The 72,089-nt window shown below is 39.6% G+C and overlaps 4 protein-coding genes across 4 annotated transcripts; 1 reads left to right on the forward strand and 3 right to left on the reverse strand.

Moving 5' to 3' along the window:
- The first annotated feature begins 8,883 nt into the window (after positions 1-8,883).
- On the forward strand, positions 8,884-11,978 carry LOC127421183 (c-Myc-binding protein-like). Its single transcript, XM_051664007.1, has 5 exons — positions 8,884-8,968; positions 9,850-9,922; positions 10,007-10,055; positions 11,326-11,455; positions 11,680-11,978. Exons 1-5 carry the CDS (start codon positions 8,954-8,956, stop codon positions 11,719-11,721), a joined length of 309 nt encoding a protein of 102 aa, XP_051519967.1. The 5' UTR covers positions 8,884-8,953; the 3' UTR covers positions 11,722-11,978.
- An 844-nt stretch (positions 11,979-12,822) lies between these two features.
- On the reverse strand, positions 12,823-16,311 carry gja9b (gap junction protein alpha 9b). The gene is made up of 2 exons (XM_051664124.1): positions 16,225-16,311; positions 12,823-15,994 (listed from the first exon to the last, which is right to left on the reverse strand). The coding sequence occupies exon 2, from the start codon at positions 15,970-15,972 to the stop codon at positions 14,494-14,496; it is 1,479 nt and encodes a 492-aa protein (XP_051520084.1). The 5' UTR covers positions 15,973-15,994; positions 16,225-16,311; the 3' UTR covers positions 12,823-14,493.
- Positions 16,312-18,717: 2,406 nt separating this feature from the next.
- On the reverse strand, positions 18,718-31,127 carry LOC127421462 (serine/arginine-rich splicing factor 10-like). The gene is made up of 6 exons (XM_051664523.1): positions 30,911-31,127; positions 26,531-26,635; positions 25,728-25,831; positions 24,592-24,745; positions 24,440-24,490; positions 18,718-19,465 (listed from the first exon to the last, which is right to left on the reverse strand). Exons 1-6 carry the CDS (start codon positions 30,973-30,975, stop codon positions 19,180-19,182), a joined length of 765 nt encoding a protein of 254 aa, XP_051520483.1. The 5' UTR covers positions 30,976-31,127; the 3' UTR covers positions 18,718-19,179.
- Positions 31,128-32,197: 1,070 nt separating this feature from the next.
- On the reverse strand, positions 32,198-33,025 carry fabp10b (fatty acid binding protein 10b, liver basic). The gene is made up of 4 exons (XM_051664384.1): positions 32,953-33,025; positions 32,538-32,710; positions 32,327-32,416; positions 32,198-32,248 (listed from the first exon to the last, which is right to left on the reverse strand). The coding sequence occupies exons 1-4, from the start codon at positions 33,023-33,025 to the stop codon at positions 32,198-32,200; spliced, it is 387 nt and encodes a 128-aa protein (XP_051520344.1).
- Between the last annotated feature and the right edge of the window lie 39,064 nt (positions 33,026-72,089).

Consider the following 72,089-nt stretch of genomic DNA (forward strand, 5'->3'; position numbering starts at 1 on the left):
TTGATCATTTGGTACAAGATATCACTTGCCATTATATCAAACACAGTTGAAAGCTATTTGGTTGTTAAATGAAGCTTAACATTGTCTTTGTGTTTGTTTTTGAGTTGCCACAGTATGCAATAGACTGGCATGTCTTAAGGTCAATATTAGGTCAAAAATGGCAACAAAAAAAAAGAAACAGCTTTCTCTAGAAACTCATCAGTCAATCATTGTTTTGAGGAATGAAGGCTATACAATGCTTGAAATTGCCAAAAAACTGAAGATTTCATACAAAGGTGTAACCTACAGTCTTCAAAGACAAAGGACAACTGGCTCTAACAAGGACAGAAAGAGATGTGGAAGACCAGATGTACAACTAAACAAGAGGATAAGTACATCAGAGTCTCTAGTTTGAGAAATAGACGCCTCACATGTCCTCAGCTGACAGCTTCATTGAATTCTACCCGCTCAACACCAGTTTCATGTACAACAGTAAAGAGAAGACTCAGGGGTGCAGGCCTTATGGGAAGAATTGCAAAGAAAAAGACACTTTTGAAACAGAAAAACAAAAAGAAAAAGTTAGAGTGGGCAAAGAAACACAGACATTGGATATCAGATAATTGGAAAAGAGTGTTATGGATCTTAACCCCATTGTGCTTTTGTGGGATCAGCTAGACTGTAAGGTGCGTGAGAAGTGCCCGACAAGACAGTCACATCTATGGCAAGTGCTACAGGAAGTGTGGGGTGAAATGTCACCTGAGTATCTGGACAAACTGACAGCTAGAATAACAAGGATCTGCAAAGCTGTCATTGCTGCACATGGAGGATTTTTTGATGAGAACTCTTTGAAGTAGTTTAAGAAGTTCTGAAAAAAAAATTTTTTTAGCAGTTTTTCACGTTATTAATGTCCTGACTATACATTGTGATCAGTTGAATGCCACTTTGGTGAATAAAAGTAAAAACAATTTTTCCCTAAGAGCAAAATCTGTACATTATTCTAAACTTTTGGCCACCAGTGTATATACAGTATATACTGTGTGTGTGTGTGTGTGTATGTATATATATATATATATATATATATATATATATATATATATATATATATATATATATATATCTTTCCTTAAAAAGAAAAAAGCAGGCATTTTCTTTGAGAATGGAAATGTATTAATGTACCATTTTGCAAAAAATAATAAGTTAATTGTAAAATTATCACAAAGAGGGTCTAATTTCATAGATTCACCCAAAAAAGACCTATTTTTGGCTAATACAGAGGTTTGGGGATATATTCCTTTTTACAACATTTGTCAATTTCAATTTTGTCAACGTCAATTCAAAACACTTTGCAGTAAAATCTGTTCCAAAGTTTAATTGAATCTTTATTGTCCATTCTCATGAAAATTTGTCTTTGGCCCCCCACAAGGTAGAATAACATACAAGACCAAACAAAAATATGCAAACATTCATGCTCAGTACTCTGCCTTACGCCACCACATTAAAAATAAAATAAACAATAGGGATGGGTGGATCGATCCTAAAGTATCAATACTTCCAATACTAATGTTATAAAAATATTGATCCTCACACAAAAATATCGATTCTAACTTTTTCTTTTCTTTTTTTTTTTTTTTTAAACTAGAGATATTATTATTTGGTTACCATGAACAATAATCATAAGCTTCAAATTTAAATAAAAAGGATTAGGCTATATTAGCAAATACTTGTGCAGGATGGGAACTATTTCTTCTTCCACTCATCTTAACATTCATGCTGAAAGACACGAGCAGATAAGCGCTTGTGCCGTCACAAGACCCGTAATGATAGAAAATCAGAGAAACAGCTTCTGGAGTAAACTGAAAGAACTCCGGCGTGAATGGATGAATGTGTAGGCAATGCTGATGAAGGTTGTTGCGTACTTGGAGGATCTTGCTGTAATACGTCGATCAATCACTTCTATGGACACGAAATTCTCTGAGATGGTTACAAGAGTTGCAGATGTTGAGAAATTGATTGATTATCTGGAGTTATCGAAGAGAGAATTAGCTGCTAATCCGCTCGTGACCAAGATAGATTTGGAACATGTCTGGGAAAAACTGGAGGATTTGGAGATTCGAAACTGACGAAACAACATCCGAATTGTTGGAATTCCTGAGCATGAAGAAGGCCAAGATATGGTGAAATTCCTAGACAAGCTCTTCCCGAGTCTGCTCGACATAATAAGCCATAAACTGGAAATCGAGCGAGCTCACAGAGTTCCGGCTCGTAGATCCGCTGAGTGAGACAGGCCCGATCAATTCTGGCCAAATTTCTGAGATCATCCGATAAAGATCTCGTGTTACGCAAGGCGAGGAGTAAAGGAAGGCTTTCTTGGAAGAACCACAGCGTTTTCTTGTTCCCAGACTTTGCAAATTCAACAAGAGAGAAACGTGATCGATTCAAGGAATGCAAGAAACTCTTACATCAACAGAAGGTCGCTTATGTTCTGATGTTTCCGGCCAGACTGAGAATAGATACTAAGGATGGCCTACACATTTTTTGTATTTTTTCCGCTTATTGGCTGGAGTTTGTTTTATAGATTATTTTCTGTTGTGTAATTCTGTCTCACAACATTTTTATAGAAGCACCGGACTTGAGCAATCCAATGGCAAAGCTGTCACGGGGGCTCGCGTAGGTGTACATGGACTGTTTGAGTTTACATTTACATTTAGGCATTTGGCAGATGCTTTTATCCAAAGCGACTTACAGTGTACTTATTACAGGGACAATACCCCTGGAGCAACATGGAGTTAAGTGCCTTGCTCAAGGACCAGTTATGTGCTTTAGCCCACTATGCCACCACCACTCCAGTTTAGAGAGATGGACGGCAGTTGGCTCTGTCATGCGCGAGGTTAATGTGCACGTTTTTCTTTTTTCTGTTTGTTTGGTTCTAAGGGAAGTTTGGGGTTTGACTGTTGCACTAATGTTGGAATGTGGTCGTTATAATTTTATTTTTGTTATACAATATATTTTTTCTAATATGTCAAAATCTCAAATGTTAATATGAGTGGACTGTCTCTCTCCACATGGAATGTGAGTGGGTTGGGGCACCCCATAAAAAGAAGGAAGGTTATTTCTTTTCTTAAATGTAAGAAATATGATATAGTGTTTCTTCAAGAAATGCATCTTTCCTCGCAGGAAGCTGAAAAATTTGGGAAGATATAGGGTGGACATGTTTTCTTTAGTGCTGGCTCGAGTAAGAGCAGGGTAGTCATTACATTGATAAGTAAGCATCTACAATTCAAATGTCTCAAACTGATTAAAGATAAATTAGGAAGAGTCATTATTGTTTTAGCAGAAATTCAGGGGCAAAGGTTGATTTTGGCTAATATCTACGCACCTAACGTTGACGATCAGGGCTTAGTGCAATTCCCAATGCGCTGTAAGTCCTCGTGGTCACATAGTGATTCGCCTCAGTCCGGGTGGCGGAGGATGAATCCCAGTTGCCTCCGCGTCTGAGACAGTCAACCTGCGCATCTTATCACGTGGCTTGTTGAGCGTGTTGCCACGTGATAAGATGCGCGGGTTGACAGTCTCAGACGCGGAGACTGCGGCAACCACGCTCAATTCACCATGCGCCCCACCAAGAACAAACCACATTCTAATGACCACGAGGAGGCTACCTCACGTGACTCTACCCTCCCTAGCAACCGGGCCAATTTAGTTGCTCTGGAGACCTGGCTGGAGTCACTCAGCACGCCCTGGGATTCAAACTAGCGAACTAGCGAACTCCAGGGGTGGTAGCCAGCATATTTTACCACTGAGCTACTCTTGCAGAGGCCCTGACAGTTGAGGAAGTTTAACCTGCCACAGGTGCTGCTGATACAGTTCTACTCAGCAGTCATTGAGTCTGTCCTCTGCACTTCAATAACTGTCTGGTTTGTTTCAGCTATGAAATCGGTTATCAGAAGTCTACAAAGGACAGCTCGGACTGCTGAGAGGATTATTGGTTGCTCCCTGCCCTCCCTTCAAAAACTGTACACTTCCAGAATGAGGAAAAGGGCTAGTAAAATCACTCTGGACCCCACTCAAATCAAATCAAATCCCTTTATTGTCACTCAACCATATACACAAGCGCAACAGTGGGTGAAAGTCTTGGGTGCAGTTCCGAGCAACATAGCAGTCATGACAGTGATGAGACCTATACCAATTTACAATAAGCATCAGATTTACACAACACAATATACAAATAATAATATATAATGTACAGTATACAATACACATAATATAGAATACAAATACACACAATATAGAATGCACAGTATACAATAAAAATACTATACAGTATATAAAATATACAGTAGGTTGTATTGTGCTGTATTGACATTCAGGCTTTTGGTTGATAATCAGTTGCCAGTGTGTTGTTAAGAGAGATTATAATTTATGACAGTCCAGTGTGAGATAATAAGATTAATAAAGTGCAGTGCTGATGTACAGTTGTGGTCAAAAATTTGCATACCCAGGCAGAAATTGTGAAATTTTGGCATTGATTTTGAAAATATGACTGTTTCAAGGAGCACAATACGACGATACCTGAACAAAAATGAGCTGCATGGTCGAGTTGCCAGAAAGAAGCCAATGCCACAAAAAAGCTTGGTTACAATATGCCCGACAACGCCTTGACACACCTCACAGCTTCTGGCACACTGTAATTTGGAGTGACGAGACCAAAACAGAGCTTTATGGTCACCACCATAAGCGCTATGTTTGGAGAGGGGTCAACAAGTATTGTGCTCCTTGAAACAACCACACTATCTTTTTCCAGAGCAGCCTGTATTTCTCCTGAGGTTACCTGTGGGTTTTCTTTGTATCCCGAACAATTATTCTGGCAGTTGTGGCTGAAATCTTTCTTGGTCTACCTGACCTTGGCTTGGTATCAAGAGATCCCCCAATTTTCCACTTCTTAATAAGTGATTGAACAGTACTGATTGGCATTTTCAAGGATTTGGATATCTTTTTATATCCTTTTCCATCTTTATAAAGTTCCATTATCTTGTTATGCAGGTCTTTTGACAGTTCTTTTCTGCTCCCCATGGCTCAGTATCTAGCCTGCTCAGTGCATCCACGTGAGAGCTAACAAACTCATTGACTATTTATACACAGACACTAATTGCAATTTAAAAAGCCACAGGTGTGGGAAATTAACCTTTAATTGCAATTTAAACCTGTGTGTGTCACCTTGTGTGTCTGTAACAAGGCCAAACATTCAAGAGTATGTAAACTTTTGATCAGGGCCATTTGGGTGATTTCTGTTAACATTATGATTTAAAAAGGAGCCAAACAACTATGTGATAATAAATGGCTTCATATGATCACTATCCTTAAATAAAAGACATGTTTTTTGCATGATCAGTCATATTTTCAAAATCAATGCCAAAATTTCACAATTTCTGCCAGGGTATGCAAACTTTTGAGCACAACTATATATTGATCTTGAGAGATCAAGAGTTCAAAAGTCTGACTGCTTGGGGGAAGAAGCTGTCATGAGGTCGGCTGGTGCAGGTCCTGATGCTGCGATACCGCCTGCCTGATGGTAGCAGTGAGAGCAGCCCATGGCTGGGGTGGCTGAAGTCTCTGATGATCCTCCGGGCTTTTTTCACACACCGCCTGGTATATATGTCCTGGAGGGAGGTAAGCTCACCTCCAATGATGTGTCTGGCAGTTCGCACCACCCTTTGCAGGGCTTTGCGGTTGAGGGCGGTGCTGTTGCCGTACCAGGCAGTGATGCAGCCAGTCAGGATGCTCTCTACAGTGCTGGTGTAGAACCGTGTGAGGATGTGGTGGTTCATTCCAAACATCCTCAGCAAGAAGAGGCGCTGATGAGCCTTCTTCACAACGGCCTCAGTGTGGACGGACCATGTGAGTTCCTCTGTGATGTGGAAACCGAGGAACTTGAAGCATTTATTCATTTGGCAGACGCTTTTACCTCTCCCACATTGAGGGAGAGGTTGTGCTCCTGACACCAGCGTGTCACTTACCCTGCACACTACCTATTTGAACTGTTGCCTTCTGGCCAACGCTTCAGAGCTCTGAGCACCAGAACTGTTAGGCACAGGAACAGTTATTTCCCTCAGGCTATCCATCTCATGTACAGTTAAAACTTCCCCACTGAGCAATAATTATGTGCAATACACAGTTTAATCTTTTAATATTTATCCAACCTCTTCTGCCATTACATTCCCTTGCACTGTATATAACAGATTTGTATTTAGATTTGCACTACGTATGTGTATGAGTATGTATGTATGTAAGTAGATTACATTACAAGTAGATTCCATTAGATTACTCAAGGTCAGTAACGTATTCTAAATACTTTGGATTACTTCTTCAGCACTGGTAGATTTTTTCACTTGTTTTGACTATAAAAACTCTGCCAGTACAGTAAGACAAAATACACATGTTAAAAATACATTCTCTGAAAAACCTAAATATCTTATGCAGTGTTGTTTCTAAAACAAGATCAATCAAATTGACCTTGTTTTAAGGATTTTTAGATATTTTTACAGGAAAACAATACAAAAATTGTTATCAAGAATACAATTTTTGCCCTAATATCAAAGGTCTTACTAGAAAAAAAGAAATTATGATCCAACGTGAATTTTCTTGGTAAAAAAAAAAAATATGATGGTGCCTGGTAACGTGCATGAAAAATGGCTAGAAATAGCATTTTAGCTTAGCGTAAAGCTGACAATTTACACAAGGTTTATTTCTATTTTTTCTGCTCCAAACTTACTTCAAACTTACTTCTCTGTCTGCTCGTATGAATGTAACACATCATTTGTGTGCTACATTCAGTGTTTCACCGCTGTTCAAATGCACTTTGGATCATTTTGTATAAATGTTTTCCATCTGAAAGGACTAAATATTAAATGTAACAAATGACAATAAAATGCAAAGCAATCTCTTCAGTAATCAAAATACTTTTTGAATGTAACTGTATTCTAATTACCAATTATTTAAATTGTAACTGTAGTGGAATACAGTTACTTATATTTTGTATTTTAAATACGTATTCCCGTTACATGTATATTCATCCCAACCCTGTGTATGTATGTGTGTATATACTGTATATATATATATATATATATATATATATATATTTAAGAAATATCACACGAGCAAGAGTGCGATATGGCCCTACATCAGCACTGCTGTGATTCAGCTGCAGGCACAAGGCCGCGGGTAATCACAGCGGTGCTGATTTAGGGCCATATACCACGATTGCGAGTGTGATATTGCTTATATACAACAGTTCAATGAACAAGTAAATTTGAAAAAAATTGGAAAAACCAAGTACGGTCATAAAAAACACATTTGTGCATGGAACTACTTGCTTACGTGACAGATCAGAATCTGTGGTTGCTGGTTCAAACCAAATGATGCATCCAAGCCTTCATTAGTCATTCAAAAATATCACTTTAGAACTAGTATCACGGCTTGGGCTGTTTCTACCAAGTTATTGGATAAACAAGGATGTATGTGCATGTGCATGTGTGTGTGCATGTGCGTGTGTGTGTGTGTGTGTGTGTGTGAGAGAGAGAGAGAGAGAGAGAGAGAGAGAGACGGAGTGTGTGTGATGACCTGTTGCCACTCCCAAGCAGAGATGCTGTCAGCTTTCTGAAGATCAGCTTTCTCAGTGGAAAAGTAGCTGTCCAAGTGGGAGTATTTCTCCCTATTTCGTGGTAGCCGGTGCGCAAGAGTCATTCACTATAGAAACCACAATGTCCTCCAGCATTTTAAACAGCACGTCCTCTCTAATGTGGAAACTCTGGTAAGAGGTAACCGCCTTGAGTTCTGTAATTAATCAGTCTGTTGTGTCTCTCAGCTGTGATGAGCCATAATGCTGAAGTTGTTTGTTTAAAGCCGTTTAAAGCTATTTCCCAGCTTTAGTAGTGTAGTAGTAATGCTAAAGCTATTTCCCAGCTTTAGTAGTGTAGTAGTAATGCAAAAGCTATTTCCCAGCTTTAGTAGTGTAGTAGTAATGCTAAAGCTATTTCCCAGCTTTAGTAGTGTAGTAGTAATGCTAAAGCTATTTCCCAGATTTAGTAGCGTAGTAGTAATGCTAAAGCTATTTCCCAGCTTTAGTAGTGTAGTAGTAATGCTAAAACTATTTCCCAGCTTTAGTAGTGCAGTAGTAATGCTAAAGCTATTTCCCAGCTTTATTAGTGTAGTATTAATACTAAAGCTATTTCCCAGCTTTAGTTGTGTAGTAGTAATACAAGCGATCATGTAGAGCTAATGAATGAAAACACTGACTGATGCTGACTCACTTCACGTCACCTAACTGGCTCATCTTACACACAAAAATTATCTTTTGCCACCACCTGCTGGATAACATATGTAATGTAAAAAAAAAAAAAAAAAGACACACATACAGTAGCTCTTAACACATATGCACTGCTCTTACACTTTCGTTTAGAATGGCATGAACACAAGCAGAGTGATACACACAGTGAAGCGTCTGAGTGATGATGGTGTGAGACCATCAGTGCTCATGGAACATCTCTCATCCAATCAGATTCGAGGACCGGAACTAAATGTTGTATATATATATATAATATATATATATATATATATATATATATATATATATATATATATATTGCCTTATTGTGTATTCTATATATACTTTCTTTTCTTTTCTTTTTCTTTTTTTTTTATTAAATTTTTAATTATTTTTTAATTATTTCTTGTTGTTGTTGTATTGTCTGTGTACTGGAATCTCCTGTCACCAAGACAAATTCCTTGTATGTGTAAGCATACTTGGCAATAAAGCTGATTCTGATTCTGAGTCTGTCATCTGTAGAGCGCTCATGTTCCTGTGGTGAGCGCGCATGCGCACAGAGAGTCGTCAGCTGTAGAGCGCTCTTCTTCCTGTGGGGAGCGCGCATGCGCACAGAGAGTCGTCAGCTGTAGAGCGTTATTGTCGTTGTTCGTGATGGCGCATTACAGAGTGAGTAAATAAACACAAACAAACACAAGAAACACAGTGACAAACGTCCAGACTGGTTTATATACAGCTGCTGTGTGATTTAGTATGTCGAGAGACAGTAAAGTCTCTTGTTTAGAACTTGAATAAACTCGCAACGCTTCGACGTTTAACGATGTTTGTTGTTTTTTACTTTTAGTTTTTAAAACCTGTTTTTTCAAAGTACTGACAAAACTACAGGCACAACAATATTTGGAACCCTGAGCTACAGCTATTGTATGAATGTTTTCTGCATTGTGTAAGAAAATATCAAAACAATCGTTATTTTAAATAATTATAGCACAGACTGTTTCGTGTCTGGTTGAGTTTGAGATGACACACTATTAAACTTCTATTTCTATATCTTTATAGGATAGATAATGATAATAATAGAAATGGAAGAGTAGTTTGTCAGGTGTTGCTCATCACATTCAACACGTTTAATTTTCATTTCAAACCCAACAAACTTGTTTTTGTCAAATGGTTTGTAAAGTGTGCTGTATTTAGTAATAAATGACACTTGCTTTGATTTGTTGTTAACACATTTTAAGAGTCCAGCTACTTTTAGGGGCCACTGTGTGCATTTGGTCTTAGTTTTAATATAATTTGTTATTATTAATCATAATTACTTTATGTATCATAATAACTCTTTCAGAAAGTGCTTGATTCAGTGTTTTTCTCTCTTTGGGAAGATCTTGTGCATCACATTATTATTCTGATTTAAGAGCCTCATATATGAATGTCACAAGCTGCTGGATTCTCTCAGGCGGGAGAGAATGACATGTTCTGAAAATGTTTCAAATAATTATATGTGTAATTTACTTTAGTAGCTCAAGTTGTGTCACTCTTGTGATCTTCTCATGTAGGCATCAGACTCGAAGCGTGAGCAGTTTCGGAGATATCTAGAGAAAGCTGGAGTCCTGGACAGTTTCACCAACGGTAAGCCTTACATCAGGTTTTTATTATTTATTATCTTTTTTTATTTTTTTTTAGATGTAACTGATCTTATTTTCCACATTTCAGTGTTGGTGGCTTTGTACGAGGAAACGGAGAAACCCAACAATGCTCTTGAGTATCCTTTCTAATACTGACTGTCCCTCACACATTTTCCACCAACAGCGTAACGGTACCCAATCTGACTCGGTACCGTGTGTTTTCACTGAAGGAAAGGCCGTTTTAGACCTGAAAAATTGGCTTCATACCGACCCATAAAACCTGCTGGTCAAGAAGTGTACATATACAAATATCATGTGTCAGAGTCGATTCCTACGAGTTTTCCTAACACCCTGTCTACACTGAAAAGTCGAACTGAACTTTCTAAATGATGTGCAAACAGCACGGACCAATCAGCTGTGAGCTCTAGTACACTACTTCAATGGTCAAATCGGTGAATAACCTGTATCATACTTTATTTTCAATGGAAATCCACTGGTATAAACATTTACTTATATAATTATTATTGTATTGTTATTGTTGCTAAAACTGCGTATACATGTGTTTAGAATCAAAAGTATTTAAATCAGTTGACCAGAGACCAGAAACATCACAAGATGGCTTTATTGCATCAGTCAAAATTTATTTAAATGGGTAACAGATAAAATCAGAAAGATTCACATGTATGATATTTGGGAAGTGTAATCATTTTATTTCAGACAGACGGGATAAAGGGGCAGTCACACTAGGCTTTGAGTACTTTTTTTTTTCCCGGACAATGCAACGACCAAGGATATGATGAGATGCACAAGGGCTTCTGGTGTAAGTAAATAATACATCACAAATAATATATATTAAAAATGTAAAATATATTGTCTACTCACTTTTCTGCAACAACAATTCTCGCAGCTTTGAAATATGTATCCTTTGAATTGAGCCAGGAGGTCAACGTGTGACGTTTCGGTTTCCTATTGGTCGAGCGTCCTCTTGTCGTACAAATTCACGGTTCAGAGTTCAACAAAATTTAACTTTGGTACGCAGCGTAATAGTATGAGCTTTCATTTCCGCTCTGCTGCATTCGGATGCATTTGAATGGGATTGAATGGAGCACGAAGTGTGGTGACCGCCCCTTAATAAAGTGTCTGGAGTAGCTCTGCAGCACGCCAGCTTTAGAATGGATTATTCGTTTACTGTCGGCATAGACAGGGTGTTATACATTTAAATGAAGTTCCTAAATAAACTAGAGGTTATTTACTCAGTTATGTCATCATTCATCTCTCAAGTGTAAACACTGATCAGTTCTGAGAGCAGTCCACAATTACGAGCACCTACTGTGGCACCATTTTGGTATAAAGTGGATTTCAGAGTCACAAGCGGGTAAGACAGAAGCCTTAACACCCGCCCGTCAGCTTTATAAAGCATCACCTTGGTGTCGCTGGAGCCGAGTCCACTGATGTGGAGAATCTGCGCCTGGAGCTGAATGATTTACAGCACAAATATGAACAGCTCATGGAGGAAAATAAAGATCTTAAAAACAGGGTGAGATCACTAGCATCAACAATGTTCAGACCAGAAACTGAAAGACTTCTTTTTAACTTCACAACAGTACTCAAATTCAAGCTTCTACTTTTTTTTATCTTAGAATCTGTGTGCCCATAGTTAAGTTACTTGTAGCCCTCTGATAAGATTTGTTTTGAGAATTTTGGGTGTGTATATTTGTCAGAATGACTAAGTCTTGTGTTTTGTTTGAATTAAATTTACAGCTTCTGCAGTACGAGTCTGTGCAGGAAGATGGAACGGAATAAACATCTTTTTTGAGTTCTAAATGATATTTCTTCACATGAGTAAAAGTCTTTTTTGTTAAAATTCTGTTTTGTATTAAAATGCCTAAGAAGTGAATATTTAAGTAAAATGTGCCTGATATTTAATAAACACCTTTTTTTTGCACTAACCCTTTTATAAAATGTATTTGAAAAATTGTCAAATGTGTTGCTGAAGGAAGCTTTTATATTAATTTGTGATGACAATTAGACTTTTTAGGAAATAAAATACAAAAAATACATTCTTAGAGTTGTACATTGGAAACCCATATTAAAATAGGCTTTTAAAAAACTTAGTGAGGTCAGCAGGTGTTCACCCTGTGGTCTGTGTGGGTCCTCATGCACCAATATAGTGACGGAAATGCTCTACTGTAAAAAGGCACTGTCCTTTGGATGAGACGTTAAACTGAGGTTCCCAGGGCATTTCTCGTAAAGAGTAGGGGTGTAACCTTCCTAATAATCCCATATATATATATATATATATATATATATATATATATATATATATATATATATATATATATATATATATAATTTATACAGTGCCTTGCAAAAGTATTCAGACCCCTGACCAGTTCTCTCATATTACCGAATTACAAATGGTACACTGAAATTTAATTCTGATTGATATTTTATTTTAAAACACTGAAACTCAAAATCAATTATTGTATGGTGACATTGGATTTTTTTTGGGGGGGGGAAATATTTAATGCATAAGTATTCAACCCCACACATTAATATTTGGTCAAGCCACCTTTTGCTGCAATAACTGCTTTAAGTCTTTTGGGGTACAAATGTACCAGTTTGCACACAGTGACCAAGTGATTTTGGCCCATTCTTCTCGGCAGATTTGCTTCAGGTTGTTTGGGTGACGCTTGTGGACAGCAAGATATTTCTGTTTTTTATTATTATTTTTAAATATTTCCCAACATAAAACCAATGTCACCTAACAATAATTGATTTTGAGTTCCAGTGTTTTAAAATAAAATATCAAACAGAATGAAATTTCAATGTACCATTTGTAATTCAGTAATATGTGATAATTGGTGAGGGGTCTGAATATTTTTGCAAGGCACTGTATATGTATTGGCTACATCACTGTCCTGTCTCCACCAATAGCTAGTGTGTGATGGGCTTTCTGGCGCATTATGGCTGGGATCACATCATCCAGATGGATGTTGTGCACTGGTGGTGGTTGAGGAGAGTTCCCTAACACTAAAATGCTTTGAGTGCCTAGAAAAGCACTATATAAATGTAAGGAATTATTGCAGTGTACTGCTCACTTAAGTCTTGGTTCAGCAGTGAAAAATTATTTTAGTTTGCCCTTAAGTACTGATATGTTGCACTGCAAAATTATATTATCAGCATAATCATTTGATTTGAGGTTGAACATTTTACTTGCCATTTTCTAACTTTCCACAATGTCTTATTTGGTATGTCTCTCGTTTGCTGTAATGACAGCTTGCACATGAACAAAACCTGATGATGATGTTATCCAGCATGATTTGAGAATTGAAGTTTTAATCTGACTGCCAGTACAAAGAGTTCATATGATCAATGTCACAAATGTACTTACATTTGGGTGATTTCTGCCTCAGGCGCCCTTTCAGATTATGAGGTCACGAGGGAAAAAACTGTAACTGTTAAGGTCTCATTTGATCACTTTCTCTTTTTATTGGTTACATGATGGGCGCAAACCAAAATATAAGAAGATTAATAACAAATCGATGATAATTCTGGAATAATTTCATTTTGAGTAAAAAGATTAAAACAAAGCCAGTGAGCCACGGTTGAAGCCATTGTAAAATAGCTGACATATGCACATGTGAAAGAGTTGAATTCTATGTTAATGCTGTAAGTTGTGACATTGTTTGGCAACCGTTAACAAAATACAGTTGCACAGACCACATCCACACTAAAATAGTTTCATTTGAAAACACATTTAAAACATTTACACCTCATTTACACTAGAATAGCATTTTCCCCAAACCAAAATGGAATGTTTGAAAACAATATTACATATTACAATAAAACTGATTAGTGTGGACATGGTTACAGACTACACTGGATACGAGTGCCACATTAAAAGTAAACACCTCCTGACTCGCACTTTGCAGTGCGAGTCAGCTGAACTATTAAATGTGGAGAAAAAACTATTCATGATTCTTATTAATTTCTGAGAAATTATTTACAGCTAGATGGAACCAATCCAGGGTCCTGACTTGGACCATGGTCCACTAATCTGGTGACCACAGGTTTAATCACATGGAAACAATAACCCAGTTTGTTAAATACTCAAACTGTGCCCAGTATGTACTTGTTTAAACTGATAAATCAGAGAGACAGTCAGTGACTGAAAAAACTTTTCATTTTTAACATTGTGTAAATGAAGCTGGAGATTCTGGATTGTAGATGTTGTAGAATGTAGAATCTATATTCTAATATCACATCAAAGGAATGATTTCAATTCTACAGATAACATGACAATGACAAAGTCCTCAATATAAAAAATACACATTAAGATATGTCTGTCAGTTATAAATGGTTTCAGCCAAAAACATCTTGACATTTAGAAAATAAAGAGCAAAGAAATCATTCCTCTTTTTAGAAAAACATTACTAGAATATCATGTGTAGTATATAACAACCTAGACAAGACAAACTCTTTCACTTGAGCGACAGACATGAGTCATTCTACAGTCAATCAGTCCCTTAATGAAGATGACAGAAAGCTTTATAAGACATGGAAACTAACAGCTCAGATCTGCAAGTCAGTGGCCGCTCTTCTGCCGCTGTTGTTGCTAGCAAATGATGTTCGTCGGTTTGGTGAGAACGAGGGACTTTCTACAGAACTGTGATGGCGAGAACCAGAGCTCAATTCGGTCACAGAGTCAGGCGTGTTCGTTCTGCTGCCTCTCATCAGATCGCTCTTAGAGATGGCCCTGCCGCAGCAAGTTCTCATGCCCTGGTTTACCGCTTCGCTGTTGGAGTCTCTGCTGTTGTCCGAATCGTTTCCCTCCATAACCGTGCTACAGTTCCAGGGAGGGCTCACTCGCCGGGGCTTCCGCAGCACTGCCGGGCACAAGGACATGTCCGTTATGGGGAGGGTGGGGAAGTCTGAGCGGTCGGACTCCAGCGAGACAGACGGGAAGCATTCCGGACCGTCCCGTCTGTGCACAAGAGGAGAGTGTATGTCGTTGCCGGTGTTGTTGGAATTGCTGTTGTGTTCCAGAGGACTTGGGGCGATGTACTTTTTCTCCCTCGGAATGTCCAGACCCGATGGTCCAGAGTGACTCTGGATTGGAACGAACGCAGATAAGGTGTTGATGAGCGGCGGGTACGTTGGTCCGTTGCCCTGTTTCTCCAGGAGCGACCCAAAGCCACCGGGTACGGTGGGGATGGTGGCTTTGCATCCTTGACTCAGACACACCTGATGCACCACTGAGTTCTTCTTGGACTTGGTACCATAATAATCGCCCAGGTCATCTTTCAGGTGAGGATAGTAGTCCATAATTCCCTTCTTCAATTTCTTATATGCCAGATGCAGGATCTCCAGCAGGCTGAGGAAAAGCGACACGGCCGCGATGCCCTGCATGAACACCATGAACACGCTCTTCTCGGTGGGTCGAGAGATGAAGCAGTCCACCACATTAGGGCACGGCTCTCTGTCGCACTTGTACAGCGGCTCCAGGTGGTGACCGTACAGCAGGTATTGTCCCATCATGAAGCCCACCTCCACCACCGAGCGGGTGACGATGTGCACCACGTAAGTGCGCAGCAATGAGCCCCTGAGCGGAGCCTTGTTGAGTTTACCCTGTTCCAGCTGCCGCAGTTCCCTCTCGATGCGCCGCCGAGATTCCACCAGCTCTGCATCCAGCGTCTCCAGCTCTCTCCTCAGAGCCACTCTCTTGCAGTGACGCTCCTTCTCCAGAACTCGCAGCTGGTAGATGGCATGACCCATGTAGACCAGTGAGGGGGAGGAGACGAAAATCACCTGCAGCACCCAGTAGCGGATCAGGGAGATGGGGAACGCATGGTCGTAGCACACATTGTGACAGCCAGGCTGCTCCGTGTTACAGATGAAGTTGGACTGCTCGTCGTTCCACACGTCCTCAGCCGCGACACCCAGCACAAGCATTCGGAAAATGAAGAGGATGGTGAGCCAGATCTTTCCCACCATGGTGGAGTGGATGTGAACCTCCTCCAGAATTCCTCCCAGGAAGTTCCAGTCGCCCATCTTCACAAGGGCATCGCCGGCGCTGCCGATGGAGAGAGAGGTTAGCTGTGTGCTCGGAACAAAAATTCATAACATTCTGGGCTGCGCTTTACACGAGTTTCAACTGGACAACATACAACACAGACACGTGACAGCATTTGACCAACTGCATGTGCCATGTCTGTATCAGATTTGTAAGCCCATCTGTCCATATAGAAATCTGAAAAACAACAACAAAAGTTATGAACAAACATTTTTTTTAGAAATAATTACCATTTGAAATAGTCAGTTCTTCTGAAGATATAAGACACTGAATAAAGATGATGGCATGATAAAAATGAGCTAGCAGAGACTGCTGAATTTGACATTGTTGGGTTGGAAAAATCTAGGTCACTGCTAACATTTTATGCTGGTGAAAGTAATCAATGCGATAAAAAGCCCTGCAGCACATTCAGAAAATGAAATGTCAAATAAATAATTTGATCTCTTCACTGTCCACATGTAGCTGCAGTGTAATTCAATCATTTACACCACAATAGTGACAAATGACAGTAATTATGATTCATTACTTAAGAACATTGTTTGAATGTTTATTTTTCAGCTCACACCAGTCTTTTGGAAATGTATACTGAAGAGACGTGTTTTTTCATTCACAGGTTCTGCTCAATATGAATGTGTGCATCGAGTTCTGAAAGGTCCCGTCAGACTCTGGCTGAACACAGTAATTCTGTCCTCCATCTACCGATACTTATCCTGATTAATGATCAATCAGTCATGTCCGATTTCATACATGAACAGCTCTCTCTGAATCCAATCTAGATTTTCCCTCAAGCCGTCATTTGTCGATGTTTTTAAATCCATCGTTGAGGAATCGATAGCAGTAACGTTTTCTGTGTATGGTGCTTCAACATCTCTTGGCCAATCAGAGTCAAATGGATTGTGGGATAGATTTTGGACTCATGTGAGTGGCTGTTCACTTACACGCAACCGATAAATATGACCTAATGTATCACGTGATCGGCGAGAAGCTGTATTTGACACGTGCAGTGAAGGCGCCAAATGCCACTTGTGTTGAAAACATGATTCTATGTAGATCAAACTAAATTAAACGAAAATCAAAATACAGTGCAAAGGTTCTGTGGTGACAAATGACTACAAGTTCAAAGGAGATAATGAATATTTGTGTGATGCTCAAATGAACATGAATCTCCATCTCTCATTCCATTTCTCTCTTCATTACGAACATTTAATGATTGGTAACTTACAGCTGGCAGGTGAAAGTGAAATCCAGCACAGATCTGCTGCACGTTCACACAATAACACCTGCAAACACAGTGTTTAAAGGAATATTCCAAGTTCAATACAAGTTCAGCTCATTCAAAAGCATTTAAATGTAATTTCGACTTGTTCCTCCTTTTCTTAGAAAAATTAAAATCTGTGTTCCAGTGAGACACTTACAATAGAAGTCAATGGGGTCAATTTTTGGAGGGTTTAAAGTCAGAAATGTGAAGTTTGTAATTTTATAATAGCATTTGAATTAATTGTTCTGTCAAAACTTGTGTATTATTTGAGCTGTAAATTTGTTTTTACAGTAATTTTAGGGTTTGTTGACAGTACATCGTCATGGCAACGCAGTTGTAAAATTGCCTATGTCTTTACACAGATGTGGTTAGTAAGTCATTTTTATCACATTAAAATCATGTTAACACACATATTATGTCTTGTGACCAGTGCTACATTAACACGAGCTTAAACCTTGGTCACACATGCCCGCTTTGACGACTGGCAAGGGCCCACTGAAACATAAGCACCAGAGCACTGCTTGTGTCTATACTTTTGAAACAGTGAGTATTTTAATGTTTACAGATTGACTCCATTGACTTCCATTGTAAGTGTCTCACTGGAACACACATTTAAAGAAAAGGAGGAACGAGTCGACATTAATTTTTGTGGTAATCAACATTATGACACAAATGCTGTCGATTGATCTTAACTTGTATTGAACTCGGAATATTTTTTTAACTAGTTAAAACTACCAACTTCTCAAAAGAAATATTAGCCAAGATTAAATCTTTTAGAGCAAGTTGCTAGTTTCAACACAAGCTACATGGCAAATTACTAACTTATATTAAAGCTACTTCATTTTCCTTGTCTTATATAAATCATGTCCCTAATATGAAACATAGAAAGCTGTAATTTCATGTTTATTATCAGCAAATAAATTAACATATTTGCAGTGTACAGTATTTACAGTATATAATACTAAACACATTTTGCTCCAAGTGAAACAGAACATGTTAGTCTTATATGTGTCTTATTCACATAACATAATTCTATAATACTAGTTTGATGATATAGTGCAGGGCCGTAACCACCGTAGACATTGAGGGGTACATGCCCCCCCTCAATGCTCATAATAGTGGTCTAATGACATGGTTTTTTTGCATGGTTAATTATTAAATTATTACATTGAAATCTCCAATCAGACTGTTTAAAAATAATCAGATTGGAGAAATGTTTGTTTCATCAACGTTACTGCCCAACACAAGTTATAAATAATGCAAATATTACACTTTCAACAAACATTTGACATCTCAAAATGAATGAAAATATGCTGACATCACATAATATTTCCTTTTGGAGACATTTTGTGATGGTGCAGCATGTTTAGATTTGTGATTTATATATAATTAATTATTGTAGTTATTTTAGCAGATACTGATCTTATATCAGTTTATAGGAAGATCGAGGAATCACAAAACATAATTCAGTTATGCATGATCATTTTATTTAATTTTGAGGTTACATGTAAAAGGTCTGCAGATCTCAATAAAACACGTGACACGTTCATGGAAGACAGTTTTATATGGTCAACTAAAACAAAATTTCATACAAAAATATTGAAAGCAATTTACACCTTGTATTCTGCACCACCTCACAGATGCAGCTGCGCTCGTAAACTAAACCATCCTTTAACATTACACAAATACTTCAATGTTAGCATGAACATTTCTGGCTCACATTTTCTGCAGCCCATAAACTGAGATGTTTTTATGTTTGCTAAAACAGCCTGCAGATTGAATCCCTTTATTAAACCTTATAAAAAAATAAGTTACTCGCAGAGACAACTGCAACCTACAACACGTTTTAATCTTCACCCAAAAAAATGAACTGATCTGTTTTGCTATGACAACAGATCTCTGATGTCATCGGCAGCTCGTAAGCGCTCTAATGACCCCATGACTTGCGACCTGCCCAAGAGCGCGAGCGAGACCTGGAGCGCGAGCGTGACTGCGAACGTGACGGCGAGCGTGCACGGGTCTTGTCGGGAGCATCTTGTTTCTCCGCGTGAAAATTGTTCTGTTCCCGCGGGCTGATGGATTTGGACCTGGAGTGGGAACGGCCTACATCCGACTCTTTGCGCCCACCTCTGGGTTTAGAGTGGGAGGGGCTCCGGCTGCGTGAGTGGGCGTCGCCACGTGAGCGTCGCTGGTCACGGGCAGATGGTCTGTGCCTGCAAGTGTCACATGACCATTAACAACATTAAAACTTATTTTACTGTAACATATCAGATAAACAGACACAGATACAGCAGTTTAGCATCAACGTACATTAAACAAACAACGCAACACTTCAATCAATCATGAATGTGACTGTATTAGAAGATGCATTCCATAACTTCTTTTCAGTCTTGGAACAACATTCCTAACAACCAATAGGGTTTGAGGATTTTGAACAACCTTATCAACCTATCATTCCCCTCTGATTTTAATAATTAGGGTTAGTGTAACAGTCAACTCACTCCTGCCAGAAATATAACGGGAAGTCTCTCTCACACAGACACATTAAACACACACACAAACACACACATACATATATATATATATATATATATATATATATATATATATATATACATACACACACACACACACACACTCACACAAGTGTCTGTGACACTTGTGCACATAATGTGCAACACAAATATGGAAAGCCAAGAGGGTCAGAATTCACGTGTTTTGTATCGCCGTATTAAGCTTTGAAACGGCGTTTTCTAAATGCCGTACACCGTCACGCGTTAAGTTAATGCGCTTTATTTTAGTGCCTCACGTAACTTAATTAGCGCATTCATTTGCTCATGTACATAACTCTATCATGTTTGAGGTATCTACGGCAAGTCGGAGGATTCAAATCATTAACGGCAACAATTTCTTTTGTTTCACAGTGCAAACGCACATTAAATGACTGCATCCGACTTTTGTTGACAGATAATCCAGGACCTGATGTCCTTCTGTCAACACTTAATATGTAAGGATTTTATCTCCGCTGTCCAGAACTGTTTATTCAACTGCTCACACAGAATTTGACTCAGGGTTTGAGTTCAGGTTTAACAGCTAGGTGACTAACTAAACTGGCTATTGGTTTTCACAAACGTTGCAAGCTAACTAAAGTAGCAAATTCTTTCAAAATGTGAAAAAACATTCTTAGTATTCCAAACTCCTGATAAGGTGTGTGTGTGTGTGTGTGTGTGTGTGTGTGTGTGTGCAAGTATTGGAAAAGCACTGATGTACTCATTCTCATAACTATTTTGACATTTTCCGAATTGAAACCACGCACAGGAGTCTGGAGTGGGCAAGCGGGTGTTTTATAAATGCTCAGGCTGCAGATTAAATAATCCATGAGATAACAGAGTTTATTCAGATGGTTCAGAATTTAGACAGGAGAACACATGAAGGAAAACGACATCACACAGAAATGAAACTCATTCAAAGATTAAAATAAAAATGCTTTTCTTGTTGAGGTTGTTCTGAATAGTAATTATTGAGACAATCATAATATCATTCAAAAATCATATAGTTCATGGAATAATTGTTTAGTTTGCTTTGCTACTTACTCAATAATCTAAAACAAAGCATGGCAGAATAATATTTCTTCAGACGGATCTGGATATCGACCGCCATTGATTAGTGGATCACAAGGTGCAGCATCTTCTGTCATTACTCGGAGTCAGCTGTCATTTCAGTTTTACAGTACTACAGATGGCAGATATTCTCCACATCTTTATCTACAATCAAAAGATGATTAGGGTAAGTTGTGATTGTGTTACATACACTGTAAAAAGTGGAAACCTGCACTGTTTACTTGCTCTTTATTCATGATGTAACCCATAAAATGTGTTCTGTTGGTGTAACAATGTATTGAGGCTGATTCAGTCATGTTAAGTCATATTTGAGTTTAATGAAAGGAATTAATTTTCATTTTACTACATGCACACATTTTAGGTTAACAATTTTTTGTCAGTAAAAACATATTTATACAACAGCTAGTTCCGGTCCTCTAATCTGATTCACACACTTGAATATTTCATTTTTGCATCACATAAAATTGAAATAAAACAAAAGTATACATTTCTCTTAGTATACATTTCTCTTTAAAAAGGGCAATCTTAAAATTTGCATTTTGTTTATTACTGCCCTGATGAAGTATTGGCAGATATTTACCTGTATATTACACAAAACAAAATAACTGCATTCACACAAATGATCCTGTTCAAAGGTTTATATCCCTTTGATTCTTAATTTTGTGTGTTGCTCCCTCAATGATCAGTGACTGTTTGTGTCTTAAGATAGTTGTGTTTGAGTCCCTGATTTGTCCTGAGCATTGAATCTGCCCACAAAAATCCATAAGGTACTGCATATTCTTTGGTTTCCCAGCACCTTCTGCAAACTGTAGCTCTTCTCAAAAATGACTTGTCCTCTAAAGACAATTAAAGCACTGAAATATAACTATTTCAAAAGGTGCAAACATTCACTGACTCTCAATAAGGCAACACACTACATTAAAAAACAAGTGGATGTCATCTGAGCCGTAGCCTTGTGGGCAATGATCTGACATGGTGCAGATGAATCACAGGTGACCCGAGTTCAAATCCCGGCTCGTGAGGTCCTTTCCTGATCCCATGCCCACTGTTCACCTGTCATTTCCTGTCGTCTCTATACTTTCCCTGTCTAATACGTATTTGTGGGATTTATGTACATATCTATTATGCAGCTTATAAAGGGCATTACTACAGTACATTAAAACGTTCTCTCATATCTCTAATATTTATATAAATTATGAAAGAGGTGTGTAAACTTATGCTATTGACTGTAAATAAAATGGTTAGTACTTCTGGAAAAAGACGTTTGAAATGTTTTTTGACTATAGTCAAAGCAGTTGTCTAGAAGAAAAAGTTTGATTCAAGGTACTTCTCAGTTTCTTGTTGTAACACAGACCCCCCCCCCCCACACATGACATCACCTTGCTAAATAAAGTATGTTTAAAATGGTATTGTTTGGTTTTGCATCATGCTACATCCACACTGATACTGAAGTCTGAGATCACTGTTGTATCAGACATCAAAACCAAAAAATTACTGAATGTACATTGGATTATTCATTTCAATTTTATGTGATGCAAAAATGAAATATTCAAGTGCGTGAATCAGATTAGAGGACCGGAACTAGCTGTTGTATAAATATGTTTTTACTGACAAAAAATTGTTAACCTAAAATGTGTGCATGTAGTAAAATGAAAATTAATTCCTTTCATTAAACTCAAATATGACTTAACATGACTGAATCAGCCTCAATACATTGTTACACCAACAGAACACATTTTATGGGTTACATCATGAATAAAGAGCAAGTAAACAGTGCAGGTTTCCACTTTTTACAGTGTATGTAACACAATCACAACTTACCCTAATCATCTTTTGATTGTAGATAAAGATGTGGAGAATATCTGCCATCTGTAGTACTGTAAAACTGAAATGACAGCTGACTCCGAGTAATGACAGAAGATGCTGCACCTTGTGATCCACTAATCAATGGCGGTCGATATCCAGATCCGTCTGAAGAAATATTATTCTGCCATGCTTTGTTTTAGATTATTGAGTAAGTAGCAAAGCAAACTAAACAATTATTCCATGAACTATATGATTTTTGAATGATATTATGATTGTCTCAATAATTACTATTCAGAACAACCTCAACAAGAAAAGCATTTTTATTTTAATCTTTGAATGAGTTTCATTTCTGTGTGATGTCGTTTTCCTTCATGTGTTCTCCTGTCTAAATTCTGAACCATCTGAATAAACTCTGTTATCTCATGGATTATTTAATCTGCAGCCCGAGCATTTATAAAACACCCGCTTGCCCACTCCAGACTCCTGTGCGTGGTTTCAATTCGGAAAATGTCAAAATAGTTATGAGAATGAGTACATCAGTGCTTTTCCAATACTTGCAACACACACACACACAGTACAGAGTTCACACAGAGACACAGACACGCGCACACACAGAGACACACGCGCACACTCAAACAGGAAATTTGATATCAATCAACCTGCACTGGACACAGTGATGTTGAGAAGTTAATAAGAATGCAATAAAAATCATATGACGCAGACGGGAGCGAGAGAAAAAGCTACGGTGGTTAATTTAATATCCTCCACAGCTCAAACCATCCTGCATCGCCAACAGGACTCTGGGCAGTGTGTAAGGAAATGTTCACCAAAAACACTTATTGTGAAAATGTCGTGTGAACCAATGATGTTATCGATGTCGCCACCATATTGTATTCAGCATAGTCATCATCTGATCTGAAAGTGAAAAACTTTAAATTTCAGTCTGTTCGTCATACGGAGTGATCGTATGACTTCAGAAGACACATGAGTCTCATGACTAATTTATTACAATTGTGGGTACTTTATTAAGCATTAAAGTGAGTTTGATGTAATGCCATATTGAATTCATTAAATGATTATGAAATAATCTTTTCTTTTGTGGGTGAACTATCCCTTTAAGACTGCGACTGAAAGATATATTATATTTAAACACCATTACAGATCAATACATTCTGATTGTGTGTGTTGAGAATTGAGACATTTCCCAATTCGATTCAGATTCACAAGCTCTCAAATCAATTCGATATCGATTTATGGGTATATTTCTGTTATAATAACTTTGCTGACGTATGAAAGAAATTCTCTCAGTTAATGCTGTTATTATACAGGGGACCTTCTAACTAGGTACATTATGAAAATATTCATTTTACTAACTATATTTAATTAGTTTTTCATCATTTTGGTCACATTTTAACTTTTTAAAAATGAATAAATCCATGTTTTAGTGTAGCCAGACAAATGACTTGCATAAAACATTCTTTGCACGGCATTTTTCACGTATGAAAATGTTTCAGTGAAATATGTAGGTGAAATATTTTGGATATTTTTGAACAAAAGAAATGAAATATTCATCACTTTGTTCATTTAGAGAAATACAATGTGGAAAAACATCTTATTTTAACTAGATTTTACTAAGACAGTTCCCATGTTTGTTTGACAGGAATGCTGTTTGAGGGATACGGTCGACTTAACGAAATCTCAGTCACTTATACCAGTTAACATTCATCAATCACACAATGACATTTATTCTCAATAACTTACCTCTCATACTCTCGACTGCGACTGCGTCTGCTGCGTGCTCTTCCTCTCGACCTGATGAATACAAAACACACCGTCAGTGTTCTAGACATTTACAGTCACTGTGCTTACAGACGGTTGCTATGGTGACCGATGATGGGTCATTATCGACTCACTCTCTGGGACTTTCCGATCTTCGGTAGCGTCTCTCATAAGATGGACTGCGTGATCTGCGTCTACCGTAGCTGCGACTGCGCGAGCGCCTGCGACGACCGTCTCGAGAGAAACTGTGGGGTGACTGACGCTCCTTGGACTTCATCTGACCGGGCGCTGAGAAACATGAAAGCAGTCGTTTATACTCATAGAGCACGTTCTTTGCAGTTAGATACAGTGTTCAATTTCATTGTGTTCACACACGAGTGACATACACATTCAACAACACAACGCACTCAGACATTCAGGAAGTGACAACCACATTTACATTAAATCTGTGTGTACAGAACTAAACTGAACTACTAGATGCAGTTACATCACACGTCAGTCTGACGCACAGCGCTACAGGTGCGAGTCTTGAATTAATCACAAGTTTTGATACCCGTCTTTTTCTCCCGTCAGTAACACAAACATGAATGTGCAGAGAAAGATGCACAGTTTTGGCAATCGGTTGATGACACTAAACATTGCTGGACGTTATCATCTTTAGTCGCTAGTATTAGTTTGGTCAACAATCTAAAATACACTAAACTGTTGAAATTAATGTTACTTGTTCACAGCTGTGAAACGGCAAACAGTTATGGTTAGTATCACTGACTTACACCCGGTCTACACCGGGCACGTCCGTTGACGTGGTGCGACGCAATGGTTTGAGGCGGTCTACTCCGGGCACGTCCGTTGATGTGGTGCGACACAATGGTTTGAGGCGGTCTACACCGGGCACGTCATTTAACGTGGTGCGACGCAATGGTTTGAGGACACATGTTAGTAGACACTAACATTCTAACCGTTTAATTTGTGTAGTAATGGAACGGGACACCCGTTTATTGTTGGCGTGTCTGCCAGTGTAGACAACATCATTGATTATAATGGGATCTATGGCTTGACACTACGCATCACATCCGATGTAGACAGGGTATTAGGAGTGAGTCATGTATTCCGAACACATGGGAATTCTCTCCTGCATTTAAATTGTCACTTCCCAAACTTTGCAGCACGTGCGCTACTAATCTTCCCGTTTGTTGACAATTGAGTGTTATAAACAGATCAAGAGGATCAGGAGTTATTTTTATCTGTTAAATTGCGTTTGAAAACTTACTCTTTCTATCCCCTTGAGCAAACTGGATCTCGATTTGTCGTCCGCACACCCACTTCCTGTCCAGATTGTGCAGGGCGTCTTCTGCATCTCGCACATCTTCAAACGTGCTGCGCTGTTAAGGGCTCTAATGACAATAAACTAGACACAGCTCATGCACAGAGATCTTCAAACAGTTGAACAATGAGGCGTATGTTCGGAAAGACCTCATGTTCATCAGGCGTCTTCATCTGGAGTTTACTCACAGCTCTCAGTGAAACCACCTGTTGAGTGTAAATTGTGGGAATGTTGTAGGATACGTGTTTTTACCTTCACCTTGATCTTTAAGTCTTTAAAATGCGACCAAGTAGACCTGGATTCGCTGCTTGTCTTTGTCTTTACTTTCTCTCTGATGGACAAATCTGAGCACTTCGGCCAACCGGATCGACTCTTTTCCTCTTTGTCTCTTGAAGCTTTAATTTGCTTTTCTTTTCACACTTTTGCCTCTCTGTAAGTAGCGATCTTTGTGGCGTGCTGCCGATGACTTGTCTTTAGTCATACTCTACACGGCTCTGTTAACTGTGTCTTTGTGCCGGGCTCCACAACTGGACGCCTTTACACAGTCTGGGGCGACAACAGAGAAATGAGGGTTAGACTCAAGCGTAGTGTGCAGTGTAGTGTGCAGTGTAGTGCGCAGTGTAGTGCGCAGTGTAGTGCGCTTCAATGGAGAACACCTGCAGGAGAGTCACACTGTTAGACAGAGACTGTGAAGCGCTAACGTGTCCAACACACTCACGCCACAGCTCAAGTAGGTATGAAAAGGATATTGAATGTACGCAAATCCTCTGGGTCGGCGTGAATAGAAGTCTAGAGGAATGTAGACATCTGCAATGGGCCCGTATCGGCCGAACTCCCTGCGCAGGTCCTCTGGCCTGAACCAGGAAATAACATGTTTGATCTCAATAACCCAACCAGCTGACCTCCAGCTGACAAATAACATTAGCTTTATTCGTACAAGCATACTATTCTTACTATTTCTGCAGTATGTATACATTTGCATGCCTTACTGAGATGATAATGTAGTACATTACGGTTTGAAACATTGTAACATATATGGGGCTAGAACAATGGCTAAATGACTTGTTGGTGATTTAAACTGTAAACATGTGACACTTAACAAAACTGAAGGTTTTTGCAGAATATTTTGCAATTTTTTTTAAAGGTGGAATTAGCTGTAAAATCTGATTATTGTATTTTCGGTTCCAATTTTAAGATTAAAAATTTCAGAACGCCAAAAAAATTAAAAGATTTTAGACATTTAGATCGTAAACAAACTAAGCCAAAGGTCAAGAAGAAATATTAATCTGTTTCTCACCCACACCTATCATATCACTTCTGAAGACATGGATTAAACCACTGGAGTCGTATGGATTACTTTTATGCTGCATTTGTGTGCTTTCTAGAGCTTCAAAGTTCTGGTCACCATTCACTTGCATTGTATGGACCTACAGAGCTGAAATATTCTTCTAAAAATCTTCATTTGTGTTCAGCAGAAGAAAGAAAGTCATACACATCTGGGATGGTATGAGGGTGAGAAAATGAAGATAATTTTTGGGTGAACTGTCCCTTTAAAATACTTCAACAGACATTGGGCCTCATTCATGAAACAACATCAATCGATCGTAAAGCCGTTCTGACACAAATTCTCGGATTCATTAAAGTTTTTGTATTTTCAACCATGTGTAAATCATGCGTACAATATCCAACATTTTGTGTTAATTCAGACAAACTGCCATGACTACTTTTGATAGAAGTGAAATTAAACAATTTAAAAATGTAACTACATATTAAATCAGGGTCAGGGCAATACTATTCTTTGATGCTTGGATTTTTTTAAGTATAGTTTATTCCCAAATCTGCTTCATAAATTGTATATGCTTTTTCCAACATAAGTGCTTGGCGTTCTCTCAAGAAAAAAACGAATACCATCTAACGTGACTGGCTGAACCGTTTCTTCTTTTTTTATATGAGCTCTATAAGATTCTCTGAAGATACTTCTAGACAATATCACTGTTAGCATCATAATTTACCCTACCTGAGAAGTTCCAGCAATGATGCTGGCGATGCGTCCGACTGAACCAGAGAAGTGTGGACCTCCTCCTGCCAGCGTAAACTGAATAAACTTTATGTTAAACTATTTATTTACTAATGTGACCTATTGGATTATTCAATTCATAAAAGAACCTCCGATGCCAGAACATGTGATGGCTCCTCACTTTCTAGGGGACCACATCAGCGTGTTTGCTACATTAAAATTTGGTGATTTGAATGCACGTAATTTAAAACCCTTTCATTACTATCCCACATATCCCTGTTTGCATTTACCCGCGCCTCTAATGCCTTCCTTATATGCTGTTTTCATGGGTGTGAATTATGATAATTGTGAATGTGCACACACCCCATATTTACTAATGTCTGGAATTAACACGTTTAACGAACAAATCTGGAGTGTACGCAGTGTTTGTGAATGTGGAGGAAAGTTTTCATGAAGGTCCATTTTACACACAATTTACTCCGAATTTACTCATATTACGAAAGTTTCATGAATGAGGCCCACTGTGTACAAATGATAGTTCTGAAGCCTTTTATTGATTTTCCGGGTGTTTTAAGTTCATTTAGAAGATAACAGGCTGTAAATAGTCTGAAATAGGTGCTTATGAGACATTTTTTTTTACTAGATTTGCCAAAGTCTCAAAAATGTGTTTATGACATTGTGTCTTCAGAGTTTTGAAAAACAAAAAAAAACAAAACACTCGTCCTGGCTTGTGACTAAAGGTTTGTAACCCTACTCTAAACGCCCCCAACAGCGGTGTGACAGGTGTCTGAATGTTCACAAACATTATACCGTTGCTCGACTTCTTTTTACCCCTGAATGAAGAATGAAGAACTTCTCTGAGGTGTATCGAGGCCTTAACCCCCATGTTCAGTGCTGCCCTGATCACCTGAAAAGCATCTTAATACCAGGTGTAAATGGGCTCAGATTAAAATAACCATTGTTCTAGCTACATATTCATGCTGTTTCACATGCTAATTAATAAATCATAGGCACACAGTATATACTGAGCAGCCTATAGTAAGCTAGTACTCCATTCTGAACACAACCATACTTACCAAAACCTAAAAGGAAACAGTTATTGCAAGTCAATAAAAACATGTATGCGTATATAACATTGTGTGTGCACTCAGGGTGCTTAAATACCCCAATTAAATAAGTGTTTAGGACATGCAAAACTAGTTTAGTAAGTAAACAGTAGGGTTGGGAGATAGGACGATGTTAATCTGATATCGACGATGTCTTACAAAGATCACAATGCCGATCGCAACACTCATTGACAGACGATGATCGACAATATCAGGAAATGGAAAAACTATGGATCTGGGAAGTTGGCAAAAATATTAAACAGTGATCAGGGTGTGAAACTAACACCCGCCCCCCGCCGAATGCGACGAGGTTAAATCCAGTTCACAAGCTCGTCCAAATGCATTTCATGCGTGGGTCATTTTGCTCATTTAACCGCAACAGACGAGCGACCTGTAAGACGTCTCGGAGTGACACATGACAAGAAATGCTGTTAGTCACAAAGACACGCGCTTGAAGAAACACACTTTATTATATTTATAAGAACAGACAAAAGAAAAGCCGTCAATGTTCATGTCTGATTCACTGTTTGTTCAGAGGCGTGCTGCACGAGTCTGTCTCGAGGAACAAGCACGTGTAAAGAGTTTTTACTCTTTTATCTCTGTTTCATTCATCTGAAAACTGTTTGCAAGAATAACGTAATCTATGAGAATGCTGTAAATTATCTCAGGAGGTGCTGTGAGTTTAATTCACTTTATTTCTATGCGGTTAACATGCATTGTGAACTCTACAGGTTCAGTAATAAATATTTTTGTATTAAAGAAACAAAGATGAAAGTGATTACATCAAAGTAATACACGTTCACCTTGAACCTAAAAATGAGTGTTATTTTCTTTTCTTTAGGCAGCATTAACTTTATACCAAACACAACTTCGATAAGAACACACATTTGGCAGCATTATTTTGGGAACACAAGGGAATTTATTAGGCTTATTTATTTGGATTATTATTGTCTTTACATTTATAATTGTCTTTAGTTCTTAATCTGTATTAGTAATTTTCCATCTGTTGTCGTTGACGGATGCTTGCATGATGTAAATGGGCCGTTGGAGACGGTGAATGTATTCGGGGAGGTGGTTAAATACGATTTTTTGATCACTTCATTATTTTATTGCTTTTTTTAGTTTAGTTTAAAGTGTGATTTTAATTTAGAAAATGTCTTTTGTTTGATTTTCGTGTTTCAATAAATGAATTAAATGTTTTTTTAACCAAAATCAATAAAGCAAAAACATTCACCGACCCTCGGCAGGGGTGATGATATAATCATATATCAGGATATTTTTAAGGTGATTATTGCCCAGTTCTAGTAAAGTGGTTCAACATTGAGTTTCAGTGTTTTGATCAAAGTTATAATAATAATAATAGTTTATGGCTCAACACTACTAACCCTCTGTTACCATTAAACCAACCCAAAACATGTTTTACTTGTCATTTCAATTCCTGACAATAGAGCAAGAAACTAACCAATAAAAGCCCAAAACTATAAAAGTACTTCTGAAAATTAATTAATTGCTATTTCCAAAACAATAAGACCGACATAATTCACTTCCATGTTTGTATCTAAAATTTAACAGTTTGTGAAAAATCACAAAAATAACATTAAAAACAGGAACATTTGCCTCGAGGTCAGATGCCTAAATAATAAATAAATAAATAAATAATCACTGCTGTGTTACTTTTAAGATAAAGATTGTGAGTTTCTATCTAAAGTCGCATGACCTCAATATATATTGCATCTTATATGTTTGTATCCTCAGGATACAAAAACCTTTTTAAGCTTAAATAGTTTAATATTTAATTAAATAGATCAACTTGGTTTCCCAAATGTACGCGACAGTTTATTTTAATCTTACACTTAGTTAATAAATCATTATTAAAATCAAACCTTTACCAAACACCATTTCAGCCTGACCATATGTACAGATGAACAGGACCAGCTGGAACAATCAATAACAACAACAATAATAAACAAACTAAACCCGTTAAAACAATAAAACATGTTTCTTACCGGGACTCGTCGGAGATGTTTCTGACAAACAGTGAGCTGTTCGGCGGCCTCATATAGCGAGACATATTATAATGATGACGATTAACGAGTTATAATTCAACTTTACAATTAAAATCTTTTCTTTGATTGAAATCTTTCTCGCTGAGAAACGCGGTTTTTAATCGCTTTTACTTGCGCAGCAACGAGGCCTGAACAACAGCTGCGCCACCAACGCCGCAGCGCCTCAAGCGGTAAACCTCCAGTACTGCAGCTCAACGCCCCCTACAGGCAGACTCCAGTACTGCAGCTCAACGCCCCCTACAGAGAGACTCCAGTACTGCAGCTCAACGCCCCCTACAGGCAGACTCCAGTACTGCAGCTCAACGCCCCCTACAGGCAGACACCAGTACTGCAGCTCAACGCCCCCTACAGACAGACTCCAGTACTGCAGCTCAATGCCCCCTACAGGCAGACACCAGTACTGCAGCTCAACGCCCCCTACAGACAGACTCCAGTACTGCAGCTCAATGCCCCCTACAGGCAGACACCAGTACTGCAGCTCAACGCCCCCTACAGAGAGACTCCAGTACTGCAGCTCACCGCCCCCTACAGGCAGACACCAGTACTGCAGCTCAGCGCCCCCTACAGGCAGACTCCAGTACTGCAGCATGACACTCAATAAAATAAGGAAAACTGAAGAAACAAAACAGAGATAATAAAGAGTTAAGTCAAGTCATTTTATTTATATAGCGCTTTTCACAATACATATTGTTTCAAAGCTTTACAGAAACTTATGTTGTAATGTCTTAAAAGCCCACATTGAGCAGTTTTGTTGAAAAAGCGCAACTGAAAGTCATGCCTAAAATGTCCACAAGGCAGATCGAACAGACTATGAAATATACACTAGACCAGTGATTCTCAACCAGGGAGTCGGGACCCACTAGGGGGCCTCAGCACACTTCCTGGGGGCCTCAAGATCTCTTAAAATTATTTAAAATATGATAATTATTCTAATTCAACTTACTGAAAATGCTAAAAATGTAATAACTCCCTTGAACAGCTTGCTTTTTATGAAGAATATACAGTTCTAGACATTTCTGGAATCACAAGTTTTAAGGAAAAATCTTATAATAGATATATCTTATAATATAAATATCTAATAGCCTATATGGGGGGCCTTTAAATATTTTCTCCGACAATGGGGGGACTTGGAGTCAAAAAGGTTGAGAACCACTTCACTAGACTACCAGCAGTGACTACAAACTGATCTAACCAACTCCAACTATATATATAGGATAGAGCAGTCATTTAAATGCGTCTGCTTCTCCTGATGAGGGTTGCATTTCCGGCAGAAAGAGTCTAAAAGTGAAGAAAAGGAAGGAAAATGATGTCAACTATAAAGAAAAGAGTAAATGATGTAATGAATAAATCATGCACCTCTATCATCTCTTCTCCTTGTATTTCTCTCACGTGTGTGAATTTTTCTGATTCAATCACAATCTTTCCATCGATGAGTCGAGCTGTTCCCTGAAAACACAGTCAAAATGTTGTTTATTAAACAGATTAGTGTCCCGTGTTGAGCCATTAACGGCCTTTAATGCGGTAAAATCACAGTATGGTGTATGATTGTGAATCTCTGATGAATCACCTTGATCTTTTTACCATCTATGGTGTTGAACTCCGTCTCAGTGCCGATGGTGAAGGTGTTTGTGTTGCTTCTCAAGGGAGTTTTCACACAGATACTGAATTCATCTCCATTCTGTTGAATCATCGTTACGGGTTTCACTTCATTCATCATTTTAATGTAAATCTCTGGAACAGCTGTGGCAATGAAAACAAACTGCACACTATATTTCATTTTGAACGCTTTATAGTATTAGAGTAACTTTATTTGACCTCTTGCTGGAGAAGATAAACAGGCCACATAAAGAGGCATTTACAACATACAGTATTCTGAAAAATATTAAATATGCAAAAAAAATTAACAGAAGATAGACGTGAGTATTGAAACCACTTGAAAAATCAATGAATACATCAATCTTTCATAGTCTGATGTGACTCACCAATGGCTCTGAGAAACTCTTCTGGATTCTTCTGTTCATAAAGTTTCCAGCTTCCACTGAAATCCACAGCCATTATTATTCACAACAACAGCAGCTGAACTCACACGGAGATTAAAGAGTCTCGACTGATCTCACACTGAGCAATAAATGAGACAAGAGAGGTCAATGTGCTCTTGTGTTCCTATGATACTGTGTTTGAGAAGTTTAGTCTTTAATTGAGTCCCGGAAGATCATTACAGGCACCAGAGTGATGCTTCAGTCACAAATGAGTCTCATGAGCTTCATGACATACACATTAAAGATCAATCATGTGAATTATTCTGAAATAAATGAAGTGTTCCACAAAACAATCATCAGAGTAACGGTTGAATTAAACTGAACATTATTAACACATACACAAACACAAACACACAAACACATACACTCACACACACACATACACACACACAAACACACAAACACATACACTCACACACACACATACACATACACACACACAAACACACAAACACATACACTCACACACACACACACACATACACACACACAAACACACACACACATACACATACACAAACACAAACACACAAACACATACACTCACACACACACATACACACACACAAACACCCAAACACATACACTCACACACACACATACACATACACACACACAAACACACAAACACATACACTCACACTCACACACACATACACACACACAAACACACAAACACATACACTCACACACACACACACACACACACACACAGACACACACACTCTCTCTCACACACACACACACACACAGACACACACAAGCACACAAACACGCACACACACACACACACATACACAAACATACACGCACACACACACACACACTCTCTCTCTCTCACACACACACACACACTCATTCACACACACACACACACACACACACACACACACACACACACACACATACACACACACACACACACACACACACACACTCACACACACACACACACACACGCACACACACAGACACACACACAGAGACACACTCACTCACACACACACACACACAGACACACACAAGCACACAAACACACACACACACACACATACACAAACATACACGCACACACACACACACTCTCTCTCACACACACACACACACACACACTCATTCACACACACACACACACACACACACACACACACACACACACACATACACACACTCACACACACACATACACACACACATACACACTCACAAACTCACACACACACACACACACACACGCACACACACAGACACACACACACAGACACACACTCACTCACACACACACACACACACACACTTCATCACAGACAGACAGTCGGTCACTACGCTGGCATAATTCATCTCATCAGACGATTTCTCCTTCAGGAACGGAAGACTTTAAACTAAAGCACTGATGACATCATCGGTTCATTCATTCACCTCCTGCTTCAGTTCACAATGTCTTAAAGATTGACGTGTCTAATATCATACCTGCATATCTGAAGTAAATCACACAGGACTTTGGCATAATCTGGACAAATGTTTATAATCTTTTTTTTTTTTTTTTTTAAGTCTATGGGCAGACTTTTATTGAAACTGAGAACAACATGGGAGAAAGCAGATCATTGTTCAATTTATATCAAATAAAACATACAGTACATTTACTTGAACAATAATTTTTTGCTAAATAATTAAACATAAACAAATAAAAATAGAAAATAAATGCAGCAGGATTTGCTTACAGTTTTTCTCGATTGCTCAAACACATTTGTCCACTCTGACATCACATTTTCAAAACAGTTAACACACAGGCTAAAACTGAAGCTCACGAAACTCACGAAACATTAAAAACATGCAACAAAAGCAAATATTTCCATCAAACACCACAACTTGTGGTCAAATTAATATGTTCTTTCAATCAATCATTACACAATGGACAACAAAATACAAAATACAGCTATCAATATGAAATATATGATACTTTTCAAACTCAGAAATGCTAAATATTGTAAATAAAAGCAACCAAAGGAAACTTATGGGTGGAAATATCTAAAAAACAAAATAAAGAGTTGAAATACTCAGAACTTCACATTTAGTCCATTCGTTCCTGACGATTATGCCACAGGTTCTCATCAACATCACATTGGATGTTTTCCCTTGCAATGCACCGAGGGAAATACCTCCTTGCATGGTGTATCCATCCCTGGCAGTCCTCTGCATCTGTTGCCAGGCAACCAGCATTCATTGCCTCCAGGAGGGACATCTGCTCATATGGCCAGTGATCATACACCTTCCATCTCCAAGCAGAGAAAAACTCCTCAATTGGGTTCAGAAAAGGAGAGTATGCAGGGAGGAATTGTATCATCATACGGGGCTGTGCTGCAAACCATTCATTCACAAGGCGAGAGTGGTGGAAGGCAACAATGTCCCAAATGATGACATACAGAGTCATGCCAGGCCTCAACAGCCCTCTCTCTTCGGGTGGAACCAGTCTTTCAGTGTGTCAGGAAATGTGATGAGGTGTTCTGTATTGTATGGGCCGATAGTTGGTATGTGGCAAAGGACACCATCACTGGCGATGGCAGCACACATTGTGATATTGGCGCCCCTCTGACCTGGCACTGTAACAGTGGCTCTCTGCCCAATGATGTTCCTCCCGTGTCTCCTCACTTTACAGAGGTCGAAGCTGGCTTCATCCACATAAATTAATTTGTGATGTGCCCCTTCAGCTTCAAGCTCCATTATTCTCTAAGAAAAAAGCAAATTCAAGGCATTACAATAACAAATCTGCACATACTGGAATCGGATGGACTTGGGAAAGTCATTCCACCAATGTGGTATGATGAAGCTGAAAGTCCGGGAAAGTGTTTTGGTGCCTCTTTGTGTTGGTACAACAAGGTGACATTCCTTAGCCAACCGCAGGCTTCTAGTGGGCGTGTAGCTCTGCATAAATGATTTTAGATATGCTGGAGCAGACCCAGTGACTGTTCTGTATGCCAGCATCACAGCCTTGAATTTGAAACGTGCATCAACCGGCAGCCAGTGGAGAGAGACAAGGAGTGGTGTAACATGCGCTCTCTTTGGTTCATTAAAGACCAGACGTGCTGCTGCATTCTGGATCATTTGCAGGGGTCTAATTGCACATGCAGGGAGGCCTGCAATGAGAGCATTACAGTAGTCCAGTCTAGTTATGACAAGTGACTGAACAAGAAGTTGTGTGGCATGTTCAGAAAAGAAGGGTTTTATTTCCTATCTATCTTTTTGTGTTTGTGTGGGGGTGTTTGTGTGTGTGTGTGTCTGTTTTTGTGTGTGTGTGTCAGTCTGTGTTTTTTAAAGTGGGGACGCAGAGATTGATGATATATTTACCAAGTAGAAACTTGATGAGAATTGAAAATTAGTTTTTTTATTTTAATTGATTTAGTTAAGAATGAGTTTATTGATTTTTATTTTAATAATCTTAGTAGACTGTAGCTCTGTTCATTCTCAGTCACACTTGTGTGAGAGTTAGGGTTATAGTACCTAATTATGATTAAACACCTACATTTATTTTGTTGTTGTTTGTTTGATTGTTGGTGTGTGTGATGTCAGCGAGTGGTGGGCGGTGTCGGGGGAGGAAGTGGTCAGCAGCAGCGGGCGAGCTCGTCTTAAGTGGGCGGGGCCGTAGCAGTACACCTGCAGCACAGGTGAGGAGTGACATCACACAAGCACAGAGGACACCTGCCACCACTCACACATACACTATATTGCCAAAAGTATTCGCTCATCTGCCTTTAGACGCATATGAACTTAAGTGACATCCCATTCTTAATCCATAGGGTTTAATATGACGTCGGCCCACCCTTTGCAGCTATAACAGCTTCAACTCTTCTGGGAAGGCTTTCCACAAGGTTTAGGAGTGTGTTTATGGGAATTTTTGACCATTCTTCCAGAAGCACATTTGTGAGGTCAGACACTGATGTTGGACGAGAAGGCCTGGCTCACAGTCTTCGCTCTAATTCATCCCAAAGGTGCTCTATCGGGTTGAGGTCAGGACTCTGTGCAGGCCAGTCAAGTTCTTCCAGACCAAACTCGCTCATCCATGTCTTTATGGACCTTGCTTTGTGCACTGGTGCGCAGTCATGTTGGAACAGGAAGGGGCCATCCCCAAACTGTTCCCACAAAGTTGGGAGCATGGAATTGTCCAAAATCTCTTGGTATGCTGAAGCATTCAGAGTTCCTTTCACTGGAACTAAGGGGCCAAGCCCAGCTCCTGAAAAACAACCCCACACCATAATCCCCCCTCCACCAAACTTCACAGTTGGCACAATGCAGTCAGACAAGTACCGTTCTCCTTAGTTTGATTAAATATGAGCTCTGGAATGGCCATGGGCATAATGGGCAGTCCAACTCTTACCACTGCTGACCGGGGAGGCCGAATTCGTGGCCCAACAGCTCCCGGGTTTTGGCACCAGTGTAACAAAGGTTCGTATTTGGATCAAAGGGGGAAGTGGGAGCTGGTTTTCACAGTCCACGTGAGTCAGAATTTTATTAACAAAATAATAGAAAAACCCTTTGCAGCCTCACACTCAAAACCAAAAGTCTGCTTTGCAGCATAAAGGATGAGACCGGTCCGCTTTTCAGCACAACACTCTATATGAAACACATGTAGTCTCTGGCCTGTCTCTCTCTCTCTGTGGACTGGGCCGTCTTTTATCACCCCTGAATCTCACTGTGCACATAGAAACAGTAATTAGTAACAATTCATCTCAGATGGATGTCCTTACCACTTTCTCTCTCCCCAGACGGGCGCTCAACCACACCTTCACCTCTTAGTCTAACTTAGTCTATTTATATTTATCCAACATATCCTACCTCTTCTGCCATACATTCCCTTGCACTGTATATAACAGATTTGTATTTGTACATATGTATGTATGCATGTGTGTGTGTATATATAAATAAAAATATATATATATATAATGTCTTATTGTGTATTTCTATATATACTTATATTTTCTATTCGCTTGTTGTTGTATTGTTGTGTACTGGAAGCTTCTGTCACTGAGATAAATTCCTTGTATGTGTAGGCTCCAGCAGTGCTGGTCATCATTTACACACTCTCATGTCGTTCCAACCACACATGGCTTTCTTTCTTCAGTGGAACACAAAAGGAGATGTTTAGCAGAATGTTCACGCATCTCTTTTATTCACCGCTGCACTCTTCACATGTGCTGATCTGATGTGATATATGATGGCGTCCGATCTGTGTCGCAGGTTCTGGTGACGGTTCCGTTGGCTCTGTTACAGAAGAACATCATTGAGTTTGTTCCTCCTCTGCCTGACAGGAAGCTGAAAGCCATTCACAGTCTGGGTGCTGGAGTCATTGAGAAAGTGAGTGTGTGATGTGTGTTTGTTAGACGCGTTCACACAGAGCGCCGCTCTCACGACTCAACACTGTTTCAGATTGCACTACAGTTCCCGCATCGCTTCTGGGACAGTAAGACCCAGGGAGCCGTTTATTTTGGTCACGTTCCGCCCTGTCCGGAGAGGAGAGGCCTGTTCAGTGTCTTCTATGATCTCCGTCCTCAAGTAAGAGCGCTGCAGTGTATAAACAGTGTTGCACACTGTAGCCGAGTGAAGACGGTGTGGCGTGAGGCCGGACAATGGCACTGAACCCACTCAGCCGTCCCTTTCGGTCGTCAGCTGACGAACTGCTCCAGCATGACCGGGTCGGTCAGCTCCCCGGCATCGTAATCTTCAGCCAGCAGCGAGGACTCCATGACAGCGCATCCTTCCTCCAGTCGGCACCAGTGTGATAGACCTCTGCCTTTCCAACAAAGGAGGAAGCAGGAGCCGGGTAAACAATACAAAACATAAGACTTTTATTAAAAACACTTTTCAGTGTGACACAAAATAAATCCTCGACCCACACACACACAGCTCAGTGTGTCTCTCTCACTGTTGGCTTTTCAGCCCAACACGGAATGCACGTCAACTTGGCTGCGTGCGTCTCTCTCTCTCTCTGTGTGTCTCTCCTCTACTGTGGATCTGGCGGCTGCTTTATCTCTCGCCCGCTAACACCGTAATCGCCAACAGCTGTGAGAGATACTTCGCCAAGGTGTCCATCCCGGCCTCGCTCCGCACCGTCTTCGCTCACTACACACACATAATGTAGGACACAGATTAATATGATGTTTTAAGTAATTAAATGAATAATTAAATGTTTTTCTACAATAAATCTGTTTTAAATGTGAATTTAACTGATTGTCATTATGATGGCACTGTTGAATGGATTTAATTGTTGAAGATCTCTCATGTGGAAGTGGCCAAAATCATTTAAACTAGTTGTTTTTTAATGCTACAGGGATGTTAAAAGTTAGTGTGTTGAGCAGGTCACTGAATAAACACTTTCAGACAGAGTGGATGTTTATTGAAGTGTGTGTGTGTGTGTGTGAAAGAGACAGGGTGAGGAGTGTGTGCTGATATCAGTAATCACAGGTGAAGCTCTGAATCTAATCAGAGATCTGGATGATTGTCAGGTGGTGGATCTGTGTATGAACATCATCAGACAGCTGTTTCATGAACAGGTGAACACACACACACGTATATGAGGAGTGGTGTGAAAATCCAGCATGTATTTACAAGACAATGCCCTCTTAAAAGCCTCCAAAATAAACTATGCAGCTTTAATTACAGGTATCCTACAATAGTCAAGTAAATAATACAGAGCAGAACATACACTCAGGTATTGTCCTCTAGTCTTAAATTCATCATATTTCAAGCATTGGAGCAATTCACCAATAATGATCAACAGCCTTCAATTCAGTCTGACAGACTCATTCGGCAGTAGCCTAACATCATACACTAGTGAACGTTATTAACACATAAATATGTCCCAAAATTTGTAACTGAAATTTGAAACGTTTAGTGTGTTTGTGCTTCAGACATAAATGATCTGTTAAATCATGTGTCTGGTTGAGGTGAGGCGTGCTGTTACTTTAGAGATCTTGATGGTGGACTCTCTTGGCTTCAGCCGGCAAGAAACCACCTAACAACCACATAGCAGCGAGCTAAAAGCACTCAGAAAACCTGACATCTAAAAACAGCAAAGCCCTGACATCACAGTGGTGAGTTTTGTACAGGCAAACAACACTCACATCTTCAGAGAATGTGCAAGTCTACTTGATCTTATAATCTAAAGGTCATATAATTGAACTTCCACATGTGATGGATTACTTTATTATCATTAACTTTAAACACTGAAGTCAGTTCATTTGGAATCTGTTGTTCTGGTGTGTTTTCAGTCTGTGTATGTTCACTCTGTTGTTCTATTTGTCTTCATTCCATTATTATTTTCCAGCCTGTTTTCACTCCATTTTTATATTCTGGTGTTGAAGAAAGTTCCAGATCCAGTGAAATATTTTGTGACTCATTGGAGCAAAGACTCGTGGTCTCAAATGTCCTACAGCTTCGTAAAGATGGGTGGCAGCAGCGTGGCGTATGACATCATCGCTGAAGACGTTCAAGGGAAGCTCTTCTTCGCCGGTGAGGTGAGAGATGCCCATTTACACACTACTGTATGTCATATGTGCTATACTTACAGTGTAGGTATATGTATGTGCGTTTTCAAGTTTTCTGATCGGACGGTTATTTCCTTTTGAAGCCATATCTACTCTAACCTGGGGAAGACCAAGCTTTCTAGCATGGTGTTTTTGAATGAGACAAACCAGATATGGGCGTAAGTTCTGTTCCACGCATGCTACTGTTAGTGTAATGTTGGCAAAGAATTGTGAAATTGTAACACGTCTGTGTGCAGGTGGGTGGTCCATCTTCGGCAGTTAAAAATTAAGGAGACCACAATAAATCACTATGTGAAAAACATGGTTCAGTTTATGGCATACGTGAAGGACACCCCTCTGCCCACCTGCCGCCTTTCCCAACCGGTCCTCCTGGGCATCCACCAGGAGCTGAGGGCCATCTTGAAGTCCCTTCAGCGTGGCGTAGTGATGCACCAGATATCCGTCAAGCAGAGCAAGGAGGACCACATCATCTTGAAGTCCACTCTGAAGAAGTGCCGGTCACTGGCCAAGCAGGCCATCCCAGATATATTAAGTTGGTTGTCATTTGTTTAGTCGCATTGAGTAGTACAAAAGGAGTCATGACTAACACACTGAAAGCATGCTCTGTCTCGTTTGCAGCCCTCCTGGAGAACAACCCATCGCCGAAACACCAGTGGAGTTTCTATGGCTACTTCGTGGCATACCTGGCTTCCATTTACAGTCACAGAGGGGGCGTGTTCCAGAACATGAAAATGGACGAGGTGGTGGGGGCCAAGTGGTCCACCGACGATGGAGCGTACCTCATCAACGTGAGTGTTTTCCTTCCTTCTCTTCCTCAGATCAGCATACTTTGTCAATTTCTCGCCTGAGTTGCTTGCGACTTACTGTGTTGACAGGTGGCAGAGCACAAGACCAATCAGGCCTTTGGGGTGGCGCAGATCTCCCTCTTTGAGGAGGAGTATGAGTGGGTGCATCGCTTCATCAATATTAAGGATGAGCTGCCGGGCTGGGCCGATGCCACTTTTTTCTTCTTCACTTCCAGGCCAAACCTGTTTAAATAATTATTTCAAGGAGGCCTGGAAGGTGATGGGCCTGCCCGGTTGTCCTACATTTACTGACCTCAGGACCTCCATCGCCACCCACGTGTGTTGCAACCCAAGACCAGGTTTTGCTAAAATTCTCTGTACGTCTTCGGGTAACCGATTTCCTTTTTCTCTCTCTCTCTCTCTTACCCTCTCTTTCTAGGCAAAGAACACGCACCAACCCGAAGACCGGCAAAAAATTGCCAGGTTCATGTGCCACGATACATCCACGGCCGACAGATTCTATGCCATGAATCTCAGCATCCGGCAGGCGGTCGAGCACTGGCCAAAGCGAAAGCGGGAAGGCCGGAAGGCGGTTTGGCCAAGGAAGCATTTGAAGGGTGATGTCTCACCAGTCAAATTGCCCGTTCTGTCGATGTCATCTGGCAGCACCACCCCAGAGAAGACGAAGGTGATATACCAGGAGTCGGGGACGTCTTCTCCGGAGTCCAACAAGGTAAATTCACATGACGTAAGAGTCAGTGGTGTTCTGTGCTCTGGCATGATCGCTAATTTCTCTCCCTTTTCTTCCGCAGGACTCGGACAAGGCGTCTGAGTCCCCCCCTTACTGGCCAGTGGAATTTCTTCTGATGACGCACAGCCGAGTCAGGGCATGCCCGCCAAGAGCACACAGAAGAGATCTCGGATCCATCCTGTGGTGGTAATGACACCCATTAAACTCAGGAGGACACGAAGAGCTAGAAGAGAAGGGATGAAAGTCTCCCCAATGAAGGTGATAAAGCCTGTGATCACCAAGGCCCACACGATGGCGCGGTCTATTCAACGCCGCCGGTCAAAAAAGTGAGTCCCTCTGTTTTGGATTGTGTTGGCTCTTTCGAACTGTTGGACTCTGAACTGAAAGAAGACTTTTTTGACGAGTGATTTAAAGGATTTCTTATTGCATTTCTCTTTGGACTAGCCCTTTTTTTCCCTTTAGGACTCTGTTGGACTTTTTGAAACTTCATTTTTTTTTTTTTTTCAGTGTGATGTTAAATCTTGATTCTGTGTTCTATGTAAAATGTTCTCTGTGTGGTTTGGTTTGATCGTTTGGAGTGTTTCTCATGTACACTGGAGTTTTCAAATAAGTAAATGTTCTGTTTTGTCATTTAAACTACTTGTCTGTCGTCATTTCTCTGCTCTGGTATTCAGTATTGTTTTGAATTGCTCAAAAATCGTAAGGTGTTTGCTGTGATAAAGCGTAAAGCGTTTTACCATTCACTATAACCTTAAATTAAAAGCCACAAGCAAAATAATTTGTTTCAAAATAATTATCTTTTCCACTCTGTTTCACAGCCTCCACAGGACAGTGGTTCACTGGTAGGAAGATGTTTGATGTTCATATATACTTTTATAAATTATCAAATGGAATTATTCATGCATTCATTTTATTTCCCAGTCTTTGCTTTGGAATTTTAATGCAATACACAAGTGCATCTCATTAAATTAGAATGTCGTGGAAAAGTTCATTTATTTCAGTAATTCAACTCAAATTGTGAAACTTGTGTATTAAATAAATTCAGTGCACACAGACTGAAGTAGTTTAAGTCTTTGGTTCTTTTAATTGTGATGATTTTGGCTCACATTTAACAAAAACCCACCAATTCACTATCTCAAAAAATTAGAATACATCGTAAGACCAATAAAAAAAACATTTTTAGTGAATTGTTGGCCTTCTGGAAAGTATGTTCATTTACTGTATATGTGCTCAATACTTGGTAGGGGCTCCTTTTGCTTTAATTACTGCCTCAATTCGGCGTGGCATGGAGGTGATCAGTTTGTGGCACTGCTGAGGTGGTATGGAAGCCCAGGTTTCTTTGACAGTGGCCTTCAGCTCATCTGCATTTGTTTGGTCTCTTGTTTCTCATTTTCCTCTTGACAATACCCCATAGATTCTCTATGGGGTTCAGGTCTGGTGAGTTTGCTGGCCAGTCAAGCACACCAACACCATGGTCATTTAACCAACTTTTGGTGCTTTTGGCAGTGTGGGCAGGTGCCAAATCCTGCTGGTAAATGAAATCAGCATCTTTAAAAAGCTGGTCAGCAGAAGGAAGCATGAAGTGCTCCAAAATTTCTTGGTAAACGGGTGCAGTGACTTTGGTTTTCAAAAAACACAATGAACCAACAGCAGCAGATGACATTGCACCCCAAATCATCACAGACTGTGGAAACTTAACACTGGACTTCAAGCAACTTGGGCTATGAGCTTCTCCACCCTTCCTCCAGACTCTAGGACCTTGGTTTCCAAATGAAATACAAAACTTGCTCTCATCTGAAAAGAGGACTTTGGACCACTGGGCAACAGTCCATTTCTTCTCCTTAGCCCAGGTAAGACGCCTCTGACGTTGTCTGTGGTTCAGGAGTGGCTTAACAAGAGGAATACGACAACTGTAGCCAAATTCCTTGACACGTCTGTGTGTGGTGGCTCTTGATGCCTTGACCCCAGCCTCAGTCCATTCCTTGTGAAGTTCACCCAAATTCTTGAATCGATTTTGCTTGACAATCCTCATAAGGCTGCGGTTCTCTCGGTTGGTTGTGCATCTTTTTCTTCCACACTTTTTCCTTCCACTCAACTTTCTGTTAACATGCTTGGATACAGCACTCTGTGAACAGCCAGCTTCTTTGGCAATGAATGTTTGGGGCTTACCCTCCTTGTGAAGGGTGTCAATGATTGTCTTCTGGACAACTGTCAGATCAGCAGTCTTCCCCATGATTGTGTATCCTAGTGAACCAAACTGAGAGACCATTTTGAAGGCTCAGGAAACCTTTGCAGGTGTTTTGAGTTGATTAGCTGATTGGCATGTCACCATATTCTAACTTGTTGAGATAGTGAATTGGTGGGTTTTTGTTAAATGTGAGCCAAAATCATCACAATTAAAAGAATCAAAGACTTAAACTACTTCAGACTGTGTGCATTGAATTTATTTAATACACGAGTTTCACAATTTGAGTTGAATTACTGAAATAAATGAACTTTTCCACGATCAAGCCAATAGTAGGCTAAATTATTTTTATGTAACTAATTGAAAAGGCATTCATAATTTATTTGCGGTGTACTGAAGTCGCGTTTGGTCCCGCGCTTGTCACCTCGCGCGACCCGTACTTTCGGTTGCCCATGTGACTGCAGTTGCGTGTAAGTGTGTTTATTTCATTGTTTAAATATAGATATAATAATAAAATATAAAAAATATAGATATAAAAATAAAATAAATATAAAAAATATAAATATAAAAATAAATATAAAAAATGTATATAAAAATATAGATATAAAAATAAAATAAATATATTTTTTATTATAATTTTATTATATTAATTGTATTACTATATATACATTTTTATATTAATTTTATTTTATTATATTTATATTTTTATATTATTTTTTATAAATATAATAATAAAATAAAATTAATATAAAAAATTAATATAAAAAATGTATATAAAAATTTTATATAAAAAATATAGATATAGTAATAATAAAATAAAATATAAAAAAATTATAATAAAAATAATTAAAACTCCTTAATTCTCCTTAATTCAAATCAGTAGACCTTTGAGCTTCTCCAAAGTTTGGGCCCAGAGATCCCTTTTTGATCTTTTGGTGTGCTCATATTCCTTCACTGTTGTTAAAAAAGGAGGAGCCTCTCCTCCAGAAAAATGTTGTCTGTAGCTTTTAGGAGGGGGGGGTTTCCGTCTGCCATGCATTTTAGTGTCACATTGTCCCCTTCCTTAAAAGGACCATGGGACATTTCCTGGAGACTGACCACTCTCTTGGTTGGGCATGACCGCTCTCGGTTGGGCATGAGTGGCAATGTAGAATATTGCTTGCATTATGTCATTGTGCCAGCAGTAGGTGAAGATCTTTAGATTCTTTTCCTCAGTTTTTCGGTCACGGTCTGGGCAGGCTGCCCATCCTATGTCTCCAAGGTTATAATGGTCAGGATTGGCCGCCTGTTCATCCCACCCTTGCAACTACTGTTGCACATATAGTTAAGCAGGATGGTGGTTCCCACTGAACCCAACTTTGGGGCAAAATCACTATGCCTCCTGGTGTGCAGGTCCTCGTGGTACTGGGCTCTCTGACTGCCCTCCACACACATGAGATGACTGCTAATGGATTATGGGAATAACGCCATGGATTGTGGGTCTGCATCGTTTACAGTCGGAACTGGCTGCAGTGGTTGGTTTTGAATATCCTCATTTGCTGATTTAATTTGACTGTTGCCAATGTGGTGTTTCTTATTGCATCAGCGCTTGTCGCTCATCGTGCCAGCACAAAATAGAACAGGAGTCCTATGCCATTATTTCTAGCATCTATCTTGCCCCAGGATTCATGAGGTTCTGCTCCCAGACCTCATCAAATTCTTGGCTTTCTATTTTGTCTGCCATATCCTGTCTCTCTCTTTTGTGATAATCTAATTTGCCGACCTCCTCTCCCCAACCGATAATCTTGCTGCTCTTGTATGACTGTTGCTGTGATGTGTTTCAAGTCTCTCACACACCTGGCCAAAACAGTACATCCTCCACGAAGTCATCGTGCCAACAGTAGGGGAACTTGCCGTCATCTCCATACTGATCAAGCCCACCCAGGAATATATCATTTTGATCATATTTGATCATAGTGTACCAGAGTAAAATCAGTCTGGTATGTGGACAGCATCGGTTTTTCGGTCTCGGCCTGGGCATGCACAAACACGCACCTCAAAACACTGCAGACCAAGAACCTGCCCATCCTGTTTCTCCAAAGTCATAATGGTCAGGATTGGCCACCTAGGTCATAATGGGCAGGAGTCCTGTTCCATTATTTCTAGGTGTGGTATTCGGGCATTACGCAGCATCGTTTGAACACTGTGGTTTTTTCAAAGTTAATGCTCCGCTCACATTCTTGCATAGGACATCATCTATGTCTGATTTAGGATGGTACAGTGCTGCTTGATTAAGGCGATCCCACACAACTGGTGGTGCCCTTTCGTCAGTTCCTTTAAGATTAAGCTTGTGGTTTCCCGCACACTGCCCAGCGGGTCATGGGAATAACGTGGCTCAGCCAATAAGCGCTGTTTTTCCTTGATGATCCTGCGTGGCAATCCAGCCATCTCGTAATTTACTGTGGTTAACAATGCACAAATGCAGGGCATGAAGACAGCACGTGTCCGTCTTCATGCTCTCCACATATAAAACTGATTTTATTCTGGTCCACTATGTGGAACGCCCACCTATCTTGCCCCATAATTCATACCCCTTAAACATATCCTTTACGGTGTGTTAAACAAGAGTTTATATAAATTAATTGTCTTTTGATAAAGTGTTTTCAAAAACTCGCTTTAAAAAAGTTACCAAGTCACCCACTGGTGAAAGGACTCTGACCCTTACACCTCCACTAAATTGAGTATCACAAATAATACAATAACTATAAAAACATAACTGCAAAACAAATATAAAAAGTGCACAAACAGAGAGCATGTCCACATATCAGACTGATTTTATTCTGGTCCACTATGTGGAATGCCCACCTATCTTGCACCAGAATTCATACTCCCCCAGAACCCAAAGACTCGTGGTTTTTGGGAATAACGCCCCCAGATCGCGGATCGGCATCGTATTCTTGGCAAATGCTTTGGTCCGTCTTGCGCCGGTCCAAGAATTTCACCTCGGTGCAATAAGGCCACCAGAAAATGTGAATAAAAAAGCGTGGTAACATCAAGAAACAGGTCTTCTCTTGGATGATGGTTCACCCTCTCCCTCTTGTGCCTTACATTTCTTCGACATTTCAGGATACATTAGTTGGTTTGCGGAGTTTCTCATCTTGCCATCCTTTAACACAGAAAGCTCCACCGTGACTGTATGCGAAGAGATCAATAATGGCCACTATCACTTCATTCATTCTCAGTGGAAGACGGTTTTAAATGAAGCCAAAGATTTGATCAAGAAGCTCTTAATTGTGGATCACCAAAAAAAAAAACCAGATGAGAAACTCCTGTGTATATAGTTTTGTGTTCATGTTCCTTTTTTATATTTGTTTTGCAGTTGTGTTTTTATAGTTAACAAGGTGTATTGTTTGTGTTAATCATGTTCTTTGTTTTAATTTTGTTTAGCAGTTGTAAAAAGGGATAATTTTCTATCCGTTAAGTGGAACTTCAATAAATTGCCCTTGAAAGTCTCTGCGTTGTTCTGTCTTTACTGAGTGCTGAAGCAATTATTGTTAATTCACACATTTGATTCCGTTATTCATTTTATCTGACTCCAATTTTATATTAATCTGACTCCAATTTTAAGTTGACCTCTAATTTAGCTTTAAGCTCTAATTAATTTCTGATCATTCTTTTAATTTAACATTTTTAGGTTATTGATTACTCTAAATCCTCTTCTATTCATTGTCCTTTCGATCTTTGGAGACTTACGCCGGCCGTTATTAAATAACGTAAACCTCTCGAAAATGGATGGCCAGTTCCGTTCTTAGTCAGCGGTTGTAGGGTTAACTAATATCATCTGGTTTGGCTTGTCTCCTAACCAGACGATATTGCCGCTTAGTCACATACATACAGCTTGCCAAGACGGGCGGTGAGCAGTGACTGAGAGTCTTTAAATGGCTTTCTCTTACCCGGTTGTCCTGAGTGGTTTCTCCTATATTAAAGCTCCAGTATGGTCTACCCTGGTCTAATGAAATTCAAATCCTACCCGGCTGTCTTAGGTGGTTGTCCTAGGTGGTTGTCCTCCCTGGTTGTCCTGAGTGGTTTAAATTCAAACTGAGAGTCTTTAAATGGCTTCCTCCTATATTAAAGCTCCAGTAATGATTTCAGAGGAATTCAGAATAAATCAAATAATAGCAATTTATTTGTCAGGTAGGATATAAAACATTGTTGCAGAAATTCAAATCAAAGCCAATTTCACATGATCAGAATAAACAAGCATTACTAAAAATAAAAGACAAGTCAAAGAAACATACCTGACAAAACTACATGCAGCGTTACAGCATGGGAGATCTGCTTACGGATTCCCTGAGCTTCATGCCAACTTTCCTTAAATACCAAGACAGAATAAACATTGTGTACCAAATGGTATTATCCTTTGAACAATGAGAATTTGAGGGTGAATGTGTTCTTGACTTCCTGGGGTTTAACATTGTCAGGAGATCATTTAAATTGTAGGTCAAGGAGGGGGATAGACCTCCAGAATTATGCAATATTTGGCAAAGACTTTATAACTTTGTTACCATTAGTTTTATCAACATGGGAAAGAGACCACTATACCAGTCGCACAGAGACCTCTTAAATGATATCAAACACATACAGTTGCATTCTTTATTTTCATGGTATTTGTTATATTTTTACAATAAATCTTGTGTCTTTTGTGTTGGTCCAGAGCTGATGAAGGGGTGAAGGGGGAGAGAGAAGAGGGGGCAGCAAGGCGATTTGCAATTTATCACACGTGGTGATATTCAGGTGTAGATTTCAGATTTGTGCGAGAGTTCTATGAGGTTGATTCTCGCAGAGTTCTTTGACTTTTACTGGAAATGCCACCTTTTGGGTGTAGACATCCTGGTACCAGCCTTACACAGTTGTGTTTTTATAAAGTGTATTGTTTGTGTTAATCAATAAAGTCATGTTCCTTGTTTTTATATTTGTTATATATTTTTATAGTTAAATAGTATTTTTTGTGTTAATCAATTTAGTGGAGGTGCAAGGGTCATTAGAGTCCTTTCACCAATGGTGGACTTGGTGACTTTTTTAAAGTGAGTTTTTTAAAATAATTTAACAAAAGAAAATTAATTTATTTAAACTCTTAGTCTCTCCATAAAATTTTGTCTGAGCACAAGTATGTCCATCATCTGATGCCCTTCTTTCAACATTCCCAAGAGGGCATGGCCAAAGGCCCCTCAGGTTCTTCAGCTTCCTGTAGACATAAGTCATACAATAAAACACCAGTACACTCCTCACACAGAAACCATTTGTACCACAAAATATCAACACTAAAACAGTTTTATTATCAGAAATGATGTATTTCCTAATGAATGAACATACTTATTTGATAGGTGACAGTGGCTCATTGGTTGGTTTTTCCAGTTCCTCTTCCCTCAAGCCTATTTCCCCATCTGTGAGAAGGACCTGCTTTCTGTTGACACATGCCTTAAAACAGTTTCAACTTCCTAGCTCAATCCAGAGCTGAGATATGCAGATCCCATGTACAATTTATTCCATTCAAAATTTTAGGTGGTTTATGGACAGTCAAATTGTGAGGATTTGAAGGGTGCATATTGTTCAGGGGGAGTCATATAGTCACCCGAATATGTTTTGTAGTCAATAAATTGATCTTGTACCTTTAAAAATGGATGTCCACCAACCATGTATTTTTCACCATTCAAATAAATTGTACGTGGGCACTTCCTGCATGATTTGGCAAAAACACAGGAAGTGCCCACATGCAATTTATTTAAATGGTGGCAAATACATGGTTCATGGACGGTCATTTGTATGGCTTTTCTTGCTATTTGCATGTAATATTATCAATCAAACACCCTGTATAGCACTTAGCATACTCAGTGGAACTCACATAAGCAACTTACAACTCATAATACTGTATTATTTGCATTAAAATGATTGTCCATGAACCATGTATTTGGCATCCATTAAATAAGCTGCAGATGGGACCTTCCTTTTGGACAGACATTTTTTGAGGAAGAATTGCCACACTTTTTATTTATATGACTTTATTAGCATTTATATGAAATATTATCAATAAAACACCATGTATAGCACTCAGCATACTCAATGGAACCCACTTATACAACTTACAACTCCTTAAAATGTATAATTAGCTAAAAAATGACAGTCCACGAAACATGTATTTTTCACCATTCAAATAAATTGTACGTGGGCACTTCCTGCATGACTTGGCAAAAACACAGGAAGTGCCCACGTGCAGTTTATTTGAATGGTGGCAAATACATGGTTCATGGCCGTCATTTTGAAAGCTTTTTTTGATATTTGCATGCAATATCAATCAAACATCAAGTATATCACTCAAAATAATCAGTGGAACCCATTTATGCATCTTACAGCTCAAAATAATGTAAATTTAGCCAGAAAATGACTGTCCACGAACCATTTATTTTTCACCATTCAAATAAATTGCACGTGGGCACTTCCTGTGTGACCAGGTGAAAATAACCTTAGATTTGATGCTAAGACTTAGGGGCTGTGCTCTCATAAACAACATATTAAAAAGCTGTGTCCCTCAGAGTTTGGGAAGGGTTAGGGTTAGGGTTAGGGTTAAAAAAATCAAGAATATATTATAGAAAAATGTCAATTTTCATTCACAAGTCAGCCAGTTAAGCACTTAACGAAGCCATTCAGACTTCAAACTCTGCACACTGTCTAAGGGGCCCCTGAGAAGCTCTAGATTTTAAATTGGAGTCATTTGGAGCTTTCTGAGGGGTGTCCACGAAACACCTATAGAAATGAATGGAATAAATTGCAGGTGGAACTTTTCTAGAAAGGTCCTGCAGCCCCCAAATTTCACACAGTGGTAGCCCGATGATACTTGAAAGACATATCGAGAGCATGAGACTCTAGAAAAAAGGAAAAGTATTTTTGACAGTTTATGCAAGATTCTCACACACAGGCCTCTTGCACTCATAGCTTGACAGAGCCTTTTGAGTTAGATTAGAGACAACTAAGGTAGGGTTTGGATCTACGCTCAGGAAGGATCTAGATACCCCAATTTTAGGGCCCGATTCGGGGGCCCCTGATGGTCGAGTATCTCAAATTTCAAGGTCCTGTGGCCTTCGGAACCCCCTTTTCTAGACGGCCCACTTGAACATTAAACCAATGCAATTCCATAGCTGTTTTGTGGACCGCCTTAAATTAGGAGCTAAGACCTGGGGGCTTCGAATGCTTCATCGTAGGGCCCTTAGAAACAACATATTAAAAAGCTGTGTCCCTCAGACTTTGGGAAGTACTTTAAAAAAAATCAAGAAAAATATTAAGGAAAAATAACTGTCACTTTTCATTCACAAGTCAGGCAATTAAGCACTTAATGAAGTCATTCAGACTTCAAACTTTGCACACTTACAAAGGGGCCCCTGAGAAGCTAGAGATTTCAAATTGGAGTCATTTGGAGTTTTCTGAAGGGTGTCCACGAAACACCTATAGAAATGAATGGAATAAATTGCTCATGGGATTCACCCTGGCAGCGTGCCCAGAGGTCCCAGAGACCCCAAATTTCACACGCTGACATGTCAAGTGCCCCTTATTGACATACTAAGGGGACTAAAGCCTAGGATGAAAAACAATATTTTTCATTATTTTCAATAGATCTCACTGCTTTTCATAGGAATCAATGAGACAGCCTGCCCTGTAGGCCCTTGTGCATCAGTACATTCATCAGAGACTTTAAAACTTAGCAAGGACCTACGGCCTCCAAATTCTACAACCTGATTTGGAGGCCTCTGACGTTCGAGGATCTCAAATTTCAAGGTCCTGTGGCCTTCGGAACTCCCTTTTCTAGACGGCCCACTTGACCATTAAACCAATGCAATTCCATAGGTGTTTCGTGGACCGCCTTAAATTAGGAGCTAAGACCTGGGGGCTTCGAATGCTTCATCGTAGGGCCCTTAGAAACAACATATTAAAAAGCTGTGTCCCTCAGACTTTGGGAAGTACTTTAAAAAAAATCAAGAAAAATATTAAGGAAAAATAACTGTCACTTTTCATTCACAAGTCAGGCAATTAAGCACTTAATGAAGTCATTCAGACTTCAAACTTTGCACACTTACAAAGGGGCCCCTGAGAAGCTAGAGATTTCAAATTGGAGTCATTTGGAGTTTTCTGAAGGGTGTCCACGAAACACCTATAGAAATGAATGGAATAAATTGCTCATGGGATTCACCCTGGCAGCGTGCCCAGAGGTCCCAGAGACCCCAAATTTCACACGCTGACATGTCAAGTGCCCCTTATTGACATACTAAGGGGACTAAAGCCTAGGATGAAAAACAATATTTTTCATTATTTTCAATAGATCTCACTGCTTTTCATAGGAATCAATGAGACAGCCTGCCCTGTAGGCCCTTGTGCATCAGTACATTCATCAGAGACTTTAAAACTTAGCAAGGACCTATGGCCTCCAAATTCTACAACCTGATTTGGAGGCCTCTGACGTTCGAGGATCTCAAATTTCAAGGTCCTGTGGCCTTCGGAACTCCCTTTTCTAGACGGCCCACTTGACCATTAAACCAATGCAATTCCATAGGTGTTTCGTGGACCGCCTTAAATTAGGAGCTAAGACCTGGGGGCTTCGAATGCTTCATCGTAGGGCCCTTAGAAACAACATATTAAAAAGCTGTGTCCCTCAGACTTTGGGAAGTACTTTAAAAAAAATCAAGAAAAATATTAAGGAAAAATAACTGTCACTTTTCATTCACAAGTCAGGCAATTAAGCACTTAATGAAGTCATTCAGACTTCAAACTTTGCACACTTACAAAGGGGCCCCTGAGAAGCTAGAGATTTCAAATTGGAGTCATTTGGAGTTTTCTGAAGGGTGTCCACGAAACACCTATAGAAATGAATGGAATAAATTGCTCATGGGATTCACCCTGGCAGCGTGCCCAGAGGTCCCAGAGACCCCAAATTTCACACGCTGACATGTCAAGTGCCCCTTATTGACATACTAAGGGGACTAAAGCCTAGGATGAAAAACAATATTTTTCATTATTTTCAATAGATCTCACTGCTTTTCATAGGAATCAATGAGACAGCCTGCCCTGTAGGCCCTTGTGCATCAGTACATTCATCAGAGACTTTAAAACTTAGCAAGGACCTACGGCCTCCAAATTCTACAACCTGATTTGGAGGCCTCTGACGTTCGAGGATCTCAAATTTCAAGGTCCTGTGGCCTTCGGAACTCCCTTTTCTAGACGGCCCACTTGACCATTAAAGCAATGCAATTCCATAGGTGTTTCGTGGACCACCTTAAATTAGGTGCTAAGACCTGGGGGCTTCAAATGCTTCGTAGGGTCGTAGGACTCTTAGAAACAACATATTAAAAAGCCGTGTCCCTCAGAGTTTGGGAAGTGCTTTAAAACAATCAAGAAAAATATTATAGAAAAATAACTGTCACTTTTCATTTGTAAGTCAGCCAACTAAGCACTTAACGAAGTCATTCAGACTTCAGACTTTCCACACTTACTAAGGGGTCCCTGAAAAGCTATAGATTTCAAATTGGAGTCATTTGGAGCTTTCTGAGGGGTGTCCACGAAACACCTATAGAAATGAATGGAATTAATTGCTTGTGGGATGCACCCTGGCAACGTGCCCAGAGGCCCCAGAGACCCCAAATTTCACATAGTGACCCCTCGTGGGCCTCTTGAAGACATACTAAGAGTGCTAAGGATGTCGGTGAAGTTTTGGTTGAATGTCAGAAAACACCTTTAAAGGACTCTGGGCGGGCACAGCGGGCCCCTGCCGTGTGCCCCATGAGGAAATGGATTAAAAAATGTAACAAAAAAATAATTTGTGTCAGGAATGCATAAAAACACACTTAGAAGGGGCATGTGGGATGCCTGTGCACTGCCCGGCACGAATTAGGGCGATGTATGGCATCAGGGGGCACACTAGGGGCAAAGGCATGCCAAAGTGGTATTTAGTGGGTAAGGGGACAAACAGTGGTTCTGTGGACTGAAGGAAGACTATGATGAAGACTAGTGGGTAAGGGGGACACAGGAAGTGAGTTTGTGGACAAAAGGAAGCCCATTTAGTAGAATAGTGGGTAAGGGGTCATAGGAAGTGAGTTCGTGGACAACAGGAAGCCCATTTAGAAGAATAGTGGGTAAGGGGGTCACAGGAAGTGAGTTTGTGGACAACAGGAAGCCCATTTAGAAGAATAGTGGGTAAGGGGTCACAGGAAGTGAGTCTGTGGACAACAGGAAGCCCATTTAGAAGAATAGTGGGTAAGGGGGACACAGGAAGTGAGTTTGTGGACAAGAGGAAGACTATGATGAAGACTAGTGTTAAGGTGGACAGAAAGAGGTTCTGTGGACGCTGTTTACATTACTAAATGCCCCGTGGGCAGTAGGTGGCTAGTGGGCACTCCCCGAAGTGACCATGACAACTCGAGAGCGCCCCTAGAGGTGTCCATATGGCGAGATAAGGGGGAAATTGAAACTTACCCCAAAGTAATGGGGAAGTGACATATGGCCCCCAAGCTAGTGGGCAAGTGGGTGTCCACGTAAGAGGTACGATCCATCGCACCAACTATGGGTCCAATGGCAATTTATTGAATAGGGCTTGATCCCTCGAACCACCTAACTTCACTTACCTAATAAAGTTTAAACTCTTGTTTTAGTGCAGTGGTTGATTGACAGGTGAGTGGGCGGTGCTTCACTGCGATTTGACCATATTTTGAACAGATTTACACTACAAGCCCAACGTGCTCATGTGTGTTGTTGACCACTTTCAAGCACCCCTGAATGTGTTTGCAGTGAACAAATCTCAAAATGTTTTAGACCTCGTTTACACCTGTCTTTAACGTAGTCCGTTTTAAATGGATTGCCCAACACACATCTTACAGGTTGTTCTGTCATGTGATTCTGCAGGCGACAAACAGACACTTTCCACAGACTGTGACTGGAGCATATCTGAGCAGATTATGAGAGGCCAGCAAGATCACAGCACTGTAGACCTGTCTCACCATCACTGCGCTTTAGACCTGTCTCAACATCACAGCGCCGTAAACCTGTCTCACCATCACAGCACCATAAACCTGTCTCACCATCACAACGCTGTATACCTGTCCCACCATCACAGTGATGTAGAACTGTCTCGCATCACAACACTGCAACCCTGTCTCACCATTACAGTGCTGTATACCTGTCTCACCATCACAACGCTGTAAATCTGTCCCACCATCACAGCAACATAAACCTGTCTCGCCATCACAGTGCCATAAACCTGTCTCACCATCATAGACCTGTAGAACTGTCTCGCATCACAACAATGTAACCCTGTCTCACCATCACAACGCTGTAGGATCGTCTCATCACAGTGCCGTAAACCTGTCTCACGATCATAGCCCTGTAGAACTGTCTCGCGTCAAAACACTGTAGCCCTGTCTCACCATTACAACACAGTAGGATTGTCTCACCATCACAGCCATGTAGAACTGTCTCACCATCACAGCGCTATAGACCCATCTCACTTTCAGAGCACTTAATGTCTCATACTCATCAGTGTCTGTCTTCTGCCATTTAACTGTCTATCTACATTTAACTTTTTATAGTCTTATGAGCTGTAGTTAAATTTGATTCATACATGAAATATTGTATTCATGTGATTGAATGTGGAATTATGGGTTCAAATGTTTATGTAAAGAAAATGAAGTGAAGCTTTATCTTGTACATTTTTACTCTGCCATTGACTCCTGTTCAGATTAAATTAATAATGGAAATATTTTGCCCAATTAAAACAGGCTCAGTTTTTGTTTATGATGTTCTGCCTTTGTTCTTTATGAAAAGCTCTAAATTATTAAAAATGGTAAATTATTCTACACCTTAGTTTGCTCTGAGTTTATTTGCACACACATTCATATAAGAGTCTGTGAAAATTCCCAGTGAATCTAGTACTGGAAACATACAGTTAACTAGAATAACATAACTAGAGGATTAATTAGAGGGTGTTGAGTAATCGTTTTATTAAACAAAAACAACACACAAAAGTCCCAGGTCCCTTTAACCATCAGAAGAATGTTTTTCAGCTGTGAAAGAACTCGTCCTGTATATAAGAGATGACTCCCAAACAACATCTAATCTCATGTTAATTAAAGCACTCAAACAAGGTCTCATCGCATCCACTTTTCAGCTAAAGCTCCAGTCTGAGACTCTTAGTGAAGGCTGAAGATGTTCTGTATATCCCAGTATCTCTTGAGAGCTGAACCTCTAACACAGTACAATACAACACACATACTGTACAATAAACACTCACATTCAAAGGTTAGAAAGTATTAACCGAACGTTTCCCGCACAGAATACACAGAGGAATCATATTCAGTGTCTATAAAGAGACACATGTTTTGCATACTGTATAAGTAATCAGGACATAACTGAGGCAACAGCTCATCTGTACAACATAATAAATCACACCTCTCACATGATACGTACCATTAACTTATTCATCTTCATTATTTATTAAATTGAACATCAAGACACACAGATCAAGGTTATGTTTTCGAAGTTAATGAAATTAGTATTAATTATTCTTTCACTATTAATTATTGAAATAATTGCTGACCAGAGTGCCATCTAGTGGATAAATGTCCCGATTACACGTGAGTATTTTCCTTTTGCATCTTAAAAATTGTTTTAAAACATATTCATTATGTAAATACAGGTGCAATGAAGTGATGCTCAATTATTTAGAAAATAAAAGACATTAAAATGCAAAGCATGAATGCATTAAAAACAATTTTTGTTGTAAAAAAAGGTGATGTGAAGGTTTATCACTCGTGATATTTATAATGCTTATGTTTCTTTATGACGTGCTGACCCTTGACCTCTCAGGCACTTGTCTTCATTTGGTTCTCTTCTCTCAATAGCTGCTTTATTATTTGTGAACTGGGTTTTTGAAATCAAAGTGAATCCCGGTGGTCACTGAGCTGTCTGAGCATCAGGTCAACAGTTACAGGTCATTTATTTCTGTTTGTGTTTGATATGCCATTTTTATGCAGTGTTACCTGAAGCGCTTTCATTTCTTCTTAGACATTCTGTAAGAACATATAGAGGTGAATTAATATAGACAGATATTATAGATGTATATATTCTGCTGTTGTAGATTCTCTGTTTAAGGCCAAACAACATTGTGATTTACTTTGTCTCTGTTGTTTTAGTGTAATTAGTTCATTTTCTTTCTGAGCATAGATCATTTGGTTTGGCTGAATTCAGTGGATGAGGGTGTATGATAATCCACCTCAAAGCTCAAAATAATTGTTAAGTGCACTGTCAAACAATGAGGATGTGCCATCATAAGAGTTCATTTAAGCATATAACCCAGCTGCCTGGAAGGATTTTACTTTATGATATTTTTTTATGGTACTCTTTATGACACTTTTGGTGCTTTTTCAGTTGGAGCTTGTCAGTCCAGATCACTGTATATTTGCATTGTATGGAGAAGGGCTGCATGAACATTCTGCTTAACATCTGATTTTGTGTTCTACAGAAGAAAGTATAACATGATTTAATGATTTTCTGCAGTTACAGGTCAGATAAACATGATACACTCACATTGGAGAGAAACTGGACCATAAACTGTACAGTTCAGAGAGCTGTCTGTCTGTCTGCATGTCTGTCTCTCTGTCTGTTTGTCTCTCTCTCTCTTTGTCTGTCTTCCTGACTGCCTGTCTTTGTCTGTCTGTCTGTCTGTCTGTCTCTCTGTGTCTGTCAGTTCAATTCAAATGTGCTTTATTGGCATGACAAATGTTACAATGTATTGCCAAAGCATTTGCAATGTTTACAATCTTGAACAGATGAGAACAAATTATAAAATGACTAAATAAAAGATAAATGAACATATAATGTAGAATTGTGCATGTGTATGTGTGTGCATCTGTGTGTGTTTGTATGTTTGTGCGTGTGGATCTCTGTGTGTATCAGTGTGTGTCTGTGTAAGTGTGTGTGTGTTTTTGTATTTTTGTGCATGTGTATCTCTGTGTGAGTGTGTGTCTGAGTGTGTGTCTGTGTGAGTGTGTGTGTGTGTGTTTGTATGTTTGTGCGTGTGTATCTCTGTGTGTATCAGTGTGTGTCTGAGTGTGTGTCTGTGTGAGTGTGTGTGTGTTTTTGTATGTTTGTGCGTGTGTATCTCTGTGTGTATCAGTGTGTGTCTGAGTGTGTGTCTGTGTGAGTGTGTGTGTGTGTGTTTGTATGTTTGTGCGTGTGTATCTCTGTGTGTATCAGTGTGTGTCTGAGTGTGTGTCTGTGTGAGTGTGTGTGTGTTTTTGTATGTTTGTGCGTGTGTATCTCTGTGTGTATCAGTGTGTGTCTGAGTGTGTGTCTGTGTGAGTGTGTGTGTGTTTTTGTATGTTTGTGCGTGTGTATCTCTGTGTGTATCAGTGTGTGTCTGTGTGAGTGTGTGTGTGTGTGTGTTTGTATGTTTGTGCGTGTGTACCTCTGTGTGTATCAGTGTGTGTCTGAGTGTGTGTCTGTGTGTGTGTGTGTGTGTGTTTGTATGTTTGTGCGTGTGTATCTCTGTGTGTATCAGTGTGTGTCTGTGTGTATGTCTGTGTGAGTGTGTGTGTGTTTGTATGTTTGTGTGTGTTTCTCTGTGTGTATCAGTGTGTGTGTGTGTGTGTGTGTGTATGTTTGTGTGTGTGTATCAGTGTGTGTCTGTGAGTGTGTGTGTGTGTATCAGTGTGTGTGTGTGTGTGTTTGTATGTTTGTGCGTGTGTATCTCTGTGTGTATCAGTGTGTGTCTGAGTGTGTGTCTGTGTGAGTGTGTGTGTGTGTGTGTGTGTTTGTATGTTTGTGCGTGTGTATCTCTGTGTGTATCAGTGTGTATCAGTGTGTGTCGGTGAGAGTGTGTGTGTCTGTGAGTGTGTGTGTGTGTGTTTGTAAGTTTGTGTGTGTGTATCTCTGTGTGTCTGAGTGTGTGTCTGTGTGAGTGTGTGTGTGTGTTTGTATGTTTGTGCGTGTGTATCTTTGTGTGTATCAGTGTGTGTGTGTGTGTGTGTGTGTGTTTGTAAGTTTGTGTGTGTGTATCTCTGTGTGTATCAATGTGTGTGTGTCTGTGTGTGCATCACTGATTGGTTGACTCCTCCCTTTTTTGTGGCAGGCATTAATGTATTATGCTGCCAGTAAAATACAATCTCTTTTTTCACCTAATAAATACTGAAGTTGTGTTATTGTCCAACTTTCTGAAGCCAGGACAAATTGTTTCAAATTTGGGATATATTATTTTCTAATCCCACATAGTTAGGGCAGATGGTGAGGAAGTGTTACATCTTCTTGGCTACAGTATGGGCATATCCTGCTCTCTTCTGTCGATATCTGCCCGTGTCTTTATTCAGAGTGTGATTGCTCAGTCTGGACCATGTCATTAGTTTTCTTCATTTGCAGTCTTTCACTGTTCTCAGATATTCTGCTGTTCTATTTTCTCTGTTTAGGGCCAAATAACATTCATGTTTACTTTGTTTTTGTGTTGTTTCAATCCAAAAAGTCAGATCATTTTCTTTTGTTTTGATCATTTGGTTAGGGCTGACTGTCTGCCTATCTTTCTGCCTGTCTATCTGTCTCTCTCAGTCTATCTTCTGTCTCTGTCTCTCTAACTTTCTGTCTGTCTCTCTGTGTGTCTCAGGTGAAGCAGTGACAGATGTGAATGTGTGTTTTTCTGAGGAAGTTCTGTTCTCATTAGAAAGTTCTGGAGCTCTTGCTGTGTCTGTGTGACTCAAACGCAGGAGAATTCTCTGTGAAACATTGAAGCACAAACCTGTGAAACATGTCATCACTGAAACACTGAGCGGGTTTCCCTGCGCTGCTGCATCTGTCTGTATTTAAACTTGTTCTCTTTACAAATCATTCACAGGAATTCAAGATGACTACAGGAAATAATGACACACTTTTAAACACCGATGAATGACAGAACCTGTGTGTGTACGTGTATGTATGTGTGTCTGTGTGTGTGTGTCTGTGTCTGTGCATGTCTGTTTGTGTGTGTGTGTGTGTGTGTGTGTGTGTGTGTGAGTGTCAGTCCTGTAGGGGGCAGCAGAGCTCCGTGTGTCGCACTGGAAGTGAGGGTTGAGTTGCTGAAGTTTTCTGTGTCACTGTAATCTTCATCAATGTGAAACATGCACGTGTACAGCAGACACACTGATGTTTCAAGATTCTTCATGCAGGTTAGAGGTGTGCAGCAATGCCATTATCTGTTTTTCTATCTGTATCTGTTCATATGACAAAATTATCTCTCTCTGTATTCGGACAGAACCAGATGTGGGCGGGGCTTAAACCAGAAATGTGTCAAAACTAAATGAGACGCCCATTTTTTAAATGTTAATGTTACATTTATCAATGCCATTTCATAGTAATAGCCTAATAATAATAATAATATAATTATTATTATTATTATTGTAGGCTACAAATATTTAGTTAAATTATTATTTTTTACTTACCAGATGAAGCTGAATTTGTAGACTACATTAATTGTGGAATATGTTAACTGTGGTTTCTCCTGGTATTTCTGATATTAATATCTGCTGCAACAGTATTTTCTATATTATATATATATATATATATATATATATATATATATATATTATACATTATTTATTATAATGTATAATATTATTCTGGAGGCAGGAGGTGTCAAGCAAAATGTGAAACACATTTTGCAGTGAATATTAAATACAAATTCAAACATTAAAAGCAATTAAAATAAATTGATATAGCCTAAGTAAGTCTATCAGGAATTTTTACAATAAGACACCATTATTGAGTTAAGTAATAATAATAATAATGATGTTAAATTTATATAGCGCCTTTCCAGAATTAGAACACTTAACATTCTCAAATTTAGCACAGTTTAAAGAAGAAGAAAAGCATGTTTCAGTTTATTCATTTTACATGAGTAGGAATGTTCTGAATAGACGAATACTCTATGGAGCATTTAACCCTTTATGGAGCATTTGAACTTTTTTCAGAATAAAATCTTTACCAAAAAATGACCTTGGCTGATGTGGATATAAATGTGGTCAATTTTAAAAGACGGATAGATGAGCTCCGACATGAAATCAACTGTGGCAGACAAGCCTCTCGTTAATCGGGAAAGGAGGAGGCGGGAACTGGCTGAGCAGTCAAGATAAACTTTTAATGGTATAAAGAAACTGAAACATAACATAAAACACAGCAACATAAACACACACACACAGAGTGTGTCTCTCTCTTGAACTGGCGTCCCCGGCTGTCTTTATCCCCCTCCCGGCTAATTAGGACAATTCAGAGCCGGGCGTGCGTCCTCACGATCCGGCCACACCCTCCTCCTCGTCACATCATCTCTTCAGGTCAGGAATTTAACATCGCGCTCAGATTGAGGCTATAAATAAATATACGAGAATCACAACATTAACATAGTCATTTCAAGAAGTGGAAAGTGTATATGATGTCATATCTTAGTTAATGATACACTTTACAAGCTCCAGACGTGCACAATTAACGGAGACCACAACTGGAATCGAGACCGCACCCATCCAATCTGAAATCATACCGTGCGCATTTTCATTCATAAGGTTTACACTTTAGAAATATTGGCTGCACAGATTCATAAATTTGTTGTAATTTTGGATATGTTTATTTAAAATGTCGCTTTATCCTTGTGCTTCTTGGATAATAAGTCAAATTAATATTTTTCTATTATTCGGATGAATCCATTATTCATTTTGAAGTCATTATTCGTGCCTTTCCGAATAAGGTATTCAGCTTCGGGCACATCGCTAATGCAGGTGTGTGTGCATTGTGTTTCACTCAGTTCATACAGACAGGAACATGACACATGCAGAACCACAGCTTTTTCCTGTCTGGTGTTTCAATGCGACATCAGTTTATTAGAGCAACTGAAACATGAGCAGAACTCTCCTGCTGTAGGCCAGTGAGTGCGTCAGTCAGTGTGTGTGTGTGCGTGCGTGCGTGTGTGTGTGTGAGCTGTAATGGCACTTCACACAGGGTCAGAGCAGAAGTCCTGTTATGGACTTCCTGAGAAGAAGAGAGACGCTGCAGGCACGTCTTTATCTCTGGAGGATGTGTGACTATGAGATGAGATTAGTTCAAGAGAGTTTGACATAATGAACATCTAATGACAGGGAGAGATTGATTTGATATGACCTGATTTACACGCGTGTAGTACTGATTCACACATCTCATCAGGTGTTCATCTACAACATTTATTCATTAAACAGACACTTTTATCCAAAGTGAATATCAAATAAGGGAGAAACAAAAGCAATTCATCTTAGCGAAACAGTGACATGAAAATATAAAGATCCAGTCACAAGTGTACAGGTGAGACACCTAGTCATAATAACTCTTTTTAACACTTGCGGTTGGATTTCAATGGGAGGGTCTCTAAGTTCATGACGACATGCATCAATCACTAGGTCATTGTATTAGTGCTTGAAAATTAATCACAAAAAAGTAAAAGAAGAAAAAGAAAACACTCAAACCAGTGCATTGTTTCTCTTAAGTGTGCTTGCATTTAATTTCAGCACAAACACAACGTTTATAGCAGAATTCTCAGTTTTTTTACTGGAGTACCTTTATTAACTGAGCTTCAGATGTGTGATCTCATCTGTGTCACTGCATGTTCATTTCAGACACACTGAAGACGTTCTGTGACGTTCTTGAGCATGTATTTTTGGTCACTTTTTCAGATTTTCTGATAAGATGTTTCCTTTTAAAGCCGCTCGTAACCAGCAGAATTTAAAACTCTTGTTTTCACACAGCGGTTGATTAACAGGTGAGTGGGTGGTGCTTCACTACTTTATGGGATGTATTTTGAACAGATGAGCTTTTACATCACGAGCCCAATGTGATCACGTGTGTTTTCAACTACCTCAGCATGTGGTTGAAGTTGACAAATCTCAAAATGTTTTTGACCCTGTTTATACCTGTCTTAAGTGCCATTCTGTTCGCCAAACATGCATCTTGGTGTAAACAGGCCCAAAGTTCCAGAATTGCTCAGAAAAGTACAAAAGTATGACTTAGTACAGAGATGCCAGTGAGACTCGGGACTAAGAATTAGTTGCGCTGGTAAAATCGCCGTTTTATTTTTTTATTTTTTGCAAAAATGATGCAGATCAGGCAACATCACAAAAGTGCTCACAAAATCTGTGCTAAACGCAATTTACATGGCACAGTTTCGATCTCGTGGGCTGGTTCTGAGCACTATATAGCGGAGGATGATCTGGACTGTACAGCATCACTCCAATACTGTGATCCAGACACCAGAATCATCTCTTAAACATGCCGAAAGTGCGCTTGACTGCACCGCACATCTGGATATATGCAGAATATAACGTTCTTCAACATCATTTGATCGTTATAACATGGATCATTGCATCAATCTCAGTGATCAGGAACCACCACAACAACAACAATTACGTGAGGGATTCACATCGATCTTAAACCCCCGCTGATCAGAAACCACCACAACAATGACAAACATTTGCGGTAAGTCATGGCATCTGCTCATATTATCGCTTCATACATTGTATGCCACATGTTTACTATAACTTCTATACTAGCTACTATAGATTCACATGTGATAAATGTAAGAAGTTAGTCAGGCTGACGGAGAAGATTGAGTTAGAGACATGCATTCGAACGCTAGTGGAGGTCAGTGAGAAAGAGAAGCCAGTAGATACTGTTTCAGGTACGGTTAGTACAGCGAGCAACACACACACTTTGGTTCCAGCTGTAGAGCCCCTGCAGCAAGGCATTTGGGTGACGTCTCTGCAGCATACTCATAGGGCAAAGCAACATCACTCTTCCATTCCTGTTAGTGTTTCTAATCAATTCTCCCCACTCAGTGATGCACCCACTGTGAATCATGCTGAAAGCGCACTTGTTATTGGTGACTCTATTGTAAGGAATGTTGAAAGAGAGACTCCAGCCACTATTGTTAACTGCATTTCGGGTGCCAGAGCATCTGACATCAGATCAATTAAACAAGTGCTGGCTAATGCTAAACATAGATTTTCTAAGATTGTTATTCATGTCGGCACTAACGATGTCCAGCTTCGCCAGTTGGAGATCACTAAATATAGCATTAAAGAGGTGTGTGAACTTGAAAAAATTATGTCAGATACTGTCATATGCTCTGGCCACCTCCCTGCTCATCGTGGTGATGAGGTTTATAGTAGATTAGTGTCACTGAATGGCTGGATGTCTGAGTGGTGTCCGGAGAATAGCATAGGATTCATAGACAGTTGGAAGAATTTTTGGGGAAGACCTGACCTGCTAAAGAGAGAAGGACTCCATCCCTCCATGGAAGGTGCCACTCTCCTCTCTAGTAATTTGGCTCCAAGTCTTAATAATGATAGTATTTGGAAGTGATTTATCTACAGGAGTCTGCAGTTGTGTGTAAGTGTGTTTATTTCATTGTTTTACTTTGTTGTAGAGTGGTATTCATTGCTAGACTTGTGCTGTTTGTTTACTGGCTTGAACTCGCATCGCTTAAACGTGTTGGTGTGTGTGCTATATTGTTTTGACTTGTCCCAGGGTATTCACTGCTAGATTTAGAGTTGTTTGTCCAGTGTGCGTAAAACCATCATTGTTTTTAGTGTCTATAATGAGTGCTTCACTTGTTTTAGATTATTATTTATTGCTAAAGTGTAGCATAATTTAATTTCGGTGTACTGAAGTCACGTTTGTTCCCACGCTGTTAACCTCGCACGACCTGTAGTTTTGGTTGCCCACATGACTAGCTTTGTGCTAAGTAGCATTACGGTGTGTCCTGCTTTTTTCACTGTTTGGCTCATTAGCAACGTGTATATATTTGACATGAATGCTGACACGGAAGTGGTAGTGGAAGTGGTAGCCCTTGTCCTCATTTTTACACGTAACTATACCAACTCAAATATTCTTGTTCCTCCTTTACATGTCTCTGATCAATACTTTGTTCAATTCAACATGACTCTCCCATCTACATTAAAACAGACTCCACCTTTGGGTTTCTTTTGCCGTAACCTCTGTTCTCTTTCACCCTCTCGCCTTTCCACTGCTGTCTCTACCTCTCTTCCCACACAAAATGTATTTTCCACCCTTGATGTAAACACTGCCTCAGACACACTAAGCTCTACTTTAACAACCTGTCTAGACAACATCTGTCCTCTCTCCTCAAGGCCAGTATGTACTAAACCACCCAGACCCTGGCTCTCTGACGTCCTTCATGAACATTGGACTGACCTCAGGGCAGCTGAAAGGAGATGGCAGAAATCTAAAGATCCAGCAGATCTAGGTAAGTATCAGTCTCTGCTTGCAATTCTTTCAGATAACGTTAAATCTGCAAAACCTTCCTACTACCAGAACAAGAGCACCACAGACACTCACAGCTTGTTTAGAACATTCAACACACTTCTCTGTCCTCCCCCTCCATCGCCTGACACATCACTGACAGCAGATGTCTTCACCACATTTTTTACTAATAAGGTTACAACCATCAGCAATACATTCTCAGCACCTCACCCTGTCAAACACCCATCTCCTGTGGTGCAACTCCTCTGTCTCTATGTTCTCTCCACTGACTGACACTAAGGTCTCTAAACTCCTCCTCTTCAACCACCCCACCACCTGTTCCCTTGACCCCATTCCTTCTCACCTTCTCCAGGCCATCTCTCCATCCATCTTATCCGCACTCACTCACATAATTAACACATCTCTACTTACAGGCATTTTTCCCACTACATTTAAGCAGGCTCGAGTAACCCTGCTGCTGAAGAAACCCGCACTTAACCCCACACAAGTAGAACACTACAGACCAGTCTCTCTCATCCCATTCATGGCAGTTTTTAATCAAATCTCCACCTATCTCTCACAGAACAAGCTGCTGGATGACAATCAGTCAGGCTTCAAAAGTGGACACTCCACCGAGACTGCCCTGCTGTCTGTCACTGAGTCGTTGAGACAGGCGAAAGCTGAATCCAGATCATCCGTCCTGATTCTACTGGACCTTTCTGCAGCCTTATACACAGTCAACCATCAGATCATACTCTCCACCCTCTCTTCGCTGGGCATCACAGGAAATGTGCTTGACTGGTTTAATTCCTATCTCTCAGGTAGGTCCTTCAATGTAGCCTGGAGAGGTGAAGTGTCCAAGTCACATCACCCACTTACTGGGGTACCTCAGGGCTCAGTGCTTGGGCCACTTCTCTTCTCTATATACACAACATCACTGGGACCAATCATTCAGTCACATGGTTTCTCTTATCACTGCTACACTAATGATACACAACTCTACTTGTCTTTCCAGCCCAATGACACCACAGTGACTGCTCGAATCTCTGCCTGCCTGGCAGACATCTCAGCCTGTATAAAGGAACACCAACTGCAACTTAACACAGCCAAGACTGAACTCCTTGTCTTTCCAGCCAACCCTGCTGTTGAACACAACATCACCATGCAGCTGGATGCAACTACAGAAATGCCTTCCAAAACGGTCAGAAATCTAGGGGTAACCATCGATAACAAACTTAATTTCACAGTCCACATCTCAAAGACCACAAGATCATGTAGATTTACACTCTACAATATCACTCTACAATATCAGGAAGATAAGACCCTTCCTCTCTGAACATGCCACACAACTTCTTGTTCAGTCACTTGTCATAACTAGACTGGACTACTGTAACGCTCTCATTGCAGGCCTCCCTACATGTGCAATTAGACCCCTGCAAATGATCCAGAATTCAGCAGCCTGTCTGGTCTTTAATCAACCAAAGAGAGCACATGTTACACCACTGACCGCTAGTTGAGGCACGTATCAAGTTCAAGGCTCTGATGCTGGCATAAAAAACAGTCACTGGGTCTGCTCCAGCATACCTAAAATCATTTCTGCAGAGCTACACACCCACTAGAAGCCTGCGGTCGGCTAAGGAACATCGCCTTGTTGTACCAACTCAAAGAGGCACCAAAACACTTTCCCGGACTTTCGGCTTCATCATACCACATTGGTGGAATGACCTTCCCAACTCCATCCGTGAAGCTGACTCACTTTCTGTCTTCAAAAAACAGCTAAAAACACATCTTTTCCATGAGCAATTAACCAGTCACTATAAAAAAGTGCTTGTTGCACTTTAATCTGTTTTGAATGCTATTCTGTTGCTAGTGAAACTTTGTACTATGGCACTTTTCGTACCACTGTCTCCTTAAGATGATTCGCTTATGTGTTCCTCTTTTGTAAGTCGCTTTGGATAAAAGTGTATGCCAAATGAATAAATGTAAATGTAAATGTAGTATTTGACTAACTGGGGCCCAGGTCCGGAAGCAGACAAACTGGCTAATTTGAACGTCTGACAGCTGCCTTGAGACGTCACACAGGTCACATAAACTACAACACATAGGGACTGTATCACCTAGATATCATATAGAGACTGTGTCTGTTCCCCGAACTACCAAACACAAAACCCTTATTAAGTCATTTAGAATTTTTTTTATTGATGTTAAAACAGATGAATATATTAGTTTAAATGAATCTTCTCCCCCAGGTTATTGTTATAAATATAAGCCTTGTCTGAAAGGTCGAGGAGGTGTTGCTACAATTTATAGTGATATTTTCAGTGTTACTCAAAGGTCTGGATATAAGTTTAATACTTTTGAACTGATAATGCTTAATGTGACCGTCAGATATAAATAAAAAAATCTTTGTCGTCTTTTGTTTTTGCAACAGTATATAGATCACCAGGGCCATATTCTGAATTCCTTCAAGAGTTTGCTGATTTTATGTCAGATCTAGTGGTTGCTGTGGATAGAGCTTTAATAGTCTGTGACTTCAACATCTACATAGATAACGAAAATGATACACTGGGATTAGCATTTATCAATATTCTCAACTCTGTTGGGGTTAAAGAAAATGTGACAGGTCCAACCCATTGCCAAAATCATACACTAGATCTAATTTTGTTATATGTAATTGATGTTGATAATATAGAAATTATAGCCACAGAGCGATGATTTCTCAGATCATTACCTCGCCTCTTGTATGCTGCGCTTAGCAAAGGTAACACCATCTATGCAACGTTATTGTTCAGGTAGAACTATTCTTTCAACTACTAAAGATAGCTTCACTAATAATCTTCCAGACTTGTCTCAAATACTCATTACGCCAAAAAGTTCAGAAGAACTTGATGATGTCATCAGAAAATATGGATACAGTCTTCTCTAGCACTCTAGATAGTGTCACCCCCCTTCAATTAAAGAAAGTTAAAGAGAAACATATTGCACCATGGTACAATGATCACACTCATGCTATCAAGAGAGCAGCTCGGAAAATGGAGCATAAGTAGAAGAATAAAATATTAGAGGTATTTCGTGGTGCATGGAAGGATAGTGTCTCTAACTACAGACAGGCTCTAAAAACTGCCAGGTCTGCATATTTGAGCTAACTCATAGAAAATAACTACAACAATCCTAGGTGTTTATTCAGTGCTGTGGCTAAATTGGTTAGATATAAAACTTCGGCAGCATAGTAGTAATGTCTTTATGAATTTCTTTACTGATAAAATAAAAATAATCTGAAACAAAATTGGAATTAAGCATCCATCTGCCACAGCACCCCAGAAGACTAAAATTATTCCTTATGAGCAACTTCAGTCCTTTGCTGTTATAGGTCAGGAAGAGCTAACAAAAATTATCAAAACATCAAAATCAACAACTTGTATGTTAGATCCAATACCGACTAAACTCTAAAAGAGGTGTTTCCTGTAATCTCAGAAACACTTATTAATATTATTAATCATTATCCTTAGGGCATGTCTCAAGAAACTTTAAACTGGCAGTTATCAAACTGCTTATCAAGAAACCACAGCTTGATCCAGGAGAATTGACTAATTATAGACCGATCTCAAATCTCCCATTTATGTTGAAAATACTAGAAAAGGCAGTGTCCTCCCAACTATGTTCATTTTTACAGAGAAGTGCTGTATATGAAGAATTTCAGTCAGGATTTAGGTCCCATTATAGTACAGAGACTGCACTTATCAGAGTTACAAATTACTTGCTCTTATTATCTGATCGTGGCTGCATTTCTCTTCTAGTGCTTTTAGGTCTTGGTGCTGCCTTCAACACCATAGATCATGACATTCTCTTGGATAGGCTTGAGAATTATGTTGGCATTTGTGGACAGGCATTAGCTTGGTTTAGGTCCTATCTCTCTGACTGCTACCATTTTGTCTGTGTAAATGAGGAACTGTCTGATCAAATTAAAGTAAGTATTGAGTGCCACAGGGATCAGTTTTAAGGCCTCTGCTTTTCTCCCTATATATGCTCCCCCTGGGAGACATTATCAGGAACCATGGAATTAGTTTTTTACTGTTAAGCCGACAATACCCAACTTTATATTTCTTCGAAACCCGATGAAATTTCATAATTTTCCAAATTAACAGAGTGTATAAATATCAAAGAGCGGATGGCTAGAAATTTCCTTCTACTCAATTCCGATAAAACAGAAGTACTAATCATTGGAATAAAAACCTCAAAAAATAAGATGCTAAAATATCATCCGACTCTTGATGGATGTACTGTAATGTCAACTTCTACAGCAAAAAAAAAAAAAAAAAAAAAAAATGTAGGTGTTATATTTGATAGCAATCTAATCTTTGAAAAACATATTTCCAGTATTTGTAGAACTGCACTCTTCTACCTCAGAAATATTGCTATGTTACGACACATGCTATCTATTTCTGATACTGAAAAACTAATTCATGCATTCATGACCTCAAGAATAGATTATTGTAATGCATTACAAGTTGGACGTCCTGCAGGTTTAATAAATAAACTTAAATTGATTCAAAATGCAGCAGCGAGAGAGCTAACTAAAACCAAGAAATATGATCATATCAACCCTATTTTATCGGCGTTACACTGGCTACCTGTTAAGTTTAGTGTTAATTTTAAAATTCTGTTAATTACTTGCAAAGCTTTGAATGGTCTAGCTCCAAATTACTTAAGTGACCTTCTGATCTGCTATAATCCATCACGCTCATTACAATCGCAAAACTCCGGCCTGTTAAAAATACAGAGAATATCAAAATCCACAAAAGGAGGGAGATCATTTTCATATTTGCTCCTAAACTATGGAATAGTCTTCCTAGCAGTGTTTGAAACTCAGACACACTCTCTAAGTTTAAGTCTAGACTAAATACTTATCTAATCAGCCAGGCTTTATCCCTCAATTCATAGTTATGCTGCTTTAGTTAACGGAACCGAAAACACTTCTCTTATTCTTGAACCCTGCTTTAAAGTGAATGACATCTATGCTAATTTTATTATTAGAGTATCATATTATATAATTTTATCATATTATTTATGATTATATCCCGAGGTTACCAGAGCCTGCCAGATCCATCTCCGGTCCTGCCTGATGTCCGATTCCCACTGTGTCACTGAGTGATGATGACCAACTCCAGCATGTGCCAGCCAGACTTCACTTCAGTCTACTAAGACAGACTTCACAGAGGATGAACTGATGCAAACTCAGATACATGGGATTCTTCATGAGCCTCTGTCTGAAGCATGGGCTCAGGATGGAGTTCACCAAAATTACCTCCCATAAGCTTCCAGCTGAACTGTTATGCTCCTCACTGAATGATACCTATATCAGCTTGGTCAAAGGAGGGACAACAATCTCTTGAACTACATAGAAAATGAATTAACCACTAACAAAAGCCTTCATTGGCCAAAATCAAAGGACAATGCTTCTACATGTATTTCCTCAGTAAACTCGGGATGACTTAAAGGAATTTAACACAAACATATAGTTCATACAAAATCATTTTGTTTAATCATTGACCCACAACACTTACTTAGTTTACTAATTTTACTACTTTAATTGTTCTAAACATAAACTAATATTGGCATTATATTCATTCATTTTCTTTTATGGCATAGTTTCATGTACAGCTGCTTTGAAACAACGTATGTTGTGAAAAGCGCTATACAAATAGATTTGACTTGATTATTTGATGAATTACTGCTGAAATGATTCATGGGGGCACTGTTCAAATAACAGTATCTTCAGATTCAATGAGGGTCATGATTGACCTGGCATTTGAATTCTTCCACAAGGCTTGCAATTGGTAATTCCAATTTGCCGTTCCCGTACAGTCCGACAGGACTTAAGCATCTTGGAAGTTCAAGCCACTGTTTCACATGGGTGCTGATCATTCTTTCCAGCTTTTCCACTTTGTTGATGGGGATTTCATAAACTGTTAAAGGCCACATGAGTCTTGGTATTATGCCAAACTGGAAACACCATAGCTTGAGTTTTCCTGGAGGCAATGTCTTGTTTATGTTAGTTGTGTGCATGATGATATCCTTTTTGAGTTGTTCATACTGTTCTGTGTCCTTAAGCTTTGCATCATACCAGTGGCCCCAGCTCTCCACTGGCATTTCTGAAACAGTTGGGACAGGTATTCCATCTTTTATCCGTGACTTGACAATGGAGATGCTTCTGCACTTGCTGGGCTTGATCTTCATCCTTGTGATGTTTCGATGACGCTTTTCCTGAAATCTCTTGGTGTAGGGGACAGTTGTCATCAGTGTTGTTATATCGTCCATATAGGCTCGTATCGGTGGTAATCGCTGACCAAACCATAGCCGTTCTCCTCCCGCAACCCATTTTAAGGCTTTGATAATGAGTTCCATTGCCATAGTGAAAGCAAATAGAGAGATGGTGCACCCCGCCATGATGCCTACTTCCAGTGGTTGACAAGCTGTGGTGAAGTTTGATGTTGTGAGACAAACTTGCAGAT

Source organism: Myxocyprinus asiaticus, chromosome 30 (genome assembly GCF_019703515.2).
Source record: "Myxocyprinus asiaticus isolate MX2 ecotype Aquarium Trade chromosome 30, UBuf_Myxa_2, whole genome shotgun sequence".
Classification (NCBI taxonomy): Eukaryota; Metazoa; Chordata; class Actinopteri; order Cypriniformes; family Catostomidae; genus Myxocyprinus; species Myxocyprinus asiaticus.

Bases quoted from the DNA above. Each gene is read 5' to 3' on its own strand.
- LOC127421183 (XM_051664007.1), top strand. The intron at 10,056-11,325 runs GTATCCTTTCTA...CCCGCCCGTCAG, and splicing joins AAACCCAACAATGCTCTTGA to CTTTATAAAGCATCACCTTG. The intron at 11,456-11,679 runs GTGAGATCACTA...TTAAATTTACAG, and splicing joins ATAAAGATCTTAAAAACAGG to CTTCTGCAGTACGAGTCTGT.
- gja9b (XM_051664124.1), bottom strand. From the start codon at position 15,972: ATGGGCGACTGGAACTTCCTGGGAGGAATTCTGGAGGAGGTTCACATC.
- fabp10b (XM_051664384.1), bottom strand. From the start codon at position 33,025: ATGGCTGTGGATTTCAGTGGAAGCTGGAAACTTTATGAACAGAAGAAT. The intron at 32,417-32,537 runs GTGATTCATCAG...CTGTGTTTTCAG, and splicing joins TAGATGGTAAAAAGATCAAG to GGAACAGCTCGACTCATCGA. The intron at 32,249-32,326 runs GTGCATGATTTA...CTTCACTTTTAG, and splicing joins AAGGAGAAGAGATGATAGAG to ACTCTTTCTGCCGGAAATGC.
- LOC127421462 (XM_051664523.1), bottom strand. From the start codon at position 30,975: ATGTCTCGCTATATGAGGCCGCCGAACAGCTCACTGTTTGTCAGAAAC. The intron at 24,746-25,727 runs GTAAGTTTTCAA...CATGTTTCTCAG, and splicing joins TGCTCAAGGGGATAGAAAGA to CGCCCGGTCAGATGAAGTCC. The intron at 19,466-24,439 runs GTAAGTTATTGA...TGACACTTGCAG, and splicing joins CGCAGTCGAGAGTATGAGAG to GCACAGACCATCTGCCCGTG.